At 35.2% G+C, this 72,089-nt stretch overlaps 5 protein-coding genes and 1 non-coding gene across 7 annotated transcripts; 1 reads left to right on the top strand and 5 right to left on the bottom strand.

Moving 5' to 3' along the window:
- Positions 1–41,780: 41,780 nt before the first annotated feature.
- Positions 41,781–43,110, bottom strand: LOC116143032 (putative defensin-like protein 184). Its single transcript, XM_031428446.1, has 2 exons — positions 43,038–43,110; positions 41,781–42,043 (listed from the first exon to the last, which is right to left on the bottom strand). Exons 1-2 carry the CDS (start codon positions 43,090–43,092, stop codon positions 41,871–41,873), a joined length of 228 nt encoding a protein of 75 aa, XP_031284306.1. The 5' UTR covers positions 43,093–43,110; the 3' UTR covers positions 41,781–41,870.
- A 2,571-nt stretch (positions 43,111–45,681) lies between these two features.
- LOC116143031 (putative defensin-like protein 184) lies at positions 45,682–46,177 on the bottom strand. 2 transcript variants are annotated; one of them, XM_031428445.1, is made up of 2 exons: positions 46,097–46,177; positions 45,682–45,942 (listed from the first exon to the last, which is right to left on the bottom strand). In XM_031428445.1, exons 1-2 carry the CDS (start codon positions 46,152–46,154, stop codon positions 45,770–45,772), a joined length of 231 nt encoding a protein of 76 aa, XP_031284305.1. In that variant the 5' UTR covers positions 46,155–46,177; the 3' UTR covers positions 45,682–45,769. The 2 variants fall into 2 exon arrangements, with proteins under 2 accessions (XP_031284305.1, XP_031284304.1); XM_031428444.1 differs by having other exon boundaries at positions 46,080–46,154.
- Positions 46,178–47,434: 1,257 nt separating this feature from the next.
- On the bottom strand, positions 47,435–50,111 carry LOC116143056 (protein translocase subunit SecA). The gene is made up of 5 exons (XM_031428476.1): positions 49,868–50,111; positions 49,586–49,734; positions 48,837–48,998; positions 48,217–48,332; positions 47,435–47,754 (listed from the first exon to the last, which is right to left on the bottom strand). Exons 1-5 carry the CDS (start codon positions 50,052–50,054, stop codon positions 47,736–47,738), a joined length of 633 nt encoding a protein of 210 aa, XP_031284336.1. The 5' UTR covers positions 50,055–50,111; the 3' UTR covers positions 47,435–47,735.
- A 106-nt stretch (positions 50,112–50,217) lies between these two features.
- TRNAL-CAA lies at positions 50,218–50,301 on the top strand. Its single transcript has one exon. It is a non-coding gene; the product is annotated as a tRNA-Leu (tRNA).
- Positions 50,302–61,726: 11,425 nt separating this feature from the next.
- Positions 61,727–63,738, bottom strand: LOC116143046. The gene is made up of 2 exons (XM_031428469.1): positions 63,216–63,738; positions 61,727–62,929 (listed from the first exon to the last, which is right to left on the bottom strand). Exons 1-2 carry the CDS (start codon positions 63,539–63,541, stop codon positions 62,275–62,277), a joined length of 981 nt encoding a protein of 326 aa, XP_031284329.1. The 5' UTR covers positions 63,542–63,738; the 3' UTR covers positions 61,727–62,274.
- Positions 63,739–65,473: 1,735 nt separating this feature from the next.
- LOC116143054 (kinesin-like protein KIN-14U) lies at positions 65,474–69,413 on the bottom strand. The gene is made up of 10 exons (XM_031428474.1): positions 68,772–69,413; positions 68,506–68,589; positions 68,262–68,420; positions 68,056–68,162; positions 67,781–67,965; positions 67,510–67,674; positions 67,203–67,421; positions 67,012–67,049; positions 66,560–66,687; positions 65,474–66,469 (listed from the first exon to the last, which is right to left on the bottom strand). The coding sequence occupies exons 1-10, from the start codon at positions 69,001–69,003 to the stop codon at positions 65,858–65,860; spliced, it is 1,929 nt and encodes a 642-aa protein (XP_031284334.1). The 5' UTR covers positions 69,004–69,413; the 3' UTR covers positions 65,474–65,857.
- Positions 69,414–72,089: the final 2,676 nt, after the last annotated feature.

The following is a 72,089-nucleotide window of genomic DNA, read 5'->3' as shown; positions in this document are numbered from 1 at the left end:
ACACAAAATTCCAACTGGTTGATCCTTTTACAAAAGCACTTGACTATGACAATTTTGTTTTCTTGAGGAAGTCCATTGGACTACGTTAACTTGAATAGTTTTTCATTTCTATTCATGAATAAAGCATGAACATGCTACTTTTATTTTTGCTTGTCAAGTCCTTTGATCTGTGCTAGCACTCTAATTGCAATTTTTCTCTTGTCTGTGTGCTAACTCTGGTGTGTTGTGTCCACTGAGACTCTCTCTATAGCATGACCTTACCTCATCATTAGTTGTTTGTCCATTCTTGTCACCATTTTGAAAGAGCTACCTTACCTAAAGTGTGACAGTCATTTTTGAGTAATTTTCTTATTTGTAGAGATCCCTATATTTTGGAAAATCTACCATTAAGAAGACTACCTTCTTGCAAGTGTGAAAGCTACATTTTGGTTATGTTTTGAAAGAAAATCATCAAATCTTTATCTTATATGCTGAAAAAGAAAAATGCAAATTTTTGTAGAGCATGAGGGAATGGGGAGTTTCTCTTACAAAATATTAATTGACCAATGTGTCATTTAATCCCTTTTGAGGACACTATCATACACTTAGACAAGCCTTTGTGACTTTATCTCTCTTGTGTGTGGTTAAGGAAATGTTGTTTTGATTGCATTATGTTGACAACTTCCTTATGAGTTTTTGTGCCTTTCAAGATTGAAAATTTTATCTATTAAGATGTCTTGCACAAATTGATTGTCTTGACCTTCAAAAATTCATGTCTTGCACAAATTGACTATCAGGACTTTTGAAAAAAATTTAATGTCTTTGGGATGTTGTGTGCTCACACGATTGCATTGTGCTCACTTACTTAGAATAGAGTTCTATTTTTGGTAAAACTCTCTTTAGGGCATATATATGACCGTCTGCTATATTTGTTTGCCCTAAATCACTTTTGCGTCAGCTTTTCCAAAACCATATAGCGCCACCTTCTATTTTTCATCTCTCATGATTTTTCTCCCTAACCTTCTCTGAGTTTTTTTAGTTTTTTGGCTTATCTCATGGATTCAAGGAAGAAAGCCATGGAAGACCCGAAAAGAAAGGCAATGGAAGAGTCTCTCAAAAAGGGGTTCCTAACATTGAAGAAGGCCAAACTGCGCAGTCAAACTCCGACAAAAGAACCCTCTCTATCGAAGTCAGAATCTGATTCAGAATAGGAATATCAAGAAGAAGAGTCCAGCCATTCTACCATTCCTGATCCATCCCCTGTTTCCAGTGACCACCAAACCTTTGTGCGCACACCAATTGAATTACACCCTGCTTCACCTGAAAAATCCTCATCGTCCGATAGCACCTCAGACAACACTCTTATTGCTTCCCTCAAATCCTGCAAGGCTACCCTTGTGAAGGCTGGTCCATTAAAGCCTTTGACACTGGTAGAGATGGCAAAAAAGAAAGGGAAGGCAATCATGGAAGAAGCTCCAACTAGTAAAATCTCACCTTTTGTGTTACCTGTGGCCCAAAATAGGTTTAGAAACCACATTGTCAAGAAGACAATTGTGAGCGAGGCCAATGTTAGGTTAGAGGAGTTTAAAGAATTTCATGTTATGATGAAGAAGCATAGATGGGTTAATACGGTCTCGGGGTTTGACTGCACCTATTCAAACTCTTGTGTAAGAGTTTTATGCCAATTTTGGCTTTGATATTGCTGACCCCAACTCTAATGAACATAATGACAGAGTGTATGTCAGGAGTCATTTGGGTTATCTTTAATGAACAGGTTGTTAGGGATGCCTTACGATTGAAAAAAGTTAAGAAACCCTTTAAATTATCTAGTTTGGAGTTAGACAATATTGTTAAGGTTGTGACTGGGGGCTCAATTAAAATATGGTCAAGAAGTGGTTCTCTCCAACCTAGTGCTCTCACACCCTTTTATCGCTTATTGTTCAAAATTTCCCTAACCAATTGGTCTCCCTCAATGCACAATTCCATGGTTAGGCATAAAAGAACTCAACTTCTCTATGGGATAAGGCTAGGAAAGAAAATCAATTTGGCCTCTCTCATTTTCACTAGTATTAGGTTGGCTGCTCAATCCACACATGCTCTTCAGATTTTGCCTTTCCCATCCCTTATCCATAGGATCATTACCACTTACAAACCAAGTTTCTATGAAGTGGAGCTTGTACTAAAACTGAAGATTGTCACCAAGAAGTCTTTTAGGCCGCCATCAAGGAACATTCCATCCTCCTCCTTTACTGAACATGTATGCACTAACACTTGGCAGTCCAAGTTATTTGTTGCAATGCAGGACCTGGAGATGTCTATAGAGAATGTTCTCCAATATGTGAAGGAATTGCACTTCTCCTTCATTGATAGGTTGGACAAACTAGAGAATGCAATGAAGAAAGTGCAAAAAAATTTTGCCTCCTTTGTTCGGACTGATTCTGCTGCAATTCCTAAAGTTCCTCCTATTGTACCGACTGATGTCCCTGTTGTATCTATTGTTGTTCCTACTATTATCATTCAAGAAGAAGAAGATGCTCATGACGGCAATGATCAACCCAAAGATGCAATTTCACATGAAACTGAACAACACTCCGAAGAAAAAGATGCCTCTCTTATGCATACCGAAGAAGTTGCTCCTCCTCCTATCAGAGAAGATACCCCTCATGTCCATGAAGAATCCTCTTATGATGCTGCTGAGACCACATCTGCTACTGCCATTGATGTACAAATGAAGGACACTCATGTCACCATCACTACTCCTCCCAAGAAAAGAATCAAGAGGAAAGGTCATCGCTCATCTGTTCCCTCTCGAAAATCATCAAGACTTATGAACAAAGAGGGGGAGTAAGTATGGAGTTTGGGAAAGTGAGTGATTTTAAGACTTTAGACTTTTTAGTTATTTCTTTGATAAACTTTTAATTGTTCTTCTTTATTGTTGAACTGATCTACTGTTATCTCTCCATAAGGGCGTTATTTTGCTCTTGTTTTTTAATTGAGTTCAGATTTTTTATTTTTTATTTTGCCTTGTTGGTTTATTGGCTAACATTGTGTTTGTGTTTGTGTTGCTTTTGGTTGGATTTTTTTTGTATGTTTGTTACTTGAAAATTTGCAAGTTTAATTGTTGATTGAGACAAGTTTGCTCTTGGTCTCTTTAGTTTATGTTCTTTATTCATAAGTTTGACAAAGAGGGAGAATGTAGAATATTCATGTTTGTCAAACTTATAACTTGTGTATGCACAATAGTTTTGTGTGCACACTGGTTGTCAATCTTATGATTTGGCTTGTTTCTTTTGTCTTGTGCGTGCACAATAGCTCTGTGTGCACACTGGCTGCCAGACTTGTCTTGGCTCGTTTCACATTGAGTGTGTGTACACAACAGTTTGTGCTTACACTCACTTCAGATATTTGCAACCCAGCACGAGTTACATGTCTGATAAAGTAGTAAAGGTATTTTTTTTTTTTTTTTATCTTTGTTGCTACTTTTTAGGACCTTTTACATGTGTCATACTATCCTTAAGTGGTCCTAGGGAATAAAGATACTTTTCCTTTGTTTTGTAGTCTAAACCAAAAGAATAAATATTTTTACTTATTTGGACAAACATATGTCAGCACCTTGTTGGCTAACGTGGCACAAATGTGTTAAGCAAAAAACCCTATATTATATAATATCTCTTCTTGCATGTTTGAATCCAACATTTGGATCTTTTATTCTTCTTTGTACTCTAAAATTTCTTAAAGTATATTTCTCTTCAAAGGTTCATTGGTTCATTTCATTTTTGTGCCAAAACCTCAACATATCATTCATTGTCTTGATGGCTATTGGAACATAGTTCCTTTGCTGATGCTGGTGCATGGCGTCAATACTTGAAGCTTGGTGGTTCACAAGCTGTTTTCAGGTGTGTTTCCAGTGTGAAGAAGGTCCAAGGAGTTTCAGCATGTTGAGGGAGTGTAGTGCTAAGTGTAAAGTTAAACAGGGAGTTCTTTTTACTGTATTTTAGATCAACTTTGAACATTACCTTGTAAGTGTTTTTAACTTAGTGGATTGCTTCGATCTGGACAAGGTCACATGGATGCAGGCTAAAAGTGGATTTTAGTTGAACCATATATATGGTTGTGTTTTTTATTTTATGCACTTGTGGATGAAATATTCAAATCTGAAATCTCCTAATCTACTTGGTAAAAATATTCCGCTACACTTAAAATGGGTAATCTAACACCCAACTCTAACAATTTTTATTTAGGGAGTTTTCCACATAACAACTATGTCTCTTTATATGTATATTTATCCAATATGATTATAACGATATAGGAAAGAATAAAGAGTAAAGAGTAATGTTAAACATTCAAAGATATTTTAAAATTATTAACCCAAGTGATTTTTCTTTTTTTTAGTATTTCATGAAAAACCTCCACAGTCCACATGACAAAAGTTAGAAGCTGCTCCTCATATTTCCAGACAATAGTTACAACCAGACTTTTCTCCATTGGGTTGTTACTTGTTTTGGCTTCATAACAAGACTTTCTCCATTGAGTTGTTTTGGCTTCATAACAAGACTTTCTCCATTGGGTTGTTTTGGCTTCATTACAGCACATTCTTCAATACATCAAAATATAAGGCTCCGTTTAGCTTATTATTTCTATCTATATTCTCAATCCTATTCCCAAAATACTTGTTTGTTTTGTTATTTGAGAAATATTAGTATATTTTTTAATTACTTTTAGACCCCTTAAGTTTATTAATTTCATTAAATACCCCCAGAAAAAAGTTTAAAAATTAACTAAAACACCCCCACCCACCCATACTTGCCAGATTCTGACAACCACCATCAGTGGTAGCCGAAATCTATCACAACGACTTACAAATGACTGGAACTGGCCGGTAATTTACCGATCTGGCCTTTTCCGGCCAGATCCATAGTGGATCTGACCGGCCAAATAAATGGCCATCGTTGACCGACAACAACGATCATATCTTTGGCCGTCTTTGACGGTCAGATCTGGACTTTTGCAGTCATCGACGGCCAAATCTAACCGTAGATCTGGCATTTTCCAGCCAAATCTGTGGTGAATTTGGCTGAAAAATGCCATATCGACGCCTTACCTGCCAGATCCGATCGGTTTGCATCATAATACCATTTTCCAACCCGATTTCAATGGTGGTGGCCAGAATTTGGCACTGTGGGTGGGTGGGGGTGTTTTTGTCATTTTACAAAATTTTTATATATCAGGGTGTTTAGTTAAATTAGCAAACCTATGGGGTTTTTTTTGTTAATTTTTAAATTTTACCTCGTAATACTCCCCTATTCAACTACCCAATATTATACCTAAAATCCTATCCAAAATAACAAAACAAACGAACCCTAAAATATTTTGTTTTCTGACATGCGTCTTTCTTATTTTAATTATTTGACTGTGGTATAATATTTGCCCTGATTTATATAACTAAAATGGAAACCAGATTGGTTTTGTTCATTATAGCACATGCTGTGAAATGGACAACAGCACAGAGAATGAAGCAAACAAAAGAGATCATCCCCAATGGTTAATATATTAACTGATATGTCTTTCCTTAAGAAAGAGTTAAATACATACTTAGAAAAACAACTGTTTTCAGTTTATCTAATTTAGCACCAATTATGAGTAGATGGTTGACAGAAATTCAAATGAAATTTTCAACTAGGGTACATACAAACACACATCTATTTCCCTTGTACATTATGTTTGCAATCCTCTTCACAATTGGTTTCGCTCTATGTACGTCCAAAGTTTCCGGCATCTTTTGCTTCCGCCATGGCCACCGTCGTCTCTATCTGAATAATTAGAAAACCAATGCATACACAAATATTAGCTGGAAATTAAACACTTCTTACTTCTTCATCTTTTTCAGATTAATCATTATTATAGAAGAATATTGCTTAAGACATTTTTTAATCTATATTAGCTTCTTCGACCAAGGCTCATCAATTGTACCACCTATAGGCTCCAATGCAAACTTTTTACAAAGGAAGTTATATTGAATTTATTTATTTATAATTTATGTACGGTACATGAGATCTGTATTTTAAAAAAATGGAAAGGTTATCAAAGAGATGCTTAATGACAAAGTGTATACTTCAATTTGACTTACTGTTGTTGTGGGGATTTAGTCGGATGCTAGCAAATCTTAAATCCCTATGAAAGCGAAATAATGCAAGGACAAATAAATAATCTCACACACAAACAATGATTAGGAACCCACCCCAACTCGATTGATTGAACCGGTTCAACTATGACACGCTGCCTTTACTAAGTCGGGTTACAAAATTTTCAATTCATTTAAAACCCTAGACATTAGGACATCAATCCGTAAACAATTAAAGGCTGGAATGTTAAGGCTTTTGAAGAGAAATGGTTGGTGAGTGGAATGGTGGCAACGGCATCGATTTTTGGTGAGTGAATCGAACGAAAATCGTAAAACAATGACACTAGAAATCGTAAAACAAAGCTCGATGTCGCCAACGATTGAAGAGGCGAACGAGGGATGGGTGAGATAGGTTTTGGTCAGGAGGCTGAGGGAAGTGTTTTCATGGTGATGGGGAGTATTGTCGTCGTCGGAAACATGCCCTATTTGTCGATGCCAATGATGGTGTTTGGGGTGTTATTGCAAGATTTCAAACCTATAGGGACTTATAGTAATTTTTATGGGTGGTTTTGTTAGATTTCAAACCTTTAGACACCAGTTTGACCGCCAGCCAAACTGGTTCAACCGCTCGATCTATGGCCAGGTCACTGCATGGGTCAAGTTTTTAATCATTGTACACAAATACAAGATTTATAGTGGTTCACTCTCTATATGAGATTTACATTAACTCTCTATTTGTGGTTTTACCTTCTATTCTTTTTGTCATCGCTAACTCTAGGACTTAACCCCTTCTTATAAGTAATATATGAGATACCATTCCTAATAAAACTCAAATCTCATATCCTAATAGGAATTTTTTTTTAATTTCTAATATAATTATATTCATATTCCTAATTGTATTCCTAAAGTAAAAACAATTCTACATAGAAACGTATTAGAAAAACTCATGTCCTACTATGACACTAATTTAGATTGAATTTGGCTCCACAATCTCAACAATTGTATCGAGATAAAATTACCTTCTATAAAGACTCTCATATCATTGTTTTAAAAGAGTTAAAAAATGATATAGTGATCAAGATAGGGATATTGTTATCTATGGTACCATATACAACATTTTAATAATATTCCAACTACGTACTTATTCCAATATATTATACTGTATATGCAGACTAATTTGTTTATTTTGAAAGAAACTATATATGAAAAAAAAATCAGATGTATTGAATATACAGACTAGGAGGAAAAGCAATACATTATTTCTTTTCTTTTCACATTTAGTACATTATTTTATTTCCTTTCACATTTATTATTACAATAACATTTACCATTCATTTTCAGTACAAAAGACATCCTTCAATTTTTAAAGATCTTGTTTTATAGGGTATTAGAGTCAAGTGTCATTAGAAGTGAGGAATTATGATTCAAAAACCTCAAAAATAAACTGCCATCACCGTAGCACTGTAGCAACACCGTTTCACCATCACTGTTTGCACTGTTGCCATCACCGTAGACTGTAGCAACACTGTTTCACCATCACTGTTCACACTGTTACTGTTCACATACTGTAGCAGTTTAGTATTTATTACTGTTTATCCACAGCACTGTTCATTTCTTAGTTAAATTAAGGATTAGATAAATCTAAAAGATTTTAATCTAGAAGAACACTATAATTGATTCTAGGTTGCGCTTGGTCAGCCTGTAACTATTGGTCAGTCGTGTTAGGTACTCTCGGAAGTGGTCCCGTACCTTGGTGGTCTTGCAATTTAGGAGTAAAACTAGAACTTTTAGGTTAGAATTATTTTAGAAATATTTAATTTCTTAAGGAGATTAAGAAATAGTAGTAAACAAGATGATAGTAGTAGCAATAACGCTATTAGAAGTAATAATCAACAACAAAACACAAACAATAATCAAGAATTAATTAAATCAATTAACACACAAGAAATCAATATGGCAAAAATTGATTAACACTTACATAACTGGAACATACCATCAGTTAGAAAAGACACAATATATCAAATAGGTAGTTTTGAATTTATGTTAGATTATTTTATTAAAACAATAGAAGACACAATAATGATAACTGAAGAAAATGTTGAAGAAATTCAACTTTATTCTGAAGAAGCAATACATAAACACAGACAAAACAATTATAAATTTTTACACATAGGATTATTTAGATTAGTACGAATAGCAGTAAAACAATTATTTAGATTAGGACAAAACATTCCAATATTAGTACTGTTAAGAGATGCAAGAAATTTAAATTTCAACAACTCATTATAGGAGTATTAACTTCTAATTTAGAAAGTAGTCCAATATATTTTGATTGTTATCAAAACTTCACAGTAGGTTTATATGATCCAACAATAATGTATGCATTAACTATTAACTAAAATGCTTCTAATCTCACTTATCAAGATAAAGCCCAACTAGTAGCATTAATATATAGGATTTATTACAAAGTTATGAATACCACAATAAGTTCAAGAGCCATTAGGATGCCCCCACCAGGACACACAGTTATTATATAAGCTAATAGAACAAAATATAAAACTTTTACTCCATAAAGATTAGCCTGGGATGAAATTATTATACAAACAGATTGGAAATTAGAAAAATTATGCCCTCCAAAACCTCTGCATGATCAAAATGAATCTAAAATACAATAAATAATACAAGAACCAGATGATACAATAAGATTAAAATTTAGAAAAACTCCCTTAAAACAAAATCAACCCATAATTACTAATAAAAATCATCACAACCATAGGATTGAAGAAATCACTACACCTAGGCCCTCATCAGCCAGTTGAACAAGTAAACTAGTAAGAGTAAATTACTCCCCACCTATACCAAAACCTGATATGAAAACACATCAACTCCACATAGTTCACCAACACAATTAGAAGTGTTAGGAAATTATAGTCAAATTAACACAATAACTAAACCCTTTTAAATTAACAAAGAATTATTAAAACAAGAATTCCTACAAAACTATAATAAAAAAAAAAACTAATTTTTTTTTTAAATTATTTAAACCAAAGGAACAAAATACTTTTAGATCTGAATGGTATAATACACAATAAAAATTAAAACAAAATATTTATTTCTTTAATTAGTTAGAAAATAGAAAATATTATCAAAATTTAAGTTAAAAGAAAACTATTTTTGTAACAACTAATACAACAAAAAATTGGCAAACATCAACAAATAAAATTATTACATCTGTACATCCACCTCTAGAAGAAATAAAAATAGAACATCAACAAGCAGAAATAATAGCATCACCTTTTAAAAGAATTAATAAAATAGATGATGATAAAAAATAACCAACTTTAAGAGATATTGAAAATATTCAACATCGAAACAATTACTCTAATCAAATTCTCCACACTATTTGTCAACAAATGAATAAGAAAGAAGATAATACGACAAACATAATAACAAAATTTTCAAAAACCCCTGGGAAGGAGATAGTAGAAATAGAAAATTCATCTCCTAATTCAACACCTCTTTATTCACAAAAATATGTTCAACCATTTTTCGAACCCTTTGATACACCAAAAGAAGAAATTGTTAAATTTAATAATCATAACACTATTTTAGAAACTATTAGTAAAAAACTTAATGAATTATCACCCTCTAAATCAAATATTAATGTTCTCACAAAATCCGACCCTATAGAAGAATTAAATCAAAAATTTAAAACGTATCTATTCATAAAATGAAAAATAATATGAAATATCCTAAAACTCAAAATTATTACCCAAGACCTTCCTTACCCGGTATACAATTCGATGATTTAACACAATATCAAGATCTAACTATAATGGAACAAGGATAGATGAATGGAATATAGATGGATTAGCTGAACATCAAATATTAAATGTTTTACAACAAATGACTATGTCAGCATTAGCTTATAAATCTCATGACAACACTGATCATTAAATAGCTAAAATATTAGTCTCAGGATTTACTAGAATGCTTAAGACTTGGGATAATGATTTACCAGAAACACATAAATATCACATATTACATCCAACAAAAAAGATTAGAAAAGTTAAAACAGAAGGTTAGAGTCAAATGGAGTATGAACAAGAAGAAGGAGACGTTGTAGCTACATTAATTTATGCAACAACTAAAAACTTTGTAGGAGACCCAACAAGCTTTCAGAAAAAATCACAAGAAATATTATCAAACTTAAGATATCCAACCATGGAAAATTTTAGATGTTATAAGGATATACTTTTACAAAAAGTATTCACAAGAACAAACTGTAGGAAAGCCTATTGGAAAGAAAGGTTCCTAGATGGTCTACCTAGAGTATTCAGTCAAACTGTTAAAAATGCATTATACAGAAAATATGATGGAAATATACCTTATGAAGATTTAACTTATGGAGATTTAATTAGTTTTATTAACGATGAAGCTTTAATAATTTGTACTGATTTAAAATTAAAAGCTAAATTAAAAAATGAATTAAAACAAAAGAAAATAGAATTAAGTGGATTTTGTAGTCAATATGGTTATGAAAAAATATTACCTCCGTCTATTCAATATAAAGAGATAAAAAAACATAAACAATATAGAAAACCTTGTTATAAAAGAGATTATAAATATGAACAAAAATCTTATAATAAGCCTGATTATAAAAATAAAAAATCTTCCAATAAGAAAATATCCAAAAAACCTATCACATGTTGGAAATGTAAACAACAAGTCATTATGCAACTAAGTGTCCTATGAAAAATCAAATTAAAAAGTTAGAAATAGATTCAGAATTAAAACAACAATTATTAAATATTATTCAAACAAACTCTAAAGAAGAATCTAGTTATGATACAGATAACGTAGCTATGATTTATCAAATTCAAGAGAATTCTTCTTAAACAGTGAGTTAGTCCTCACAAGATTTTGATAATTGTGATTGCATGGGGCCTTGCTACTGTGCAATGAAATCAATAAATATGATATCAACATCTAGACCTAAGACAATAAATGTTATCACTAAATCAAAAGAATTTCTACTAGACATTGTTGATAAAATTCAGGATGAACATATTATGAGAGAATATTTATTAAAACTTAAAGAATTAATTTTATCTGAAGAAAAACAAAAAGATGTAGATCCTTATAATTTAAAAGATATATTAAAAAGATTTGAAAAACCCACACAAGTTACTTTTAGTGACTTGCAAGAAGAAATTACTATTCTAAAAAATCAAGTCAAAGAATTATAAAAAGATAATTTTGAAATTAAGATAGATTTATTATGCTTAAAAGCCTCTAAAGAAACTATAGGACAACCATTAACCTCAAAATCAAAATGAAAAATTATTGAAGAAACTAAATGTTGTGATTTGATCCAATTAACTACCAAGAGCAGTTCTTGCAAACAAATCAAAGCAAACACACACAAGAATTACCGTGGTTCACCTATTCAAGAGTGAATAGGCTACGTCCACATTGAGCTCCACACCTGATGGGGCTCTCTGCACTAATCGATTCAAATATCCATATTACAACTCAATCAAGACTCAATCTCTTTACACAAGCTCAAATCTCTGTTCTCAAGACAAAGCAGACCCGTAATCAAACCTAGGAGAGACTTTAACCTGGAGAACCCTAACCCGAGAGTAATCTACCCTCTAAGAGTGAATTTCAACCACACTCAATTGATTACAGCAGATCTTTAAGAAGAGTAGAAAAATACAGAGCAAGAATCACTTAAAACACACAGCAAAAACGTGAGCAAAAGTGAGAGAATATCTGATATTTTGTTACCTTAAAATCTAGGAAAAGTAGGCTGCTTTTATATTGCTGTAGATGTGACTAAATTGGAGACGTGAGATCTTATTGGGAATCAATGGTTGGATGTGTGTTTTAACTTTAGGTAGATACGGCAGCGTATCCTGACTTCACTTACAACACTGAAGAATCGTTTATTAATGAAATCTCTAGAATTCAATTTCAAAAATGGCATGTTTATATTAGGATTAATATTAATCATGAATTAGATATTATTACACAAGCCTTAGTAGACACAGGAGCAAATCAAAATTGTATGAGAGAATGATTAATTCCGACAAAATATTATGAAAAAAGAAAAGAAATATTACATGCAGCTAATGGTCAACAATTAAACATTAATTATAAATTATCTAATGCTCATGTATGTATACAAAACTTTTGTATTAAAAATACTTTTATTCTAGCAAAAGATTTAGATCAAGATGTTATATTAGGCACCCCTTTTATTAATCAAATTTACCCTTTCACAATAAATAATAAAGGAATTACAACAAATATTTTAAGACAAAATGTAATATTTGAATTTGTTAATCCTCCATTAGTAAAAGACATTAGTAATTTAAAAAATATATCAATATCTAGGATAAATATCTAAGACAAATTTTCTTTAAATTATTCAAACCAAAGGAACAAAATACTCTTAGATCTTAATGTTACAATACACAAGAAAAATTAAAACAAAATATTTATTTTTTTAATTGGTTAGAAAATAGAAAATATTATCAAAATCTAAGTGAAAATAAAACTATTTTTGTAACAACTAATACAACAAAAAGTTGGCAAACATCAACAAATGAAACTATTACATCTGTACATCCACCTCTAGAAGAAATAAAAATAGAACATCAACAAGCAGAGATAATAGCATCACCCTTTAAAAAATTAATAAAATAGATGATGATAAAAAACAACCAACTTTAAGAGATATTAAAAATATTCAATATCAAAACAATTACTCTATTCAAATTCTTCACACTATTAGTCAACAAATGAATAGGATAGAATATAATACTACACACATAATCACAAAATTTGATGAGGAAGATCCAATAGCCATAATAATTTTGTCCATATCTTGAGTAGTTTGGCATTGAGCCAACTTAGCCAGAAGTTTTGATTTTTACGTCAGAAATATTGATTGTTGTTGAGGTTGACATAAATGAAGGTGTTGAGAAATCCATACTTGCATGGCTGGTGGGCTAATATTTTGGATGGAAAAGCGAGGCCACCATTTAATAAAGAATTTTCTTCATAATTCTCTGAATTTTGGAGGAGGTGCAGTGATATAAAATTGTCAACTCATTATCCAAGCAATTAAGAAATTGCTGGAAAATGCTAGTAAAGGTTCTTTATTGTTATTAAAAATTTTGGCGAATAATTGATATCCTTCCCAAACCGAAGGTGGGAGAATTTTTTTCATTTAAACCAAAAAAATGAAACCATTGTTGAAACCATTTTGGATAAGTTTTTGGACAAGTTTTATCAATAAATTAACAAGGATAACTCCAAAAGAAGGATTTGCAAATAATATCGACTTTTGACTGTAGCTATTTTTCCCTATTTATAAAAATGTAAATAATTTAAAGTAATTATTAATTAAAAAAATAGGATGTTGGGGTACTAAAATGTTCAAAAAAGGCTGACAGAGCTTCGTGGATTCTATCACGCATCATTTTATATTGATTATAAAAGTTCCATAATTAGTAATTAGCATAATAACCTTCAATTAAAAAAATGGACAAAGAGAAATCGGCTTTCTATCATAATGTTTTCATGGATGTTAAATGTGAAGCCTTATGCGACACCGTTTTAACTTAAGCCGAGAAAGCCCAATACGACACCGTTGTGACTTAAACCGACACTTCATCCTGATCGTTGGTTTTGAGAACAGATCTGACGGCTGAAGACTTAAGTTGAGTCAAACCTATAAAAACAGATGACCCTTCAGTTTCAAAGCAACACGTTTTTCCTCTCTGTTTGATATCTCTCTGAGTTAAAAGATTAGGTTCAAGAATTAGGGTTTGCCGTGTGATTGTAAATCTGCGGGAAATCTGTCCATTAAGTTGTGTTACTTAGTGGGGTGGGAACCTGGTGTAGAGTTCTTATTTCAGATTGTAGGTTTACTGTTGTTATTCTAAATCCTGTTTGATCTTGGTTGAAATCTTGTAAAGGGAAGAGAGTTTGAGGGTTGTAACTATTCTTGATCGTAATAGTAAGTGCAGGGAGCATCCATATTCTGGAGATCAACGTGGATGTAGCTTGTTCAATATTGAACAAGTGAACCACGGTAAATACTGTGTGTTGAATCTGTTTTGTTTGTGTTGATTGTGTGTTTGTTGGTTGATGTTTGCTTGATTTGTGTAGAGTGGATTTACAACAGTGGTATCAAAGCCTTTTTTAGGTCTAAGATGTATCTAGGTTTTGGAATCGTTTAACTCTTGACGAATTTGAAAATTAGGGTTTGTCAGATTTTGGGGGTTTTTCGATTTAAAGGTTCCTAGATCATTAGGACTTCAAATCTTGTTGAATCTTGGGATTAATTTGTGAGATTAGGTCAAAAACACAAGGGATTGACGAATTTTGGGCAAAATCAAAATTAGGGTTTTGTTAGAATTTGGGGGTTTTCTTTCGAATTAGGGTTTCGAATCTTACTGAATCTGTTTAAGAGTATTTCAACTGGAACACCAGTGACTGCCTCAAAAACTGCCTGGCAATACTTGGCAACCTCTGGTATAACAACGCCACGTATTTCTTAGACTGTTTTTTTCTTTTGCCTTGTCATTATAGCATAATGAGCACTACGCGTATGGAGATCTCCCAATACGATAGGAAGATCGATTTTAATACATGGAAAAAGAAAATGAAGGCCTTGTTATCTCACAACAAGGTCGGGATCGCACTTGAAAAGGATGAGTCCAAATGGCCAGAAGAAAAGAAAAAGAAAAAGGCAGAAGTGGACGAAGAAGCATACAATTTGATCATAATGAACCTGTCAGACACCGTGCTGTGAAAGGTGGATGGTGTGGAATCTCCAATTCCACTCTGGGGTAAACTCGGGTCTTTATATGCTCTTAAATCTGCCCCTAATTTAGCTTTCTTGAAAGGTGCTTTATTTTCTTATAAAATGGACATAGCTAAATCCCTAGATGACAATCTTGATGAATTCTTAAAAATGACCCTAACCCTAAAAGGAACTGACCAAGAACTTGGAGATTCAAGTCTTGCTATGATTCTGTTAAATTCCCTACTTAAAGAATACTTAGTGGTTAAGAATGCACTCCAGTATAGTGGGACAATACCTAGTGTGGACCTGATTGTTTCTGGACTAAAATCTAGGGAATTAGAATTAAAGATCCAGAAGCGTAATGGTAGCAATTTGTTTGTGAAAGGGAAAGTTGAGGTTGGGTAATCTAGTAAAGATAATGGAAAAACCCATCAGAGAAATGTAGGCTTTAAAAACAAGAAGAACAGTAAAGAAATGGTAGAACTAAGGGGGAATCTAGGAAATGTTTCTTCTGTAACAAGGTAGGACACCTAAAGAAAAATTGCTATGATTCGATTAAAAAGAACAAACAGAATAGTACAGAGACAAACCTAGCCAGCTCTAGTAGTAACCTAGAAATATTAGAAGCCCTTACCATTTCTAATACATCTAGAGGCAGTGAATGGGTACTAGACTCAGGTTGTAGCTTCCATATGAGCCCTAACAAAGACTAGTTTCAAAGACTTAAAACTGGGGAGCAGGAAACTGTCTTTATGGGGAATAACCACTCCTGTGAGGTTCAAGGGATAGGGGATGTAACCATGAAGCTGAATAATGGTAAGTTAGTATTACTAACTAGGGTCAGGTTTATACTGAACTAAAACGTAACCTAATTTCCTTGGGAACCTTGGATGAATCAGACTGTTCTTATAAGACTCAAAATGGGTGTATGGAAGTCTACAAAAATGGAAATGTGTTAATGAAGGGGGTTAAGAAAAATGGGCTTTATATATTGTGTGGACAGTTCTATCATGATGTTTCTGATTTTGTTTTATTGTCTACTAACATATCTGCTGTGGCAAAATGGCACTTGAGATTAGGCCATATAGGCCAGAATGGTATGAATGCATTGAAACAGCAAGGTTATTTTGGTATTAATGTTGTAACTACTCTAGATTTTTGTGAAACCTACATCCTTGGAAAACAGCACAGGATAAGTTTTCAAAAAGGAACTCATCTTGCTGCAAACTGTCTAGACTATGTCCATGCTGACCTTTGGGGTCTAGAAAAGGTGAAGTCACATGGAGGGAACATATACTTCCTCTCTATAGTGGATGATTATAGTAGAAAGGTATGGGTATACCTCCTTAGGACTAAGGACGAAGCCCTAACCAAGTTCAAAGGTTGGAAAACCCCTGTAGAAACACAGTTGGATAGAAAGGTCAAAACCCTTAGAACTAATAATGGTCTGGAGTTCTGTAACTTAGAGTTTGACACCTACTGCCAAAATCAGGGGTTACAAAGGCATAGAATTGTCAGGGTAGCCCCACAACAGAATAGGGTTGCAGAAAGAATGAATAAGACTCTCTAGAAAGGGTCAGGTGTCTTCTGTTCACTGCTGGGCTACCCAAGACCTTTTGGGGAGAAGCCCTAATCACAACTGCTTATTTGATCAATAGAAGTCCATCCAGCTCAATAGGTTTTAAATGCCCTGAAGAGAGATGGTCTGGAAGGAAACCTAACCTAAACCACCTAAGGGTTTTTGGGTGTGCAGCATATGCACATACCAAAGAGGGTAAGCTTGAACCTAGGTCTCTAAAATGTGTCTACAAAAGGTTATAGGTTGTGGGAGAGAAATGCACCAGGAGTTAGGATCATAATAAGCCGAGATGTAGTCTTTAATGAGCTAACCTTCCCTAGCAAAGTGTCTACTGACAATGCAGGTAACTCAAGAATAGATCCTGAACTGCTTGATCAAACAGAGAGATCACAGTTTGAGGTGAAGCCATAAAACCTGCTAGAGCACTTAGAACAATATGAACAAACAGAACCAGAAAGTACCACACTGCAGAACATTGGGGACCAATATGAAGAAACTATGCAGCCTGAGAACAATGAAGAAGAACAGGATGAGAACCTAGTAGACTACCAACTAGCCAGAGACAGAGTCAGAAGGGAAATAAGGCCCCCAAACAGATACAATTATGCAGATTTGATCTACACAGCTCTTGTGGCTGGGGTAGAAACACTGAGATCTAAACCAGAGACATATCAGGAAGCTGTGAGTTCAAAAGACAGTAGAAAGTGGCTGGAAGCAATGAAGGAGGAGATGAAATCCTTAAGATAGAACAGTACTTGGACTCTGGTCCCAAAACCTATTGACTAGAAGCTAATTGACTGCAAGTGGCTTTATAAACTGAAGGAAGGCCTAACAAGCTCAGACCCTCCAAGATACAAAGCAAGACTAGTGGCAAAGGGCTACACATAAAGGGCAGGTATAGACTTTACAAAATTTTTCTCTCCTGTGGTTAAGTTTAAAACAATTAGACTTATGCTAGCTGTGTTGGAGTAGGTGCCCTAGAGCCAATCAATTATTGTAGAATTGACTCTTTGTAATAATGTTCATTAATCAATAAAAGGCATTTTATTCTATATCGTATAAATTATTATTATTGCAATATGTATTGATATATGTCCTTAGAATGGTAGAACCGTGACGAGAGTATCAAGTGTTTCAAATCTTGATAGTGAGAACCCTATGAGCACATATGATGGTCATTCTAGAAACGTTCGTGGCCCCAATATTATTCTGAAGTAAGGGCACAGATAATATGATAAGGCTATCATAGTGTTGAACGACCCTGTCGAAAGGCAGTGACTGATCTCACTTGTCAAGGTTGTTTGGTGACAACCTGGTGCAACACATGGGTGCTTGTTGTAGGCGGATATACCGCAGCAAGTTCACTGGACTGACCCACCAGAGGATTCCATATGGATGGTAACCCCAGTGTCTATGGAACAAATCCTCTAACGAATGGTGGTGCATGTGATCCTTAGACTTGAGATCACCGGAGCGCCTTGTGCACCGATTGGTACAGTTTGACACTAGCCTAACGCAGTTCTATTCAGAGCTGTCAGTACGGTGGTGATTGGCTATATCAAGGAGTGTATCAAGACTATGGTGGATTGACAGAGGATTCATCACTCCCGGGTACGGGAGAAGTTATCTCACGGCGCAATTCAGTATATGGCAATGACACTAAAACTGTGGCCACAGTGGGATTGAGTTGTTGCTCTATCCAGATTATAATACGGGTCATTGGTCCAGAAACTGAATATATAATATCGAGAGTAACCGAAGGTTGACACTATTTCTATGCCTTCGTCTCGTCGAGATAACGTATGATGAAAGGATCGTATTGTACGGTAACCATATCGTTGAAAGGTAGCTACTTTGCTGAATCCGAATCTATCGGGTGGCCATGATGCCTTGCTAGGGGCCAATCTTGGTCTGTGTATTAGTGAGACGATTAATTGGTGTTAATCGCGATACTATACACTACCGGTATGATGAGGAGCCTATGGGTCACACACATAGAAGATAATTTAAGAGCCAAGAAGAAAGAAGGGCGTTTTCGTCTTTTTAGGCGAAAGGGTATTTTGGTAATTTCACAGATCAATTAAATTTGCTGAGGTCGTAGCCTTTATTTAATTTGTTAGAAAAATTAAATAAGTGAAATTACGTTTAAATGTGTGTTCGCACATATTTAAATGTATTATCATTATTGTTAAATGTTAATATATATTTAAATATATATTAATTGATTTTTATTGAGATAATGATGGAAAAATAAAATAAAAATATCAAATTGGGAGTGTTTGGCAACAAGGGGTGTTTGGGTTGGAGCCCAAGCCTATTCCGTATGGGATTAGGGCAAATTGATGTACTATAAAAAGGAAAAAAAATGTGTTAATTATGTGTGACAGAATTTTTCTTTGAAAATTAAAACACAGCAGCCCCTTTGAAAACACTCCCACGGCAGAAACACTTTTGCTTGAAAATCAATTCAATTGATTTGCTTTCTTCTTAATCTTGAAGCCAAAGAGGATCTAGCAAATCCCTCTTTGGTTCTTTTAAGATTGTCTTCGTGTGGACTATGTGGGTTCGATTCTACACTTGGATTGGTAGCAAAACATTCGTTGACAAATTTGGAGGAGCCTCCAACATGCGTTTGTTTTCTTTAAACTCATATTTATTTTTCTGTAGATTTTATTTTAATATGAATTGTAAAATTATACCCTTGATCTTGGCTCATGTAAACGATCTCTATATTATATTTGTTTTGTTTCCGCTGCGTATATGGGATCATTTACTAACAAGCTGTAGTAACTCAATATGATCTAGAACTGGAACAGTTAGATGTTAAAACAGCTTTTTTACATGGTGAATTGGAAGAGAAAATTTATATGAGTCAGCCTTTGGGGTTTAGAGATAGAAACCTATCTGAGCATGCCTGCCTGTTGCACAAGTCCTTGTATGGACTCAAACAATCCCCTAGGCAATGGTACAAAAGATTTGACTCCTTTATAGTGGGAATTGGGTTCATTAGGAGTGCTTATGATAACTGTTTGTATTATGCTTGCTTTAATAACATACCCATGTACTTACTGCTATACGTAGATGACATGTTGATAATCAGTAAGTCCAAACCTCAAATAGATGAATTAAAAGCAAAATTAAATGCTGAATTTGAGATGACAGACTTAGGATCTGCAAAAAGGATATTAGGGATGATGATTGATAGGAATAGAAAAGAAAATAGATTGAAACTCCATCAATTCCCATATCTGTAGAAACTGATATCTAGGTTTGGTTTGACTGATGCTAAAACTGTAAATGTGCCCTTAGTAGGTCATTTCACCTTAAGAAAAATTCAATCCCCCAAAACTGATGTAGATAGGATTAAAATGGAAAACATGCCCTACTCTAGTGCCATAGGATCAGTGATGTATTCAATGATTAGCACTAGACCTGATCTTTCATTTGCAATATCTCTATTAAGTAGGTTTATGTTAAATCCAAGAATAGAGCATTGGATTGCCTTAAAATGGACACTTAGATACATTAACACTACAATGCATGTTGGATTAGAATATTACAAAAGAACTCCTGCACTTGATCTTGTTGGGTATGTATACTTTGACTTTGCAGGAGATCGTGATTCAAGGAAGTCCACCATAGCTTATTTTTTCACTTTAGGTGGAAACTGCATTAGCTGGAAATCCCAGCTTCAACCATTAGTGGCACTGTCCACAACAGAAGTTGAGTATGTGGCAGTAACTGATGCTTTCAAAGAGGCAATCTAGCTACAAGGGATTTTGAAAGAGATAAACTTGATGAATGGCCCTGTGACTGTATATTCTGACAGTCAAAGAGCCATTCATCTAAGTAAAAACCCAGTATACCATGAGAGGACGAAGCATGCGGATGTAAAGTATCATTTTGTCCGAGATCGGATTTCAAAGGGAACTGTCAGGCTGCTGAAAATTCCAACCGAAGAAAACCCATCTGATATGGGAACCAAAGTTGTAACTGCTGTAAAGTTCAAGCACTGCTTGAACATTCTTCACATCAACTGAATTCAACATAGCAAAGAAGGAGTATGAAAACTGCTTGCTGCACCTGCTGGTTACTGACAAAGGAAAGAATAAGGCTTCAAGGTGGAGATTGTTAAATGTGAAGCCTTAGGCGACACCGTTTTAACTTAAGCTGAGAAAGCCCAATACGACACCGTTGTGACTTAAACCGACACTTTATCCTGACCGTTGGTTTGAGAACAGATCTGACAGCTGAAGACTTAAGTTGAGTCAAACCTAAAGGTGGAACAAATGGGCCAGGTTAGGCGGGTCAACCCTAACCCAACCCGCATTAGAGAGGGTTCAACCCGCATGCAACCTCTGAGCGGGCCGGGTTGCTATATGGAAACCCGCCAACCGGGCGGGTTGCTATACAATAACCAACCCGGCAAGTTGGCCCAAAAAAAAATTAAAAAAATAAATTATTTTTTCAAGTTTCCCCCATTTTTTTTAATTCTTTTAATTAAATTATTATGATTGAACTCTTACAAATAATTTTACACAATAATATTAAACTATACTTCTAAATCATAAATATTAAAATGTATAAAACTTTGTAATATTTGACACATTGTTATTATTATTTTTTATGGTATGTAAAATATATAAAAATTAAATACTGAAGTCTTATTCTTAAATTTCCATGTCTTGTACAAAATATAATTCATTCTTATGCTAAAGTTTCATCAATTGAATGAATAAATCTAATTTTTCTTATATTACAATTTTACTGTATTAAAATTGAATTAATATTTGAAATGTTAATAAAAAAAAAAAATTTATTTGATTGAATTGAATTATTGATATTTGAAAAGTTAACTAAAAACAATTACATTTATTCATTTATAAATCGTTAATTATTTATTTGAAAAGTTAACTAAATAAAACAAAATCAAAAATCAAAGTCAAAAAAGGGGGTTAACCCGGCCCGACCTGCAACCTAACCCAGTAGGTTAGGGTTGGCGGGCTGGGTTGGGCCAGCCATTCCCCCAAACATGGCGGGCCTAACCCGACCTGCCTTTGTTGGCGGGCAAGTTAGGACCAACCCGCCAAAAGTAGTAACCCGCCGCGGGCCGGGCGGGTTACTTTTCCAACTCTTGTCAAACCTATCAAAGCAAATGACCCTTCAGTTTCAAAGCAACGTGTTTTTCCTCTCTGTTTGATATCTCTCTAAGTTAGAAGATTAGGTTCAAGAATTAGGGTTTGCTGTGTGAGTGTAAATCTGCGAGAAATCTGTCCATTAAGTTGTGTTTCTTAGTGGGGTGGGAACCTGGTGTAGAGTTCTTATTTCAAATTGTAGGTTTACTGTTGTTATTCTAAATCCTGTTTGATCTTGGTTGAAATCTTGTAAAGGGAAGAGAGTTAGAGGGTTGTAACCGTTCTTGATCGTAATAGTAAGTGCAGCAAGCATCCATATTCTGGAGCTCAACGTGGACGTAGCTTGTTCAATATTGAACAAGTGAACCACGGTAAATACTATGTGTTGAATATGTTTGGTTTGCGTTGATTGTGTGTTTGTTGGTTGATGTTTGCTTGATTTGTGTAGAGTGGATTTACAACAATGGATATATGCATATTAATTTATAAACAACTATATAAATGCTAACAAGAGGAGTTAACTATTCTTCCATCTTTATACTCTCTCCATGTAATTGCTAAATCTTCCAAATTTTCATAAAATTCAAGTTGATTAACCAATCAATATTCATGTTATTGAACCCCAAAGAGTTGATTTGGCAGTCAAAGAGGTTTACACCCTTCCTTGAGTTTTTAGGTTCAATCATTTGGCCACTTACCACAATAATACTATGACTTACGTGGCTTTTTGGGCTTATAAGGTATTCAATAGATCTTGGGGATTAGTTGAGGTATGCACAAGTTGACCCGGACAATCCAGCTACCAAAATATATATATATTCAAGTTATTGTGACAAGAAAGACAAAATGATACAATTTTTTTTGGGTAAGAATAAATTTTTTTTTTTTTTTTTTTTGTGGGTAAGGTGATACAACTTTTTCCTTAATAATTGAAGTCATTGGAGTAAATAATTATAAATATCTGGATATTTTGTAGTAAGAATTAATTAAAAAATAGGAGGTTTCTGAACAGACTGCCAAGTGTTGAGTATGAAAAAAGATAAAGCCTCCTAAGTCATTAGCAATCTAATGATTAATTATTATAATTAAAGGAGCACTTTCATGCTTTGCGTCAATTCAAAGAATCAAACATTTCATGCTTTATACAAGTCACAAGTAATGTCACCTTATCCGAGATATTGATAGAAAGACTTTTGCCCAAGTCTTTGGATGCTGAAGCAATAAAGAGATGATTGAAACCAAAGATAACAAGTGATACAAAAAATTATCATCGAATTGTATCAAGATTCAGATACTGAATTATTTGAAAACCCTCCAGTTTCTTAATAATTTATTAACATATAATAATAAAAAAACTACTGTTCTTAGGACTAAAGCGGCCTTTAAATAGTTCTACCCTAAAATCTTAATTCGAAAAAACAAAGGAAATTTCTTTCCTTTCTTTTGTTGAGCCAGCGTGCTCCTTTAGGAATATATGCCTTTTCTGGGCCTTGGGTTTGAGCCTTTGTGCTCTTTTTTGGGCATTTGTGCCTAGTTGCTTTTGTTTTCGAGTCTTTGAGCTCCTTCGGGCGGATGTGCCTTGTTTGAGCCTATATGCTCTTGTGTTTGGGCCTTTGTGCCTATGTTATCTTTTTTGTGTCTTCTAGCCTTTAGGCCAATTGTGTTACTCAGTAACCTTTTTTCTTTTTGGATTAATATACTTAATTACCCCAAAAAAAAAAGAAAAGAAAAAAGAAAATTATTACAAAACAATACCAAAGCATCCATAAACCCACCAAAACAACCCTAAAATTTATAAAAACGTCCAAACACCCCTCAAAACAACTTCAAAAGGCTAAAAATGATGACACTATTCTAACACCGTGAGGCCTTGCATCATAGCATTCTAACACCGTCGACACTATTCAACCTGTGAGCCCTTGCATCATCCTCCCCCACTAGAAAAGTATTCAACCTCGAATCGACAACCACATACTCCTCTAGTTCACTTTCCACTAGCTCTTCCGAGTAGTACGATGATGAGTCTGCAACATTGATGGTGCCATAAACGTTATATTCACCCAGTAATTCAATCTTGTGAGCATTGTCATTCAAACCTTAGGGCCACCTACCATAATAACATTGTAACTTATCTGATCCTTTAGGCTTGTAGGGTGTTCAATGGACCCTGAGGATTAGCTTAGCTGCCCGCAAGTTGGCTTGGACACCCAGGTTACCAAAATATATATATACACATACAAAATTCCAACTGATGAACAAATTTGCACTAAGTACCCATTTTATTACTAATTTGTTAAGCAAAATAGCTGGACACCCTCATTTTATACACTGGATATATTTTATAAAGGAAAATTAGAATAATTCCAAAAGAATGATTAAAATAGAAAGACAAAATGATACTACTTTTCCTTAAATAATTATAAATATATGGATATTAAGTAGTAAGTATTAATTAAAAAATAGGAGGCTTCTGAACAGAGTGTCAAGTGTTGATTCAAGCCTCAAAGTCATTAGCAATCTAATCATTTTTTTTAAACCCAACCCGAACAAAGACTCAATCAGGTTACCGAGTTGATTGGTCGAATCGGTCTAATCGATGGGTCAAATCAGTGACGTCATTATGCTAACGTTAGCATGTTGACGTCATCATGACATTAGCAACTCTAATTTTAATAAACTTCCAAATATTACGTTTATGTGATTCAAGCTATTGGAAAATAAGAAACTGATCAAACGGCCCAACTTAACTCTAATTGTGTTTGTTTGCTTTTGATTGAGTAGCTGAGTTTAGCAAAGCTTCAATAACAAGGATTGCCAACTTGGATTGATGATTTCGTTTATGGTGTCCAATTGTTTTAATCTACTATTTTCAATTTTGAATATTGACTAAACACTTTCTTGACTTTCCTTCTCTTCTCCTCTGTCAACTAAATATTTTTCCAGATCTAATTTTTGTAATAATCTACTCAATATTTTCATAGTACTCAGCAACTAAAGTTTCCATCTACGAAAATTTCTTTTTACATCATACATGAAAATTCATTTGTCTTCACCAATTTAGCAGATGAGAAACAAAGATAAATTGTTTTAAGCGTTTCACAGTGAAACTTTCAAGTGATATGAACTGATGAAGTGAAGACAAAATGAAAAGATGAACTTCGACGATGGACAAAGACTGTAGAGTTGTTGGCGGCGAATGAATTCGGCACACACGTCACTGATCGAAGAAACCAATGAAGATTTAAGAATAGAAGATGCGTTCGAGGTATAGAAGAAGTCGTTGAATTGACAGAATGAGAATTTAAAATGGATTGGGGATTGGGGATTGGGGATTTTTTCATACAATGAACTGGTTTTGCACCAAAACCTGTTGGACCGGCGGTTAGCTATAGTACCCCGGTCCAATCGCGAGTCATACCAAGTGAACTGTCAATAACAATTTTTAATCCTTTAAAACCTGGCCTAGGCACCGATTCTTGGTTAAACTGGTCCACCCAAGCCGGGTTTTAAAACACTGAATCCAATAATTAATTAATATAATTAAAGGAGTAGCTTTGCATCAATTCAAAGAATCAAACATTTCATGATTTATACAAGTCACAAGTGATGTCACCTTATCCAAGGTATTGGCAGAAAGAATTTGCCCGAGTCTTTTGATGCTGAAACGATAAAGAGATGACTAAAACCAAACTCCTAAAACAACTTTGAAAGGCTAAAAAATGATGACCCTCATTTTATGAGTTTTGTTTCTTTGGCCTTTCGTCGTATTCTAATATCGTTGACACTATTCAACTTATGCAGCCCTGCATCATCCTCCCCCACTAGAAAAGATTTGACCTCAAATCGATAACTGCATTCTCCTCTGGTTCACTTTCCACTAGCTCTTCCGAATGGTATGATGACAAGTCTGCAACGTTGAAGATGCCATAAACATTATATTCACCTGGTAGTTCAATCTTGTAAGCATTATCATTGATACGCTCTAGCACTTTAAATGGACCGTCAGCTCTTTATTGTAACTTCCCAAATCTACCTACTGGAAAACACTCCTTCCGAAGGTGAATCCATACTGAGTCCTTTGGCTTTGAAATGACTTGTTTACGATGTTTGTCAACTCGCTGTTTGTGGAATCTTTATTCTGATGTGTTATCAATAGTCCCAAGACAAAATCAAAACTCACATTCTCAAACGATGCTACTAGAACAGGTAAGGGTGTATATAACAATCCATGGGTCCTATGTAAATTGCCTAAGGATCGAAAGGCAATTAGATGCAAATGGGTGTTCAAAAGAAAGTTGCAAGCAGATGGAATAGTTGCAAAATATAAGGTGAAGCTCTTTGCAAAGGGATACTCGCAAATTGAAGGTGTTGATTATGATGAGAATTTTTTCACTTATGGTCAAATTAACATCAATTAGGTATGTTTTCTCTATAACTGCTACTTATCTTGAAATTAAGCAATTGGATGTAAAGACTGTCTTCTTACATGAAGATTCGGAGGAGCAGATTTACATGAGACAACCTGAGGGGTTTGTCTACCAAAGGAAGGAGTACTTGGTGTGTAGGTTGAAAAAGTCTCTGAATGGGCTTCAACAATCACTAAAGATGTGGTATTAAAAATTTGATTCCCATAATCTTCAGCATGACTTCAGTCGCAATAACGTGGATCATTGTGTATATGTGAAAAGGTTAAAAAATAATGTTGTTATTTTAATTCTATATGTGGATGACATGTTACTGATAAGGAAGAGCAAGGAGTTAATCAAATCTGCCAAAGGTTTGTTGGCTGCACAATTTGATATGAAGGATCTTGAAGCAGCAAATTTTATTTTACGTATGCAAATTACAAGAGATCATTAGAGTTGCAAATTGTGGTTAGGGCAAAAAAAGCATATTGAAAAGGTGTTGAAAAAATTCAACATGACAGACTATAAACCTATGAAGACTTTTGTGATTTTGGGAGAGAAATTGTTTGCTGATCAATGTCCAAAATCTGAGGAAGATGTTGAAGAAATGGTGCATGTGCCATATGCTAGTGTTGTAGGAAGCTTAATGTATGTCATAGTGTGCACGCAACCTAATATTGCACAAATAGTGGGAGTATTAAGTCATTTCATGTCCAATCTTGGCAAGGAGCATTGGAGTGGAGCAAAGAGAGTTCTTAGATATCTTCGTGGGACCTCGGATTTTGCACTATGTTATGGAGACATGGTGATTAAGGATGAGCTAGATGTGATAGGATTTGTGGATGCTGATTGGGGAGGTGATCTCGATAGTAGGCGATCTACAAGTGGTATTTATTCAACTTGTTTAGCGTAGCAATTTGTTGGATGAGTAAGAGACAAAGTTTTATAACTCTGTCACAAAATTATGTAGCTCTATCATCCACTAAGGCAGAACACATGGCGTTAACACATGCAAGCAAGGAGGCTATGTGGCTTCGAAGGTTGAGCATAGAGCTTGGGTTTAAGCTCAATGGAGTGAAGATAGGGTGTGACAATCAAAGTGCTTTTTAGTTAGGTAAAAACCCAGCCCTTCATTCGTGGTCTAACCACATCGATATTCGATACCATTTCATTAGACAAAAGGTGGAGCAAAAATTGGTGTTGCTTGAGAAGGTTGATACGTTAGTTAATGTCACAGACTTTTGATGAGTGGTGAAATGATATATATATTCCGTGATTTTATGGGTAGATCGTAGGGAATTCGTGACTTTTATGGATTATTTTTATTCAAGTTCTTTGCATATTTTTATTTGCAAGAATCACGAGTATGTGTATGAGTTTCAGGTTTTCAGGTAGAAAAATTGAGGAATTTATGCTAACACAGTGGTTGGAGGCTTTGTACGTGCTAAAGAAAAAAGAACGGATCATCAAACAGAAGAAAGGAATTGAATTTGTTGGATGGCGCTGCGACATGGACTTTTCACGGCACGGCGCAAGAAACTAAAGTTGGGCAAAAAGTTCATACCTTGGCATGAAGAAAGTGGTGTCGCGGTGTGACAAGGCCGCAACACCAGAAATTCACGCCATGACGTGGATCGCAAAAAAAAAAAAAAAAAAATCCTTGTTTTTTTTAACTCTAACTTGAACTTGGACTCTTCCAAAAACATCCCTAGCAAAGGAAAAGTATAACTAGGACTTTGTAATTTAGTTTAGGGCTAGCTAGAGATTGAAAGGAGAGTTATTTTCTTAGTAAAAAGAAGGGAGATTTTTCATAGGGTTTTGAAGATCATTCATGCTTTGGGGAATTTCAGGTTTGCTCTTTTCAATGTCAATGTGTAACTAAACTCTTCTCTAGAGATCCAATGTAGCCTAATTTGATGGCTCTATGTGTAATCATATATGTAGTGTTGTTAATTCAATGAAACTCTAGATTCATTCATGTATTTATTACTCCTTTACTTTCCATTATTGTGTGACGACACTTAGTGCAAATTATTAGGTTGTATGTGTGAAGATTATTGAATGAAAGATTAATATTCTATGCATACGCCCTGATAGAGTATTAGTAGGTTCATGATTTCTTGGGTAATTAGTGTTTGTGCACACGCCATGACAAATACACCTTTGTTCAGCATTTCGAGTACTCATATGTTTAATGGGTATTTAATTCATAGGCTAGACTATACGCCCTAGCTAGTCTTGTGTTAAAAATACTAGGTTAATCCTGAAAGCCGTATGGTAATACCTTGATTTGGTGAGTGCGAACCCTAGAAAATGAATTGATAAATAATAGATATTTGGTTGACATTGAGTTAGATAATGATGGTGAAATTGGAACCCTAGGTTTTGGTCGATTGGATTTAAGATAACTTTATTGTCGTTTAACTTTAGTTTAATTAGTTGTTGCCTTTGAAATGATTTCCCCTGAATTGCGATTATCAATTCTAGTTATTAGTTTAAATTGAAGCTTCGTTATTAGGATTAGTAAATTGCTTACAAATCTCTGTGGGATCGACCCTTGCTTTTGCACACTATACTGTGATAGCGATTTGTGCACTTGCGAGGAATTAGAATTTGTTCATCAACTTTCTGACCAAAGCGGTAAGCTTGGTAAAGTTTACGTGCTGTGTTGCTGAGGTTGGTCTTCATTGTGTGAAGTACTCGCCAAGTGGGAGATTGTTAGGGTTGGACCATTTCAACAATTAAGGTTGCAACTCAAGGTCATAGCTCATCAACGCGAGCTAGTCTACTTGAGATCGTAATGCCCAACGCACATGAGGGTCCCTCTTCTAATATTAAATTTTCTCATTAAACTTAGTATATAAACACATAATTCTCTTGTATGAGTGATATAGAAAATCATAGTCGACCACATTCATTGTAACAAGAGAGGTTAGGAAATATTTCAATAATATTGACTATGTTGGACGTAGCTTGGATTTTGGGTGAACCACGCTAAATCGAGCGTGTGCTTTCTCTTTACTGTTTACATTATTTGTGTGTGATTGTTTACTAGTTTGGTTTCGATTACTCTCTAAACTGTTTTGTTGTGATGGATTAAGAAACTTAGTATCATCTGCAATGGCCAAAAGTTTGAATAGAGTTGAAAGAATGATGACAAAATAGTGTAAAATGATGATAGAAATAGTAGCAAATAAGGGAGAGATAGAGAAAGATGAAACTATTTTAAGTACATTGAAGTCATTATTACTTAAAATTCCCATCTTGGGAAGAAATAGATATAAAAAAAAAAAATGCCCCAAGATGAAGACTTTCACAGGAGGAGTCCTGAGCACACCAAGTGTACAATGGTTACAGTACGACCAGTGGATGCAAAGTTGGTTTGATGATAGTAAGCTTAATAGCCATACAACAATTACACAAGACTAGTGGTACATATTAATTTACTTACAAGTTTAGTATCCTCTAGGCTACGTTTTGTTCTGACAATGTTTTATTACTGAAAATATAGTATTACTAGCGAGATAGATTACCTTGAAGATTAATAGGGCATGTTATATTAATATGTTTGGTTAGATTGGTGTGTATATATAATTAATATGTTTGGATGGTAGGAATAAAAGAATTTTGGAGAAGCATTTTACTGAATTGCCCTTTCTTTTTAATATTATTATTATTTAGAGTATTACTTTTAACCTCTAACATTTGATAATTTAGCTAAAACTAGAGCTGGTCAAGGACCAGTCCTAAGCAGGTCCAGGCCTGGGCACCTTTGGGACTGGTCCCAAATGGGACCAATCGATCATGGGTCCCAGGCCCATGAGCAATATTAGGACCGGTCCCTAGGACTAGTCCTATGGGCCTAGGACCGATCCCTATGGAGCTGGATAATTTCTTTTCCCCCCGGTCTTTTTTTATATTTTAGAGGCGAAATGAAATTTTATAGGGGGTTTTTAGTATTTTTTAGGGGTAGATTAATAAGTTTCTAAAAATTTAATTAATTTAAAAAAATAATTAATTAATTAATTAATAGTTAATTTTAATTTTTAACATAAATTCACATTTCACACATTCACGCTTTGCAAATAAACAATTAAATAATTTTTTTATTAAATTATTCATTTTCATCGTCAACAATATTTACATCATTCAAATCTGTATTCCTAAAGAGTTCGAGTAGTTCGAGATCTTCAGGGTGTTGTTGTAGTCTTCTTTTTGCATTAGTCCAATCCCGTAAACACATTATCACTTCAATCATCTCATCGGTTAAAGAACATCTTCTATCTTCAACAATCCAATCACTCGTTGAAAATGTTGACTCGGATGCAATTGTAGAAACCGGCACAGATAAAATGTAATACCTAAGATGTCAAAGGTATGTTCCTAACTCAAAATAGTCCTTTAGATGTTAATTTTATGTTAAAAAGCATAAAATCTAACTAAGGGCAAAATAGTCAATTCATTTGGAACTGTATGAATCAATTATCCATAGAAAGGCATTAAGGGTGAAGTGGTGATTTTGCCTATGGATAAGCATTGAAAAAGTCAAGGATGAGTAGGCTTCATTGCATTTAATGGCATTAATTAAGTAATAATTATGTCTAGTGTGAAATGACCAAAATGCCCTTATATGAAGAATTAAGGACTTATGAGTTATACAATTAAAATAATTGGGCCAATTGCATAATTTTGGAAAATAAATGAAATATTTTCCTATAAATGAGATGAAATTCGTTCAAGCCAAAGGAGAGAGCCTTTCTTCAACATTTCTTCCATTTTCTCTCAAATCTTCCATGAAACAAGCTTTCTTTCTCTAGGTTTTCAAGGAGTTTTGCATAATTTTTCAAGGAGAACAAGATAGGAGCCTTGGATCTTCAATTTGAAGGGTTTAAGGTAAGGATTAAAAACTTTAGTTTTGATGTGATTTGAAGATTTGAAGTAGATGTTGAGGTATAATGTTATATATGTAGGATTAAGGTGTAAAAGAAGTCAAAGGCAAAGGATTTGTTGGAGGAAGTCTTTAAAAAGGTAAGGAAGAACCTCCCATGACTTTAGGGTTTATGCTAGGGTTTGTAGATTTTTATGAAACCTTAAATTAAAGCTTTAAGGCATAGAATTAGTTGATGGCAAGTGTAGTTGAACTCATTTATTCTACTTATTGCCTTGAATTCATTATACATGAAGTTATTGCTATTTATGTTTTATGAGTTGTTATGTTTGATTGAAGAAAATGAAGTGTGGATACTGATTGTGGCAAAAATTGTAGTATTGGAGGCCACATGGTGTTGAATGGTTGCTATTAGAAGTGTTGATGTGTTGTTTGCATTAGCTTACAATGTTATAGCAATAATGGATGATATGGGAATGAGATTTTACACTTCCTTTAAGATGTTAAAGACTATTAAGGGGAGGTTTATTTGATCCATAAGTTAAACCTAGGTTAATGTCAATAGGAATTGATGTGGCATAGTAATATGAAAATTCGGATGTAGTGAGTTAGGGGTTTTGTTAACCCGCTTCAGTATTTCGACCATAACTTGAGTATAAAACTTGAAAGAGATGATTCTGAGAATGGAAAGCTAAGACATAGACCTATAACTTTCATGTTTATGCCAAGAGCCAATTCGTTTGAGAAAAGGATGAAAATGGTTCGAAGTGTAAACTGGTTATTAAAGTTTAAGATCTAACATGATCAATTCTTATGATTATGAATTGATTATTAAGTATATTGTAGTATGCCAGTACTAATGTTTACCCATTAGTTAGATGATCTTTGAAAGATATACATGGTCATGATGTCAATGCAGATTAATGTTATGAAATGGCATGAAGTTGCAAGTAATACATGTTTTAAGATGATGTAGGTGAGCAAGAGGTAATGTAAATGGATTGATAATCCATAGATGAATAAAAGTATAAGCTTACCAAATATGTATTTACATGCCATCAGATGTTAGAGATGCATATAGACATGTGGAAAACGCGTAAGCATATCCTGTATACCGGTTGAGGAAAGATGAATATATGCTTTAGATGCTAAATAAAGCGTAAGCACGCCTCCCGATGATAGGAGCTCTAGATGAATTTGAGGTAGATGATATGAAGTGCTTAAGATGCTAAGAAAAGTCCGATCGGCTAGACGTTAAATGGTTCATATGCATTTAGTTGCATACATGAGTTATGATGTTATTTACATCATGAGATGATTATACTATGTTAGATAATTTATACTCGTGTTAGATGATTTAGATGTTATGTCATGAATGTGATGTGTGTACTATGTTTACATACTTATTTGTATGTGTACACATTGATGTTATATAGCCATGGGATGAAATGATGAAAAGCATATGAATTAGTAGGAAAAGGGAAGCACACCTAGATGTAAAAGATAAGTGGTGTATCAACAAATATGTTTAAATGAGGGTCAAATAGCACATTTAGAATGAAATGGATATTCCTTACTGAGCGATTAGCGCTCACCTTTCATTGTTGATTGCTTACAAGGTAGACCAGAAGCGAAGGATGCTAGAGACCGGGGGGCTACACGTGAGGGGAGATGATTTATTGTCATCTTGATGTTTTTATCTTGATAAGTAATGTAAAGATAAATGTTTGTGAAACACCTTTGGAAGTTTCCACCTATAAATATATTCTGATGTGTAATTTCCGAATAAATTCTTAAAGTTATGAATTATAAGTGGATCCTGCGTGACATTTTATATACATGTTTTGGATATAATTAATTATCCTTACACAGATTTTTTCTAACTACAGTTAACTACGTGTAATTTAAACCTAGGATCTAGAACAAGGCCTAATCCATATAAGAATGGAATATCTAACCAATATTTCTCATATTTTTCTTCCATCTTTAAAACAATTTCCCTTAAAATGTTATTATATCTATATGTAGCAAAAGTTTTAGCAATTTGAAGTAAAATATCTAACACTAAATTAGTAGTCGGATAATAAATACCACTTAATGTATTAGTAGCATCATAAAAAATTTAAAGAAATGAATAAAAAAGTTCACAAACCGCCCAATCATCATAGCTAACAACTTCCTCTAGATAGTGCTTCCAGTTGACGAAATCTGTAATTTGTTTCGCGGTTGGCAAAGCTTTTTCCAACATCAAGTAGGTGGAGTTCCATTGTATAGGCATGTCTGTACATAACTTCAAAGGTCAAACCGATGGGTCCTCTTGCTTACAATATTTGACGTACTCCTGCCATCTTTTATTGCTACCGCCGACAATAAATCCGATAGCCGCACGCACCCTCTCCATCTTTGAATGTATAGCATCTAACCTGCTTTAACTATCAAATTGATGATGTGGCAAGCACATCTCTGGTGAAAAAATTTGCCTTCACCACGTGGATCTAGTCTATTTTCAAACAAAGAGATTGTCGCGGTGTTAGCAGCTGCATTATCAAGCATTAGTGCTACAACTCTATCAGTTAATAAATATTCTTGCAAAACTTCAAGAATTTTAAAATAAATTGTTTTAGCACTATGTTTTTCATATAATGGTTTAAAACCCATCAATTTTTGTTGTAAACCCCAATTATGATCTAAGAAATGTACTATGACAGTTAAAAAATCGGTTTTTGATCTACAAGCCCATATGTCTGATGTAAATGCAATAGATATATTCCTAAAATTTTGAAATTCGTTTTTAAGTTTATTTATTATTTTGTTATAAAGTTTTAGTATATCTCTTCTACTTGTACTTCTACTAACAGGGGTATATGCTGGACAAAATGCAGTTTTAATCATGTGAATAAAATAAGGATTTTCAGATAAACAAATGGGAGAGTCCGTAGCAACTATGAATCTTGCTATTTCCTCTCGTGTAACATGTGCATTTTATTGTCATGTTGTGAGAGTTGAGGATTATGGATTAAAATTAAGTTGAGTTTGAATCTGTCTACCTGATCTGCTTGAAGATGTATCCGACAACTGCATTATTTGGGGGTACTTCTTCTCCACGTGTCATCGCATCGTCGAAGTCCCCTTCTCAGCACCAATAATGGTTCCACATAAATTACATATCCCACACAATTCTTCCCCCTCCCCATTTTTCTTTGGCCGTTTTAATTTGGTGAAGTGTCGTCATACATCGGACACAACCCTCTTTGACGGTTGGGGGGGTTAGGCTATGCCCATGCCTGTTGACTCGTAGCTCGCATATGTTTGGCTACACCTCGTCCCGACCAAATGTGGTTGTGGAATTGCAGCTGCTGCCTCTAGAGGAAATGGTGAAAATGGATTGAACCCTTCCATTTCTTCGGTGGATGGAATGTAAAACTCATTTGGGGAATCCATTATAAATTTATGATACAATAATAAATAATTAAAATAAAAAGAAATTAAATAATACTATGAATAAGAGATGATACTGAAAAATAGAAAAAAATTGAATAATATAAATAAATAATATGAATAAATTATAAATATAAATTGAATGAGAATTTGATTGGAGATTTGGAATAGAGAGATTGACAAAATGAGAGATTGGTTGATGTGGAAAAAATGAAAGATTTTAGGGTTATTTATAATATAGTTGTTCTGGGGGGAGGTTATAAAAAAATTATAACCGTTGGCTGGCATGTGACGGTTATAATAAAAATTGTTGCCAACGGTTAGTAGAAAAAGTTAAAAAAAAAAAATATTTTCTTTTTTATATAAATTTTATAAAATTTCATTTTAACCCTTGTAATTTATGTTTATTTCAAAATTTATAGGGGGTTTATGTAATTATATAGGGGACTAAACTTAAAAAATGCAAAAAAATTTGGGCCCAGGCCCTCCTCCTTAAGTATGGTCCCGTTTTGAGACCAAGCCTCCTAGGACCAATCCTAGGACCGGGTTTTTGGGTTGAGTTTTTGGACCCAGTCCCAAATGCCCACCTCTAGCTAAAACACGGTAGCTAAAAGTTTAAAATTTAACAAAATACCCCCAGCCACTGTGGGCGGTTGCCAGAATAATGCACGACCGGTAGGTTCTAGTCAGTGCATCAATCTGGCCGTTGGAGGCTAGAAACGGCTAGCAGGTTGTGGATCTGGCCATTTTTGCTAGATCCGTAGCTATTAACGGCCAGATTTGTGGCCGTTAACAATTGTGCATCTAGCCATTTTTGGCCAAATCCACAACCATTAATCTAGCCAAAAACGGCTAGATCTGGCCAATTGTGTGACGTTCCGGTAGTGGTGGCCAGTAGCCACCGCCAAAATCTATGGTGGTTAGGGTGTTATGTGAATAGTTTTCAGATCAATGGCATTATAGTCCAAAAATTTTATTACATAAGGGTAAATTGTATAAAAATTAAGATTAATTTTATGTAAAATGAGGGGCATTTCTACCAAAAAATAATTTATGAGGTTATAGAAGTCCTTTCACGCAATTCGGCTAATTGTTACTTGGTAAATATTTGAAAGCAATTGTGTCCAAAATGGTATTTAATTAAAGGCAAAAAAGGTATAAAATTCATATTACCCCGATAATCTTTTAATACCACCCCCTGAGGTGGTAATCTGATTACCCTCTATTTTACCAACAATAAACACTATTCATATTGAAAGATTACACAATATTTTATTACTTAGACAACCAAACAAAGGAATCTTGAAAATTAAAGAAAGATTACCGAAGTATTCTTATTAGACCCCGAACCAAATGCCACCCTAGAGTTTTATTTCATTGCCCTTCAAGTCCTAGTTAATATAATTTAACAATACTAACTTCAAAATGGTTGTGAATCCTCATTTTCTCATCTTTAATTTTGTTTTTAGCAAATAATTGGTCATCTGATTCATCTTTGAGGGAGTCAAAAAACTCTCAACTATTGAGTCTTTATATTGTGTTCCTCACACACACACCCCATAGTGGAACGTGAAGTTCAATATATAGACTACTAATAGATCAGTGGAGAACTTGATTCTGGAACATCCATAACTCTCCCACTTGCACTGAAGATTTTTCTTTTATTTCATAGAATTTCTCCCGGCGCAATGGCAGATGAAGAATTTGGTTAGCAAGGAAGAAATTTCTGGACTTAGCCTACTGCCATATGAGCCCAGAAATTTATATTTATTAAAACTTCGACACAACCTCCGGAGTGAGGCCTCTATGTACGTAGTTTGTGGGCGCATTGGAGCTCATATTTGTCGTGTTCAATTCAGAGGATCAGAGGGCCTTCTGTTTTCATCTTCATTGTTGGTCTGGTTTTATATATCTTTCCTTCAATTTGAGATTGCTGTTTTGAAATTACTACGACACTTATGTTTGTTTCATTTGATCATCTGAGGTTGACTGGTGGATGGTTGTTTTCCATTTTCTAGTTATTACAGTACACTTGACTTATTATCCATGGAGAAAGCATAGCTGGCTATGAAATGGACAATAGCACATAGAATGAAGCAAACAAAAGAGATCAACTGACAGAGATTTCCTTGACAATGAGTTAAAACACATACTTGAAGAACTATTGTTTCCAGACTGACTTTAATTATAGCACCAATTTATTAGTACATGGTTGAGAGAAGTGGAAGTGAAATTTTTGTTGGTTCTATTGGAAAGTGATGAAGAGGAGATATTAAGCAAAGGAGAAAGAAACGGCAGGCATGAAATATGTGCTCTTTTTTTAATTCATAAAACAGGGATAATATATACAAAACAGTCTACTGTTACACCTAATTCAGTGGATATTTTTACAAATTTGAATTTGAAATAAAACTTACAACTAAAGCATGTCTTAATCACAGCTGAACCCAGCCAAACATGTCACAAAAACACAATAATCCATCAAAAACAATAACTTCAACCACTACACCTGTAACAACAACTGGAACACTTGGCGCCAAAAAAAACAGTTTGAAACTTTAGCTGAATTTTTCTGCATTTCCAACAAATTATCACCATCTTCAACACTCCTGTTTGATAATCTTGCTGGAAGCACCAAGTTTGAGTCTTAAATTCTCAAACTTGGCATTGGATAAAGCCTTGGTCATGATGTCTGCCACTTAGTCTTCATCAATTTGTTTTCCTCCCAATTCCATACACTATTTTCATCTACTTTCACATCTCTAGTGATGTGAATTTTCTTAGTTTCTAGAACATAAACTCTGTAAGCCTTGGATTGAGCACTACAGCCAATGAAAATTCCTATCATGTCTTTGTCATCAAACATACTTCTCTTAACTACTGGGATAAGAGCATTGCATATACTCCTAAAAATTCTCAGATTCTCCACTACAAGCTTCACCCCATACCAAGCCTCATATGGAGTTTGATTAACCAAGGCCTTAGTAGGAAGTCTATTGAGTAAATAGACCCCGATGTTCACTGCCTCTGCCCAAAAAGACTTGGGCAATTTCTTCTCAACAACCATGCACCTAGTCATCTTCATAACAGTCATATTTTTTCCTCTCACTGACTCCATTTTGTTGTGGAGTATAGGCACTACTAAATTGGTGTCTAATTCCAGCCTGCTTGCAAATTGATTCAAGCTCATTTGAACTGTACTCACTCCCATTATCACTTCTCACTATTTTGATACTAAGGCCAATTTGGTTTTCAACTTGCAGTTTAAATCTTCCAAACACAGCTGCAACTTCACTCTCTTGTTTCAGAAAATAGACCCAGCACAGCCTGGACCAATCATCAATGAATAAGAAAAAGTACTTGCTCCCATTTAATGAAGGTGTATGCATAGGTCCACACACATTTGTGTGGATGAGTTGGAGTTTCTCAACAGCTCTCCAAGCTTGGTTTACAGGAAAAGGTTGCCTACTCAACTTGCCAAGTTGATAAGTTGCACACATAACCTTAGTTTCTTCAATCTCGAGCAGATTCTGGACAAGATTTTTTGTCTGAATTTCTCTAAGACCATGGTAGTGGAAATGGTCAAATCTCATGTGCCATAACTCAGACTCATTTACTTTAGCAGATAGGCTTTAGGTTATGGTTTTTTCATCCTAATAGGGAAGCTTTTTCCCATCATTCTAACCTTCACTAGTTCACTACCTTCACTGTCCAAAATTGTGCAGGACTGGTCTTGGAAATGCAAGACATAATTCTTTTATAGCATTTGTCCTACATTAAGCAAATTGTGACTTATTTCTGGCACATAAAAGACATTTGCATTCAGTTTAATACTTGACCTTGTTTGCACAGCAACATCTCCTTTCCCTTTGACATCCACAAACTCTCAATTCCCAACTCTAACTCTAGAGTGATATGCCCTGTCCAAGTTCAAAATCTTGCAAGTTTGCTGTCATGTGGTTGGTGCAGCCACTGTCTATCAACCAAGCATCATTACAAACTTGAGCTGCACAGCAAGATGCCACAAATAGTTGCTCAAATTCTGAATTTGGCTACTAATCTTCAATAATCTAGGCTTGCTGTGGTGGTTGGTTTGGCTTGTTTTTGCAAACTTTTTCAATCCAAATTGCTTATATGCTCTACATTGAAGGTTTGGTCTGAACCAGCACCTATTCTCAGAGTGACCCTTCTTCTTGCAGTGAGAACATAGTGGATACTCCTTCATTCCACCTAATTTGTTCCAATAATTACTGGTTTTCTCCTTCCCTTTCTTATCTTCAGCAAAGCTCTTGTTTCCTCCCTGAATAGCTTTGCCTTTAAAGCCTGCCACCATCACACCCTCACTTGAATCCTCTTGTCTCTACTACCTCCTTTGCTCTTTAGCTTGTAGAGCACTCACCAATTCTGTGAGTGTGATCTATGACAGATCTTTAGAGTCCTCAAGTGATGAAATCTTGGACTCAAAGCTCTCGAGTAGGCTCACCAATACTTTCTCCACAATTCTTTTGTCTGTCATTTCCTCACCCAACAATCTAATTTTATTCACCACATTCATCAACCTATCCACATACTCCTTTAATGATTAATGATTCTTGCATCTTCAGCATCTCAAACTCCCTCCTTAAATTCAATACATGCATATTCCTAGTCGTATCAATACCACCAGACTCCTCCTTGAGCTTGTCCCATGCTTCCTTGGCTATTTCATCCGCCATGATTCTTGTGAAACCAAGTTCAGTTACAACTGCATGAATGTGAGACAAAGTTCTAGGAGCTTTAGTAGCTTACTCCTCATGAAGCTTGATTTGGTTCAATGTGGGGTTTAGCCCCAATGTAGGTGGTTGCTTGTTCTCTTCAACATACTGCCACAAACCTTGTCCCCTTAGGAAAATCTTCATTTTGATAGCCCACATGTGATATTGTTCACCATTGAAGGCTGGAGGAGTAAAGGAAGCTGCGTGTTGTGCCATTGAATCATGTTATTTGGAGTTTGATAGGAAATTTTACCGTAACAAAGGTTGAGAAGTTGGATAGGAGAAGATGAGTGTATCAGGCCCTTTAAGATCAATAAGTGCTCTGATACCAATTGTTGGTTCTATTAGAGAGTGATGAAGAGGAGATATTAAGCAAAAGAGAAAGAGACTACAGGCATGAAATATGTGCTCTGGTTTTCATTAATAAAACAGGGATAATATATACAAAACAGTCCACTGTTACAGCTAATTCAGTAGATCTTTTTACAAATTTGATTTTGAAATAAAACTTAAAACTAAACCATGTCTTAACCCAACTAAACATGTCACAAAAACATCACAATAATCCATCAAAAACAGTAGCTTCAACCACTGCACCCATAACAGCAACTTGAACACTTGGCGCTAAAAAACAGTTTGAAACTTTAGCTGAATTTTTCTGCATTTCCAGCAAATTATCACCATCTTCAGCAATTTTCAATAGGTGTAAGCACAACCGCACTGCTTTGGCATCGATGGTGTAATATCCAAACAGGCTCCCACTCCGTTGTACAAAGTTTTGCAATCCAACTTGCAATTGTCTTCGCCTGAGCACATCCAAAGTTGGCGGCACTCTTTTGCTTCCGCCATGGCCACCGTCTCCTCACCTGCATAAAAATACCAATACATACCCAGCTATTAGCTACTGCAAATTGCAAAACAATACTTTTCAGATTAATGTAATATGCTTCTTAATTATTTTATGAGAAGAGTGCTTAAGACATTGATGGGTGTTAACCAACTGTAATAAACGAGATCCAACATGAGTGTATATCTGTTGGATTCACTTACAGGGATAACGATAATGGTAACGTTACCTTCAGTAACATAATTCTGATAATAGAGTAACTTGTTTTTTTTTTGAAAAGAAAATGAAGGAGGAGGCGCAAAAAACACACAGAACTGAGCTTTGCCATCTTTAGAATATGGGTGGTGTTCTAAACTATAGCTATTTGATTATATTTGCTAAAGGCCTTGGTATATATGTGTGTATATATATATATATATGTGTGTGTGTGTGTGTGTGTGTGTGTGTGTGTGTGTGTGTGTGTGTGTAATTTTAATAAATATATTCATATAGTTGGATCGAGATTTCATTAATCTTCAATTAATGAAATCTTTATATCATATAACTTTAGTTTCATATTAGGGAGAACGACATATTCTCACCCAAGGTTTGGCGATACGAGACTTTTCCATCCGATAAGTTTCAAAATGACACTTTCCCACCCTTTGTCAGGTTTTGTTAGTATTTTCTGTTAATATTTGACTAAAAAGACGAAAATACCCTTAAATGGTTTATTTTTTAATTAGTTTATTATAAATTGAAATTTAGTTAAGTCAAAGTCTTTACTCAATTATTTATTAGTTCAAATGTAAAGAAATATTTTTGTTTTTCCTTTGTTTATTTAATTAATTAGGAATATTGATTTTCTAGATTAATTAGTAAAAATGATAAGCATTATAAATTTAGTAGATTATTGAATAATAATGATGGGATATTGATGACATTATAGATAAATAAATAAATATTGAGGTCATTTAACTTTAACAATTGCATAGCATTACTCTAACTTTTTAGGTGGGGATTAACTATTTTTTCTTTTTTGACTTTTTAATATTCAACTTTTTGGCTAAATAAAAAATTTATAAAGTCAAATATTTAAGGGTATTTTCGTCTTTTTAATAAAATATTAACGGAAAACATAACAGGACCTAATGAAATGTGGGAAAGTGTCATTTTGAAACTTGAAGGGTGGAAAAGTGTCATTTCGCCAAACCTTGGGTGGGAAAATGTCGTTCTCCCTTCATATTATTAGTACGTAAATCAGAAAGTTTAGGCATAAACAGAAAGCAGATTTGTGTCATTAATGGGCAGTAGATTTCTTTAGATATAGCACATTAAATCATAACTGCTCCCTAAGCAAGTTTTTTTTTTTTTTTTTTTCCTTTGTATCCGAAGGTGTCCAGGCCAGCTTGCCCATACCTCAACTAACCCCACTAGGGTCCTAAAGTTAACGTCAATTAAGCTTCCAGTGGCTACCCTTATTAGTTGTTATGGGGATTCAAATTCAAGACCTCTTGAGTAATATACCCAATACCTCTTGAGTAATACACCCAAGAGTCTCAAGCAAACTGCCAAACTAACTAGAGGTAGTTTCCCTAACTAAGTTAATGTCAATAAAATCTTCATCAAATCCTTCCCAATAAATCTGGTTCAAATTTAGGCTTTTCTCTTAAAAAAAAAAATATATATATATATATATAAATTCTTTCTTAATTTGGTGAGGTATCAGTTATATAATTTGAAATATATAACTCAAGTTTAAATATTATACAGAACAACTTGAGATTACACTAGTACAACATTCATTACTTAATACAAATTATGGGCCACATAAGTCTGGTTTTGTAGGAATCATTCACTGGGAAGATTCATTTATTTAGATTACTGAGTGGATATTACGTTGATGATGATCATCAACAATCAACACTTGTAGGCACAAAAGCATTGCTTAGGGACGCCGGGCGCGGTATATAAATCACAAAGCCCCTTGCCATTGTAACTATTTTTACAGTCATCCCAGCAACGTTTGTCACCTTTGCAGTTCCAGACCTTGTTGCAGTCTTTTGCTTCTGCCATGGGAACCAATACTTCATCTGCAAAGTCATAATAAGTCATGATTAACGCACTATACTCTTTTGTTCTCTTCTTCATTAATTCTGGTTATGTTTTAATTCATATATATATATATATATTTGCTTCGTTTTAAAACCCACCCTGGCCCAGCCAGTTTAATCGGTCTATCCGAGATTCAAGGCCTTTCGCCGGGTTGGGTCACCCATTTCCACTGTTTCTTGCCTGAATAAGCAAACCTTAGAGAGGAAGGTGGCGATCGGCGAGCAGATGGCGGCGGGGCTATTGGGGGGTTTTGGAGAGGAAGAGTCGATGAGTTGAAACGTGGCGACGAAAGTGATTCTGGTGAGTGAAACAATCGGAAAAGGCAAAAGTCGCACGACCACAACAGCGAGTTGTTGCCGACAATTGGCAGGGCTAACAAGGGGGTGAGATAGGTTTTGGTCAGGAGGGTGAGAAGAGTGTTTTTGTGGTGATGGGGAGTGTTGCCGACGCTGGAAACAAGCCTATTTGGCCTAGGTTGTCGACGTCGGCAATGGGGTTTTTTGCCACAAAATAGTTCATTTTCAGCCATATCTTGAGTAGATTTGCTAGGCAATGGCTCAAAGGATGAGTAGGATTTGCATTTTGTGTGTCGCCATCACCAACCAGTCAACCGCCAATTTGCATTTGGGGTGCGTTTGATGGATTTCAAACCTGTAGGGACTGATGATAATTTTTTAGGGGCATGTTTGCTAGATTTCAAACCTGTAAGGACATATTAAATTTTTCAAGGGTGTGTTTGCTAGATTTCAAACCTCTAAACATGCTAACATCACTTTGCCAGGTTTCAGCCTTGGTCGGTTATTAGAACACTGGGTTTTAGTAATAGAAATATGATGCCTGAAAATTAGTTAGCCACCAATATGTTCTGACACCTTAATATGAATAAAACTTAAAGTTGAAAAACAGAAGAGATTGATCATGCAGTCATAAATTAAGTGTGTATATATATAGGAGAAATGAATAGAGATTTACCACAATTGAAGCTAATGAGGACAAGCAAGAAGATGATGGCAGAAAGTTTAGCCATATTTAGGATTAGTACTAATTGTGCTAATTGATTTGTATATGCTGGTTTATTGAGTGCCTTAATTTATAGGAGTAGAATAATATTCTTTTCTTTTTTTCTGGGCTGGAAATTGTAAGTCAATTCAAGTAAATGGTTTTTTATTTAGGAGTTATCTATCTGCTAACTGCTAAAGTGTTCTAGGTTGGAAATGTTGGATATCTTTAATCTTTAGCAACAGAAATTGAGAACACGCTATCCAATGGTTAGAAGATTATTATATTTTAATCAACATGAACTTGCACTTAAATTTCTTGCTTACTTGACTAGCTAGGTTATGGCAACTTTCCAGGTCCATAGCTTAAAACTTACGTTAAGGAAATGCATTAAAAATAACCACCATTGGGTGGCAATGGTGGTTGAGTGATCAATTAAGACTCTTGGGTGTATTATTTAAGTAATCTTGAGTTCAATTCACCTTAACTGCTAATAGGGTAGCCACTGGAGGTTTATCTAGTTGCTAACTTCAAGGTCTCGAAGGATTAATCGAGATACGCATAAGCTGACTTGGACACCTCCAGACAAAAAAAAAAAAAAAGATTCATCTGGTCGTTAACTTCAAGGCCCCAGATGCATGCAAGCTGGATGAACACTCCCAATCAACAAAAAAAAAAAAAATGCATTAGAAATAACCATAAGTGAAAAAGGAAATGGATTTAACTGTTAAATCCAGGGTTTTATGAGAATAGGGGTCTGTTTGGGGCGAGAATATGTTTAGAAATTGTCAAATCTAGAGATTGATAACAATTAAACCAAAAGGAATCAATATAAAGTAAAAGACCAAAGAATTGCAATATTGAATGATGGAAATGATTTTATATATTGATAAGTTTTTCTTATGAAGCAGTTGCAATAAATTGATGGAATATTTTTCCATTTCTTTTATGAATTCTCTCCTTGATTGTTTTATTCGATATTTTGAGCTTAAGGTTTGTTTTTGGTCTTCACGTTATGTGTCATTAGTTGACAACAATTTGCTTCTGTGGAAATTCATCAAAGATTATACTGAGAAAAAGAATTCAGGTTTCAATAAACCAAAGTTTGACATCGGTTCCTAATGAATTAGAGAATTAATTTCAGAATCATAAAGCTGTTCTTCTCTCACCAAAATCAAAGATTATATGACTTTTGGTGAAGTTATTAGCATCAGATTGAGTCAATCCATCAGAGCGTACTTTTCTTGTAATAGAGATATGTATGCATGGGATACTGTTCTTAACAACCGGTGCAAGTATCTCCTAATCCCATTTTAAAGAACATTTCGGTTTATAAAAGGTTGAGTACTTGTCCCTTAATTTGCTTGTTTTATACATTTTCAAAAGCTATTTTTTGGTTCCTGTTTGTCAAGAAAACCATCGCTATCTTTGCTTCGGCATCCTGATTATTGCATCTCAGCTGGTTATTTACAATAAGTTTACTGCTGCTGTGACTGGATTAAAGCTAACATGAAGTCTGGTGTTTTGGTATAGATTGCAAGTGTAGAGGTTCATGTTTATTCACATAATGGGTTGCGTGATGTATTCTAAGCCCTATATGTTCCTTGACCACACAGGCATGGATAATTAACTTTTAACCATAAGGTAATTAACATTCCAATCTAAGAAAAACATACTGTCAGCAGAGTTAACAATCATACTGCTTGAATCCAATCACAAAAGTTTAACATTATGAAAAGAGAAGAAATTATCACTGCTTGAACCATTCACAAAACAAACACAGAACGAAAAAAGCAATGTCAACAGAATTACTCATCATTTCCAGCTTTCTTGAAGAACCCGTCCCCGGTGCAACTTCCCTTGATTAAAAAAAAAAAAAAAAAAAAAAAAAAAAAAGTTACATATCAGGTAGCATTTCTTGATTTTGTTAGCTTGAGAATGCCAAAAATAAACAAATACACACCCTTTATCATTTCCTCTTTGGCTATTGTCTCAATTTGCTTATCAACAATCTGTTTATTATAAATTTGTAGAATCATTTTATCAATTATACTAAGATTAATAGAAGCGTTAAATTATGTCATGTATATTTTGTGCTAATGTTGTATTGTTGTAAAAAAACTATATTATTTAATATGTCTATTCAACTATATTATTTTCTATCATGTTAATAGATCCGATCTATTTGACATCTCTATTTATTGAAATCCAGTGATTCCTTGATTTGTCTTAAAAGGATTATATCTTCGATCAGTTTATCATATTTAAGTTTCAAAGATTATATTGTAGCGATCAAGTCGAGTTCGATTTATCAGATACTCGACTCGATTTCACCCCTAGTCCTTGCTTCCCTCTCTCATGAAAATTAAAATGATCTTTATGCTTTCTATAGTCTACCAAGTTTAACCTTTAGTTTTTTCTCAAAGAGTGCAGGGTTTAATGAAGTTAAAAATCTTTTTTGAGGGTGGTGAATCTTGTGAGGAGATAGGCTAACAGTCAACTCTCTGATTGTAATTTGTTGGATTTGTGAAGATCATATATACTTAGCTGCATATTACAAATTTTACAAAATGACTGAATTTAATGTTACAACACATCATATCATTAAGTTCCTTTTCAAAATTGAAGTAGGACGAAAGTTGTTTATTTAGCTAGATTAATATATATATAATTAAGTTGATGTTGATGAAGATTTGAGATGATTATCAACACTTGTAGGCACAAAAGCATTGTTTAGGAACGCCAGGTGCAGTATATAAATCACAGAGCCCCTTGCCATTGTAACGATTTTTACAATCGTCCCAGCAACGTTTATCGCCTTTACAGTTCCACACCTTGTTGCAGTCTTTTGCTTCTGCCACTGGCACCAATAGCTCATCTGCAAATTTAAAATCACCATTAAAGACTTGCTCAATGAATTGAAAAGGTCGATATGCTAAACACCTTATCATTAACAAAACATATTAGAAACAGAAGAAATCATTTTAAGTAGTGGAACTGAAAAGAGATAGTGACCAGAGTTATATATGTACCACCAGTGAAGACAATGAGAACAAGCAATAAGAAGCAAATAGCAGAAAGCTTAGCCATCTTTTGATAATACTGCTACAAATTTTATATGTTATGATCTCTTCTGTTATGTGGCTTTATATAGCAGTGGAAGAACCTTCCCATGATAAATCATGTTTTCTTCTGTTCTTAATTATGCAAAAGAAGAGAATGTATATGTCATGCTCTATGACGCAGAATTTTAGGCAGTCTTTCATAATGGCCATATTTAACTAATGACATTAATCAATTTTATATTTGGTTGGATACTTTGGAGTCAGTTTAGAAAATAAATTACTTCTCTATAGAAGAGTTGAGATTTGGAGATCTTTAATCTTTTAGAAAAGAGAACTTGTAGAATCCTATCCAATTGAGATAAGTTTACAATAGTTTATTAGACCTGCAAAGAGAAAACACAAACAATTTCTCAAGTTTGCCACTTTCTAATTTACCTGACTTCGGGTGACTTGGGTTATCTTTTTTCCAGGTAGCTTAAACCTTAAGGTACATAACAGAAACCAATTGAAAATAACCTATATAAAAAGATGGGTAATACTACGCTAATAAACCTTTCTCATTAACTTTTTCTCACAAACGCGACGTGTCAACTCACAATTGGTCAACTCACAATAAGTCATGCCTATCTAACAATGAATCATGCCTAACCAAATGTGAGTTGACACGTCGCATCTATGAGAAAAAGTTAGTGAGAAAGGTTTATCAACATGTCTTTATTATAAAAAGATTCTATCACCATGAGTATAGGATGTTAAATTACTCTATGAAAGCCAAGTCACAAAAGTGGCATAACCACTACAACTAAACATATTTTATTATGCCAAAAATGCATGGCAAGATTCAGACAGAGTGCCAGAGATTCATGTTTATCTCAATTGTCAGGGTACATCTGTAATATGGGAATGAAAGAACAAATCTTCTTTGTGAAAGTCTAATTTATTGGTGTCAAAAGAATACACGACTAACAACAATATAAAGCACTCACACAAGTGGGTTATCTTGGTGACAGGACTGCTCAGCAAGATCAAGTTCTTCTGCTTAGCACTCTCACTAAGTTGACGTTATCTTTGAGAATTAAACATCCCTTTTGGTTGAAAACATCAGAAAAGCTTTTTTCTTCTCCGCTTCTGAAAGCTTAGCGAGGAAACAAGATTTTCAGCTTAATGGATTGAAGACTCTTTGATCCCCTTATTTTGGTTATTTCAGTACCTAATATGTAATAGGCCCAGATGTATAGATTTGCATCACCTTAGTACACATTATATAATTTAGCAGATTGACATAAAAAATAGGAGACATCAAAATGGTAATTCCATATTGGCTTTATGCATTGTAAAATAGCATTATTCCATCTGAATCCCCCATCATAAAAAAAAAAAATGTATAAATACAAGCCGCTTTTGGGTTAAACAATCAATAAGTAGCAGGCGTCTCTGTTCCCCATATTGAAAATTAAGATTCCCTTGGCATACAAACTCATCCAAGAGTATAACTAACAAAAAGACTTAGAGAGACGTCTATGGAAGTGCACGGATTTTACCATCTCAAAGGATCTCTCTCACATCCAAGTTGCAGAAACCCTCTTCCATTTAGTCTTCTTAGATCTTAATCTTTTCCACAGCACCTTCATAAGAAAGCATAGATAAACGAGTGAGCTAATGGAAGAACAGAAAATAAGTATAAAAAACGAGTAAGCTTAGATTGTCTAAACAACTTTATCTCCCTGGAAGAAAGATCACCAAGTTGTAATATATTTGAACCTAAATTGATAGGAAAAAGACATCTACAAAGAAAATTATGTCTTCAGTGCTACATTGATTGACCAACAGACAAATTGTTATCTAAGATTATGACCATACAGTTAAATATTTGTTCACTATTTGTTTCAATACCTAAACTAATGGGAATCTACATCACTGATATCTTGACAATCTCCAATCAGAAAGCAGTATACAGATGTCTGTATTAATATCAGCAAAAATTTAAGCAAATGAAATATCTGTATCCTAAGTGGTTTAGAAGCAGTTTATTGTGTGGTAGAGAAGATACAGTTGAGTTGATTAAAAAATCAAAGCAGCAAAATTACCGTTTATATCTCTTCTTGGAACCACAAGGACAGAGGGCGTTTCTACTGATCTGCCCACTCTTAGCCAAATTGGACCTGGCAACATCTAGTGGTGTTGACCCCATCATCTTTTGAATCTACAAGAACACAATTTACAGTAAATAATATTTCCAATCTTCTGCTTTCAAAATATTCATAAAAATGAATCAAGAACCATTATTTTCATTTAAGCACAGATTATAGAAATTAGAAATCAAGTCAGACCAGAAAATGCCATCATACAAACCATGAACCACTTCATACCCACAAAAAAGGTAAAAGTAGTTGTATGACCATTGAACTAGGCAAAGTAAAAAAACCAACAATTGCACACAGCCAATTTTTGAACAGGTTCAGCTTCACCCAAGGATCATTACAACAAATCCAGGATTTGCTCCAGGTGTAAACATAAGGCATAGATAAGGATACAAAAAAAAATGGTCAAACAAAACATAATTTTAACAGAGACTCCTAATAATTAACAGAGTAAAGCATCTTTGGAATCATTTGAATCATCCATATCAGAAAATATTTCTCAAAAATATTATCAAAAAGCCAGTTTTACAAATATAAGAACCAAACTGAATTTCAAGCTATGATACCTCTGTCATGCTCTTGGGCATTGGCTTCCCTTCCTCCTTTAACTTCTCTATCTTCTTTTGTGCTTCTTTAGCCCAAGTGAAATTAGCAAGAGCATTCTCAACATCAGCTATTGTGCAATTACACTGCTTTGCAGCTTCTTGTTTTTGACTGCTTTGAATATTCTACAAACCAAGAAACCTAAACCCATAATCAGAACACTCAACCATATGCAAAAGTATATATGTACATGTCGCATTGTAAAAATACCAGAAAACTTAAAAACCAGGATTCGAATTCATTACTGATACCACAATGTGAAGTTTATAACATGGATACCCATAGCTCATGATATGCAATGCCAAACTTGGGAACACTGATTGTGAAAATTATAAAAAAAGAGAAGTCTAACATTCTGTAACACAAAATGTGGGCCTGGTATTTTGATGCAGTATGCCAACGGGTATACTATGAGGGAATGTGTTCGGATTTGGGCGCACAATATATTGCTAAATTAATTTCGATGAGCCAAATTAGTAAAAACTTGGGTTGTTATTCATTTGATACCTATTCAATAAAACTACTCAGTTCAATATCAAAGAAAGCTTGGTGTCTGTTAGCACTTCTTAACACAATTTGCATTTCTTCTTCATCATATTTGTAATAAATTCCATTTTAGTATTGACTCCCTAACTCCAAAATACACATTGACCGAGTATAATATGTATTTTAAGGTGAAATAAAAAAATATAAATAAAAAAAATTAACCAACCTCTCCTTTGGGATCAAAACCACCAAGATAACGAAGAATGGCTTCCTGTTTCTCAAAAGCATCAGCAAACGTGGCTTCACTGCTTCTACCCACTATGTAATTCTTAAAAGTACCCAACCTTCTTGCATTCTTTAAACCATCAACAAACTCTACAAATAAAATCAATAAACTTTCACTACAAAAGTTTCAAAAGATTCCTTTTTTGTTTTTTGTTTTTTTTTTTTTTTTTTTTTTTTTTTTTTTTTTTTTTTACGAGGAAGCCAGAGAGTGATGGGGACTTACGAAGGAGAGTGAAAGACTCAGAGGTGACATTGGGGTCTTCTGAGGATGATTTTTTCCCGGTGAAGACTCCTTTGATGGAGTCCATCCATGAGCTTTGAAGTGGCGCCGTGGTGAAGATTGAACGCTGCTGGAATAGAATTAGGTGACGGTTGAGATAAATGTTTCTCAGGATTCGTGAAGACTGCATTGTGAAGTTTTGGGTTTGGAGATGAAGAAGGTGGTGGGGTTCACTTTCTGTAGGGTTTTTTTGGGGGTTTCAGGTCAGAGTCTTCTTCAGTTAAGAAGAGATGGCTTGAAACGCAGCATTTTAAATTATTATTATAAATAAATTTGAAAAATATTGTCACACCGTCAGGATGGCCGAGTGGTCTAAGGCGCCAGACTCAAGTTCTGGTCTTCGAAAGAGGGCGTGGGTTCAAATCCCACTTCTGACAATCTTTCACCAACAAATAGTTGAAAATTGTTTTACTTTTACATAATGTGTTTTTGGGTTTTTTTTTTTTTTTCAATATTTGAAAATGGTTTTACCAAATTGTTAAATCCACAACCCAATCTCACAACCCCCAACGTGGCAACTTGTAGGGTATTTTTATTTTTCAGTAATGCTAAGTTCACAACCTAATCTCATAACATTCTCTCACAACCCCTGACGTGACAATTCGAAAATAGTTTTACGAATGTGTTTTTAGGTATTTTGATTTTTTAGTAATGCTAGATCTATAAATCAATCTCACAACCCCCGATGTGGTAACTTACAAGATATTTTTATTTTTTCAGTAATGTTAAGTTCACAACTCAATCTCACAACCCCAATGCAACAAGTCACAATTGGATCCAGCCTGTTTGCTATGAGTCTCACCTATCCTATAAGATGATCAATTACAAGTTGTCAGAGGGTTGTAAAATTGGGTTGTAGACCTAGCATTACTCTTTATTTTTTTAACTATCAAATGTGTGAAAAAGGTTTTACAATAAGTGTTTTAGGGTATTTAGCCTCAATTACTTACAAATGTTTGGAAATGGGTTTTGGGTAACTAGCCTCAATTACTTGCACAAATATTTGAAAATGGCTTTAAAGAGTGTTTTTGGGTATTCAGGCTTAACTAGTTACAATTTTTTGAACTAGTCAAATACTTTGGCTTCGTTTGGTTCACAATTGGGTGTTTTTGGGAAAAGTTTTCTGAAAAAAGTTGAATTGGGCGGGTATTACGATGTAGGATTTATAAATTAATAAAATACCCCCTATATTTGTTTATTTACAAAACACCCCCTATAATAAAATCTTAAAAGTTAACAAAAACACCCCCAACCCAATGTCAAATACGGACAGCCGGCCACCACCGCCGGAGGGTGGCCGGGTTCACCGTATTGGCGCATGACCGACTGGATCTTGCCGGTCGTGCACCGATATGGCCTTTGCCGGCCAGATCCACCGTGGATCTGGCCGACAAAGGCCAGATCTGGCCGTCAACGACGACCAACAAACGGTCGTTGTTGATGGTCAACGACAACCGTTTGTTGGTCGTCGTTATAAACCGTTATGGCCAAAGATCTGGCTGTCAACGGCCAGATCTTTGGCCTTAGATCTGGCCTTTTCCGGCCAGATCCACCGTGGATCTGACCGGAAAAGGCTAGATCGGCGTACTACCGGCCAGATTCAGCCGGTAGTGCGCCATCCTAACAGATTCCGGCCATTTTCCGGCAGTGGTGGCCGGAATCTGGTAAATATGAATTACTGGGGTGTTTTTGTAATTTTTAAAAAAATATTTAGGGGTATTTAATTAAATTATCAAATTTAAGGGGTTTAAAAAAAGTTGAATAATATTGGGAGTAGTATTCCCAAAAATCAAAGTTTTTGGGTATTTTACTGTTTAACTTTTTTGGGAATACTAAAAGTAGTATTCCCAATTGGCAACCAAACGGAGCCTTTCATTCTTAAAAGTTGTTTCTCTACTTGGAAATAGACACAAAAATATCTTCAGCTAATTCTTTTACAGTGCTTTAAATGAAGGCTAAAGAGCCAGGATTTAAGCACAAGGACTTGAGCAGGATATCGGCCGACCCAATTTCAACCAAGGTTTTAAAACCTGACCCGTGGGGTGACCTGGTCGGAGGGCGAGGTCCCGAGTTGGCCGGTTTAACCACCGAGTCTAACCATGACATCAGCATGTCAACATCAGCAGAAGAATTAAAATTCCAGATTAGAAAATACTGATACTCAATAAATTTTTGTAACTAGTTTATCCAAATCTGAAATAAACAACTAAATAAGCTATAAAATATAAAGCAAGCAACACATTCATTCCAAAATCCTATTACATTTCCATGTCAAGTCAAGGTTGAATTTGGACATTAGATGCAGTCATACAAAGGCAAAATTACTTGTATCATCAATGTCATTGTCGTCGTCATCCGCATCAGCATCTACAAGAAATTTCAAGCAAAAATAACATTATAAGTAAAAATTTGTTATTGTAAACTAAATTGACTAACTAAATTTAAAATTTGTTAGAAGTGTGCAAGCTGCAGTGTGCAAAATTGCAGTGCACAGCTTGCATTCTTCAAATTCAAATCAAACGTATCAAAACATTAACCCACTACAGTGCAATAAAAACAATGAAATCCAAATCAAACACAACACACAAAAATGCATTAACCAACTTCTTTACTATGAAGCCCATTCTCGCAGCAAACAGTCTCAAACCCTAAACACACTTCTTCAATATCAAGCCTCCATCTCTATCTACTCCAGTCCCTCCCTGCAAACCAAATTCATTGAAGCCCCTTTCTCATAGCAAACAATTTCAAACCCAAAAGGACCAAAACCCACTTCTTCAAAATCAACAGTTCAACCCTCCATCTCTATCTACTCCCATGCAACAAGCCAACAATCCAACAAGAACAATGATAATAATGTCAGTAAAAAGTAAAAAGAAAACTAAGCAAAAGAAACACAAACCTTGCCAGAGCTGTCGAAAATTGCAGATTGAAGAAGAAAAAGCTGCCACCGAAGCCTAAGATTGAAGATCAAAAGATGTCGAAGGCCCGAAGATTCGATATTGAAGAAGAAGCAGCCGAAGATTGAAGAAGCCGAAGCCACAATGATATGTTGATTTGTCGAATGAAATTGAAATGCGAATAGGGTTTAAATTTTTTTTTTTTTTTTTTTTTTGGGGTTTTAATTTTTAGGAATGAAGTTAACCCGGTTTTGTGCCAAAACTGGTTCGACCAGCGTTTCATCACAGAAAATCTGGTCCAACCGTGGTTCAAACTGGGTTAACTTCAATTAGCAGTTTTTTAATTGAATCAACCCGGCTTGGCCATCGGTTCCCGGTTCAATTGATTGAACCGATCGGACCAGCCCAGGTCGGGTTTTAGAACCTTGGGTTCAGCTATTGAAGTTTAAGGTTCTAGGCATTTAAGTTATCACTGAGGGTGCGTTTGGTTTGGGGTAAAATAGGATAAATCCTGTAATCTTTGTTTAATTTTCAAGATTCCGTCGTTTGGTTATCAAGTAATATAATATTACAGTAATATTTTATTGCAAATAGTAGTTACTATTGGTAATATTAGGAGTAATCAGATTACCTTCCCAGGGGGTGTTAATGTTAGATTACCAGGGTAATCAGAATTTTTACCCTACTTTGCTCTTAATATTTTATCATTCCGAACACATTTGCCCTTATATATCCTTTAAATTACAAGTATCCCACATTGAGTTAGGCTGACTTTTCTGCCCCCCAAATTCAATTTATTGAGACAAAAAAGCCCTTGATATTTGAAAAAACTACAATATACATATTAAAAGTTGGATTAAACACTAATCCACCATTGTTTTTCTTTTCCTCCACAACGAAAAGCAGCGGTGCTATTAGGGCTCTGTTTCTTTTCCAATCGACGTGAAGCACACCAGGTTGGTTCCTTTCACCGAACATTTGTGTTGCTGTTTATTAAATATATGCTGATGCATTGATTTTTGTTCGTCGTCAAGCAGTTCCAGTCCTGAAGTGCAGCAATTTTTTTGTCAATCTCCGTCACTTTAATCGAGTTAGGTGAGTTGTGTAATACTGTATTTTCTGTCATTCAATTCGCCATTTGCAGTAATCAAACAACTTCGACGAAAATGGTCCATTTTTTTTGTCCATTCATACACGGAACTGCTCCTAAATATATTGATCTTGTGTTTGAATGAAAAGGGGAATGTTGTTGGCATGATAATGTTGGTTTGGAGTGTCAGTGTTTGGGCATGGTTTGATGGTCTGTAGTTTTTAATATGATATGGTCGCTGTAGAGAATGGAGTATGCTGGTTTAAATTCTGGGTTATGATTCCCTGTTTTCTTTCAAATTGTGTTGTTTGAATTTGGGTTTTTTAAATTCTGGGTTATGCTTCCCTGTTTCGTTTCAAATTATGTTGTTTGAATTTGGGTTTGTTACGGCGATATGCATGTGTGATGCAGTGATTGTGTGGATGTTGTTTTTTTGTGATGTGCTATTTGAAATGGTTGGTTGTATCTTCCTAAACTGTGTGGGTTTTACGTTTTCTTGTTTGGGTTTAGCTGGTTGCCATTCCACAGTTTGTCTTGACTATCTAGTGTAGGGGTTGGTGCTAATGTACTTTGAATTGTGAAGTGAAATGGTATAGGTGTTTGTGAGTAATATTATGCTTGTTCGTACATGGAGTAGGTGAAACAATCATGGCTCGTTTACCCCTAAGGTAGAAGATGCGTTTGGTCACAATCTTACTTTTGCAACTGCACATGATGGAAAGCATGTTCGCCATGCTTCTAATTGTTGGGCTTGATATGCTGCATAGGAACAGGAATAATAGGGGTTTTATAACTTACACAGGTATATGCGGCCGAGCGAATTGGTAGGCACAATGCTAGGTCACTCAATTTATAGAACATGGTTTTCACTAGTGATACACAGTGTCTTGAGAACTGTAGAATGGATGTGAAATTGTTTGACAAGTTATGTCATTTACTAAAAAGTATTGGCGGGTTAGCATCAACTAGAAATACAACTGTATAAGAGATGGTGGCTAGTTTTCTTCACATAATTGCGCACCATGTAAAGAATAGAGTTCTTAAAAGACAAACAAAAAGATCTAGTGAGACAGTTTCACGAAATTTCCATAGAGTGCTGCAAGCTGTGTTGAGACTGCATAGACTTCTGCTGAAAAAACCAGATCCTATCTTGGAGAATTCAAATGATGACAGATGGAAATGGTTCAAGGTACACATTGTACCTATTCGGTTTTTGTTGTTCATATTTGTTTGCTTATGACATTATGCTGAAATTAATGTTTCCCTGTTTTTGCTATCCTGTTAGAATTGTTTGGGTGCTCTAGATGAAACATATATACGGGTTCATGTGGACTTAGTTGACAAACCCAGGTATCGCACCTGAAAGAATGAAATTGCAACGAATGTGCTTGGTGTTTGCACACCAGACATGCAATTTATTTATGTCCTTCCGGGGTGGAAAGGTTCAACTGTAGATGATAGGGTGCTCAGGGATGCCATCAATAGGAGACATGGGTTAAAGTTCCCCCAAGTAAATCCTTGATCAAATTATGTTTTCTACAACTATATACAATAATATAGTCAATGGTTTTTTTTATTCTAACATGTTTAATTTCATGATAGGGTTTTATTATTTATGTGATGCGGGATACACTAATAGGGAAGGGTTTCTGGCACCATATAGAGGGCAATGATATCATTTGAATGAGTGGAGGCAAGGTCGTCAACCAGTGACACCGCAAGAATATTTCAACATGAAATACTCTCAAGCAAGAAATTGTATTGAGAGGTGTCTTGGTATACTCAAGAAAAGATAGGGTATTTTGCGAGAAACATCCTTTTACCTGGTGAGAACCCAATGTCGCATTATTTCAGCATGCTGCCTATTACATAACTTCATTAGAAATGAACTGCCAACGGACCCAATCGAGAGTGAGGTCGGTGAAGTGTGCAATGTCGAGGACGAGGAGGAGGACAGTGGTAAAGTTATAAGGCATGTGGAGACAAGTGTCGCGTGGACTGCGTGGAGAGACAATTTAGCTCAAAAAAGGTTCAACAGTTGGATGTCTTCACGAAATTCGTAGTGTCATGTTATTAGGGTTTGTCTGTTGAATGTGTATGTCTGTGTTTATGTCTTCTATTGCAAACAATTTGATCGGTTTACTTTGTTTTTGTTGTGACTGTACTGTAAACACTTGTAGCACCTGGTTTTTCTCTTCTATTATGTTTTAGCTGTTGATGCTTTGTTGTATGTTAAATTGGAGTTGTTTAGTTATTATCTTTCATTTTGTGGCGTGCATATATTTTGTCAATGCAACAGCTTTTACAATTTCTCTATTATTTTGTTCCGTTTCTTATAGTATAAATCATTTACAATTTAGGGCTGCTTTGCTGTGTTTTTGTCTAATGTGCTGCTGAAGTTTCTTTACAGAATAGACAACTCAGATCCGAAAAACAAAAGTGGCGAAAAGAGTTTGAGTTTGGACGTACCAAACACCAACAGAAAAGGAAAAGGTCAAGCCAACAGTACCATGACCAAAAGACAGTGGACGAAGGATGAAGATGCTCAGCTAGTTGATTGTCTTGTAGTACTGAAGCAAAGCAATTAGTGGGGTGCAGATAATGGGACATTTAAAGTTGGGTTTCTGTCCTAACTGGAAAAAATGCTACAAGAGAGGCTTCTTGGACATGGCCTTAAGGCAATCCTCAGATTGATTCAAGGTATAAGTTACTGAAGCGCCAGTACCATGTGATCAATGAGATGATAGAAATGGCAGTGGATTCAATGTAATAGCCACTACTACTCAAAAGATTATAATGAAATACATATAAAATAACATAAAGAAATTGGGCCCAAAATTTTCTTTTATTAAACATATATACATATTCTTTACAAACATATACATTTTTACACAAAATGTATGACATATACAAAAGTCATCAAAAACAGAAGGGACAGTGTAACCACTTCTTCTCGAACGCCGACGTCCATCCGACAGTGTCCTCACCTAGGTCCTGCAAAACATAGGAAAACAACGGGGTGAGCACTAAAACAATGCTCAGTAAGTAAATCCTCTACTCATGCTAGCCCCGTAACTCTCTTTCTCTAATTCTTTCCTTACAACTCCTCGTTTAATTTCTCTTTGGGTGCGTCTTTCTTTTTCTCTTAGAACTCTTTTCTCATAACTCTTTCATAAATCACGACCCCATCTTACCGGGGGCACGGCCGGGACTCACTCCCACTCTACGTGACTTCTACTTATTCTAGCCGATCGAACTTGGTTATGCATGGATTCGGAACCCTTGGCCACGTGAGTGTATAATCTCTCTCTCGGGTACTCGGGTACTCGGGTATAGCCCTCATCCTCATGCACTCTCACGGGCTACACCACTTCTCTATCTTATACTCATGCCGCTCTCTCAATGCGGCGTACATGCAGGCATACTCTACCCATTACTCACGGGTTCCCCATCGCATAACCTACTCTATGCTCTTATCTCTCTCTTATTCTTCTTATGTTTGCTCATCTCTTTTTCAAGCTAGTACTCATACTCAAGCTACTACTCATACTCAAGCTACTACTCATAATATAGCTTAACTCTTAGCTTTTTCTCATCTCTGTTCTATCTATTTCTTTTCCTTCTCATTCTTACTCATTGGAATGTCACGACCTCATCTGACCGGAGGCACGGCTGGGCGCTACCACTCTACGTGACTTCTGCTCAATTCGCTACCGATCGGATTTAGTTATGCATGGATTCGGAACCTTTGGCCATATGAGTGTACAATCTCTCTCTCTCTGAATGTCACGGCCCCATCTAACCGGAGGCACGGCTGGAACCTCGTGTTCCACTCTGCGTGACGGTCACGGCCTCATCTAACCGGAGGCACGGCTGGAACCTCGTGTTCCACTCTGCGTGACTCTACTCGTCACTCACAGGTTCCCCATCGCACAACTTACTCTATTCTCCTCTTCAACTCTTGTGCACAAGATCTCTACCCTTTCTCTAGCTACTCATCACTAGCTACTCATCATAATGTAGCTTAACTCTTAGAGTAATTCTCTACTCTTTCTCAACTTTTCTCTTTGCTATCAGAGTATTCTCATTCTCTTTACTCTTAAGAGTTGCTATTCTCAACATTCTCTACTCTTTCTTACTCAAGCTATTGCTTATAATATAGCTTATACTCAAAATTTTCTACTCTTAAGCTAGTACTCATAAGGTAGCTCATACTCAACATTCTATATTCTCTCTCAAGCTACTTCTTAATGCACAACTAATGCATATGGATGGTTCATACTCATTAATGCACTTTTGAAATGCCAAATGCAAGATTTCCTCAAAACTGTCATTCTGCACAGGTCACACTAAAAAGACCATAACTTTCATTATACACCTCTGATTACTACGGTTCTGGTCTCGTTTCAAAGCTTAGAAACAGGGCTATAACTTCTATGTTTTGGTCTCAGCCCAGTTCAATCCGTAACATGCCCAAAAATCACTTAGAAAGTTACGGCAGTGACAGGGCAGATTTCACTTAGGCATTTCATCAAACAACTTATGTGCATATAAAAACTCTTCTCTAACTACAACTCTCCTTCTCTTTTTAACCATCCAGAATTGGAAGTAAATTCCCTTCTATGGGCATAAACCCTATCATAGAAAAACACTCCCAAAATACATACTCAATCTCCTCCAACTTCATCTCAAACTATTACTCATAAACACTTTCCATAAAGGAAATATCCAACAAACATAATATAAATACTCTTCTCAACTCAATTTCTCAACAAATAGACATACATCTCTACTCAATTTCTCAATAAGCATCATATATACATGCATAAATAACTCTCTACCTAAGAATTTCTTAAACTTTAGCTTTAGTTGGATTTACTTATCTCATACTTGAGTAGTCTCCACTAAAGCTCTCTACTCTTGTTGGATCATAACTTTCCCTTATTTCCTAAGCATAAACTTAGTAAGAACTTAACCCTTACTACATTGTGTACTTTTTTATTATGTGTGTTAGTACATTGTGTTAGCACTTAACCATATCCCACCGTGGATATCTTTTGCTATGTAATACCCTGCTTTTCGTTAAGGATTGTAAATGTTGTTAATTAAATGGTAATCACAATATAAAATAGTGTTGCGTATTGTCATATATGTTGTTGTTGTTATTATGATATCCAATTATCATGTGCTGCAATAGTTATCTTAAGTGCAAGGTATAACAGACTTACTGAATGTTTTGTACTTCCTGATTCTTTTTTACATGATTTTCAATTTGATTGTCATCTGTATTTTTTACACATGTTCAGGGGGAATGACATCTACACAAAGGTAGAGAGGGGAAAGTGTCGAGATTGGGTGCCATGGATAGTCACATGCCACGCGACCACTGTGCAGAGAGGACAAAGATGAAGGTTAGTAATTTGATTTCATAAATTCTTACATTGTTCGTGGAGGACTGATCAGTATTTGCTTAAGTCGGTTTGCACATATTATGCATTTTTAGGTGGAATGGAACCCGTACAGAGGGCCAAACCGACTAGTGCCGACCATGGCTGCCATGGTGATTCAGACGTTATAGGGACGGTCTGTAGGCAGAGCAAATTTGATGGTAAGGAATGTGGTTTCATATGTTTGTTCTTTAGGGAACATAACAACACTTCACAACATAATGAGGTCAATTTGCTATATAGGTGAGAAACCTCCACGACGGGCAAGCAACCGCATTGCCACCAATAGACAACATGGAATGTTGACCAACCAAATGTTTGACCGACACTTGGGGTATGCTTCTCACATGTGTCCATGTAATTTTTAAATCGAAAACTTTTTGGTAGTGTTGATAATTTAGGTTATGACAGGAAATTGTGGACAAGATCTACACATCTTGACATATCGGATTTCAAGTGTCTCGATTCCATGTGGTTTTTCTTGTATTCCGTATGAGCTAATAGGCAGAAGGTTCTGAAATGGATTAAAAAATAAGGACATATTCTCTACGAAATATGTGTTCATTCCCATTATATTATGGTTAGTTAATGTTTGCTGATTTTTATAAATGCAAGGTAATTTTCAATTCTATTGATGGAGATGCTATTATTGTATATTTCTGTATATGCAGGGGTCACTAGAGTTTGCTGATCTTATGCAACTTTGGGGAAGTAGCGCGATCAGAACCGAACATAAGCTGCATGTTATTGTTGGACTCACTTCGTTCGGCTAACCCAAGGAGGTTTCAGCCTCTGATAAGAAAGTAAGGTCTTCAAACAATTTTCAAGATCCTGCTCCACATTTTTCACTTGTGTTGGAGTATGTGGCCAATAATGCGGCTAATTTTATTTACACAACTTGTTCCAGGTTTGCCCTCGATATCACTGATGCTAAAACAACGACAGAAAAGACTAACCAAATGGTTGATATACCTCTCATGGTGCCTAATGTGTGTAGGGTTACACCCCACAGGGGTCACATTTTGGATTTTTGTTGTCATTTGTGTGTATGCTCACTGACTGACTAAATGTTATGTGTGTCCAGGTGCCCTAACAAAGGAACCAAACTGATTGCGGCTATTTTGTGCTTTATTATATATATAAGTTCCTCGAACATGCACCAGCGAAATTTTCCCTAATCGAAGGGTACCCGTACTTTGTAAGTGTTGCATTGTTCCATTGCCAGTCATAATTTTTTACATCATTTTCCATCAAGATACAACTGGTTATTTATTATGTCGTTGTGTAACTTGTGACTCCCCACAGATGAAAGAGGATTGGTTTAGGGAGGATGATGTCAAATCTTTTCGTGAGAAACTGTTGTTGGACGTCGCATAGAGTGAGGCAGTGGTAAACTTTTGCTGTCGTAATTGCCGATTGAATATAATATAGACTATGTCACCATTGATCATGACCTACCATATCATGGTCATGAATTGTATTTCCATCAGTAACAAGTATGATTTCTTGACTTGTATAGGGCTGTGAAAACAACACAAAAGGTTAAAGCTATGAGTAACGTGCATTTGGCTAAATTGTTTTATTGTAAATTATGTGTTTCCCTAACTGTTGTACAAAAAGCAGTTCATGTGTTACAAAATATAGTTTGAAAACAATTCAACATTGTGATCAAGGCACAATTGGAATATAAATGTTAGAAATTTTATATTAAAATATATATTACATAGAAATGTTTGTTTCAAACTGCTAAATTATAATAGTTTCATCAGATGTATGGATGGTAGGATGTGTTTCGGTATGGGCTGAAGGGGGTGTGGATTATGGATTGTGCTTCTGTGTTTGGAGAATTTTGGTAGGACTGAGTGCATTTCAATGTCTGGTATGTTGTTGTGAGAGGAATGGGTTTTCTGTTGTTTCTAGGTTGTTGTTTTGTGTTCTCTTTGGTTGTAGTTTTAAATTTTTTTGTGGCAAGAGTGTTTTAGCTAAATTCTCAAATATAAAGGGTCTGGGTAATTGTTATTTAGCAGACATATAAGGGCAAATGTGTCCGAAATGATAAAATATTAAGGGCAAAATAGGGTCAAAATTAAGATTACCTCAGTAATCTTATATTAACACCCCTTGGAAAGGTAATGTGATTACCCTCAATATTACCATTTACCAACAATAAACACTATTTGCAATAAAAGATTACGTAATATTTTATTACTTGACAACTAAACGAGGGAATCTTGAAAATTAAACTAAGATTACAGGATTAATCTTATATCACCCCGAACCAAACGCTACTGAAGGAAATATCAAGGCAACTGTCAACAGTAGCACATAACAAAATTTTGATTCTAGTAACCTCTCAGCATCACACTCATGTCATGCCAGAGCTCTTCAACTGGTTTCTGGACAAATAGGAATGCTCATGCACAAAAACCAAAATTATCATGACCATTCAAGAAAATATATTCAAGTTTTCTCCAAGTACAATGAAAAATACGTTCACATTACAGTTTCATATACTCATCAGTGTTTGCTCAAAAGAATTTCTGCTGTGCTATCAGCATTTTGAATACAAAACTACATAATTTGACAGTCACAAATAACATGAACCTCTCCCATCTTAGCAATTCAGTACTGAATCCCGAAAGTTCTGAGTCATGCATGATCCTTTTCGTTGAAGAGTACAAAGAATATCCCCGAGCTGAACACAAACTGATGATCCACTTTGATAAAATCTGCGAAATCATCAACTCTTCCACACCCCATCTATCAACAGCTAATAAGTTAACCTTCCAAAACACTGGGGGAGTTACCAGAGACAACACAACAATTGTAGAGAGGTCAATCATAAGCTATAACTTCACCTGTTAATTCAGTTTTACAAAGAATTAAACCCAAAAAGACAATGCTGAAGAAATCCTAAGCCTTGGACCGCCTAAACTCAAACCAGATCTCATAGTGATTAAAAAGCAAGCTATCATGTGTATGCTTCCCAATATATTCAAGTCCCAAGCTTGTGAGCCTCTTGGTACACTCCTCCCCTCCTAAACGTGAACAAAACTTTATATTATGTGACACAAAGATTCGCCCATCATAAGGTTTCAACTTATTAGCTAATCTCTCCAGTCCAACCCACACAAGTTTATCAGGCATATGAAGAAACACAGCACTGGCATATATCAAATCGTACACAACTCTGGAACCAAACTGCGTAAGATCCATATCCTCGCCTCGCACAATCAAAGGGCGCTTATTTAAAAGACCTTGAGCAGGAAGTTCATATCTGAATGCAGCCATTAATGAGAGCTCATCTCGCTCAAGGCAATGAAAGTGTTCAGGACTTAGATACCGAATAAAATGCAGGCCTACACGAAGCGTACCACACCCAATCTCAAGGACACGTGAATTGGGCGCCAAGTGACTAGCCTCAGCAAGGAACTCAAACACATCTCGACCACCTGCCCAGGGCTCCCCATAGTTGCTGTGATGCTCCTCCACAAGGAGCTCACCGGGGCATGGGAGGGCTGTGTGGTTGTTCGCTTCAGGCTCTTCATAATGTGATATGCCTTTGAATCTGAAACAAATCACACAAATCAGATCACAATCATAACAAAAGGACTACATTAATAATTGCTATGTTATCGGATCAAATCCCTAAATAGGCATACAGAAAACTTCTATTACACTAAACTGAAATATAAAGCGTTTAAATTAAGCATTTATTTACTTATTAAAAGAAAAAAAATATATACTGTTTTAATTTCTTGAAATCCAAGAAAACCGGAACTAATTAATTCATAATTAAATGACAAATTATTAAAAAAAAAAAAAAATCTACAATCCATAAAACTAAGACTCACTGGATGAGATCTTGAAGTTGCTGAGCTCTAGTGCGGGGATTAATCCCTTTTCTCAACACATTGTCTTGCATATGAAGTCCGTTTCGAGAGATCTGATCCTTCAGCCACTCAATGTCGGCTGCCGTCGGCGAAATCCGGTCTCCGGAGCGGTACTCTGTCGGCGGCACGTCAGCGGAAGAGGAAACGGCGGGGTTTGAGGCGGCGATAGGGCAGTTGCAGGTGGAGAGAGAGGAGAGGAGGAAGAACAAGAAGATGGCCGCGACGGAGAGCGTGAGAATGAGAACCGGTACGGTTATTACGATTCCCTTCTGTTGTGTTAACGCCATTTTTGTGATCCGTGGTTGAGTTTTGGTTGGGTTTGGTTTCGACTCCAGGCGAGGCTTGACTAGTTGATGAATGGATCAATGGACGATGATGATCTGTTTCGAGAGTGTGCTTGCTGGTGTCGTACGCCGTGCTTCGGGCTGGAACTGGATACCATAGAAGGGGATTTTGCCTTTTTTTTTTTTTCTCTTTTTTTTTTTTTTTTTCTTTTTTTAATTCTGTAAGATCGTTGAGGATAAAGGGTTGAACCGGTTGGTCCGTGACCCGATGGGTCAAAATTAATGTTGAAGCCCTACCCAAACATATTGCCTAATATTAAAATTTTAAAATTTATATATGTCACTTTTATTATATATATTTTAATTAAATTGTCTACTGATTATAAATGGAATTTGGATCAATTTGAACAAATTTGGGTAGAATCTTTATAAATCTATCCTTTTATCTACTATCTAGAGCTAATTATCAATTAAATAGTTTCTGAACAAGTATTCATAAAAAACCTCAAGTGATTGGTTTGATGGTTAAAAAGATTTATTTCCTTCATTGATATTTTAAGTTTGGACCTTAGGGTCACATATCACATTTATGGCTTATCTTAGAACATTAGACTTGTAAAGTATCAAATGAGTTCTGAGAACTAGTCAAAGTGCGCGCAAACTAGCTTAGATACTTCAATCACAAAAAAAAAAAAAAAAAAAAAAAAAAAAGAAGATGTTATTCATGAAAGGGTTTTACTTTATTTATCTCATGTTATTCATCGGCTTTATTTATTTTCATTCTTTTAGGTGTCTAAGGGTATGTTTGTTTTAGTATTTTGGATAGTATTTTTTATATTTTTAGAGTTTGGTGGGAATAACAAGGTAAAATTTAAAAACTAACAAAACACCCCTCTAGGTTTGCTAATTTACGAAATACCTTAATATATAAAATTTTTATAAAATGACAAAAACACCCTCACCTATAGTTGCTAGATTCCAACCACCATCGCCGGAATCTAGCGTTACGACGCATGACCGACCGAACTTGGCTGTTCGTGTGTCGATATGGCCTTTTTTGGCCAGATCCACCACGGATCTGGCTGAAAAAATGCTAGATCTACGGCCGTTTCTGGCCGTCGACGACCAGATCTGGCTGTCAGCGACGACCAAAGATATGGATGTCATTGACGACCAGTTACGGCCAGATCCACAGTGGATCTGACCGAAAAATAATAGATCGACACACTACTGGCCAAAGCCAGCAGATAGTATGCCATTATACCAGATTCCGACCACCTTCCGACAATGGTGGCCGAAAATATTGGTGGGTGGAGGTGTTTTTGTTAATTTTTAAACTTTTTTTCTGAGAGTGTTTAGTTAAATTAATAAACTTAAGGGATTTAAATACAGTTGAAGAAAATATAATAATATTTTAAAGATACTGAAACAAACAATTATTTTGAGGATAGGATTGGAAATAGGATCCCAAATAATGAAACAAACGAACCCTAAGGTATCCAAATCTATATTGGAGTCTGTCTAATTCTCAGGGTCACGGAACATCCTACAAACCCAATAGACTAAGATAATTGCACAAATGTGATAGATACCTTCTCTTGCGACTTGAATACAAGACCCCTTAGATATAACTAACGGATTGACCATCCGACCACAAGGGGAGAGGTTCGGCTTTATTGAAAAATATTAGTAATTATTAGGGTTTTTTTATTTCTTATTTTTTAGTTTTGAAATCATACAAAGAGATATATAATACTTTTCAATAATAACGAAAGCATTTCTTATAAAGCAATATCACAATGTTGTAAATTAAATAAACCCTTCATTGAATGTTGACTAACAAGTGATTAACATGAAAAAAGAAAGATCTAAGAGTTGGGAGAGCAAACTCTGCAGAAGAGATTTTAGTACATGTAATGAATCTCACCGAAAGACTGAAATCTTAAAAAGTGCTATTACTAATGATTCCAAGCATCATTTGGCAATTACAACTTACTGCAACATGTTAATGAAGAGTTAACAGTCACAATTTTTTACCTAAACAAACCTTCCTTCCTTCTTTTTTCTAATGGGATCATGTAAACGAACCAAAACCATAATTTACAGATCCCACCAAGCCTAAGAAAATCACCCTCTATCATATATCATCACACGCTTGTATATAAACTCCCTAAAACTCCACCATATCAAAACATGAACAATCAATCCCCCACCAAATGAAAACAAGAAAAGAAAATATAAAAGACAACGGAAACTAACACCACACATTTAGGAATATACCATATTTTATCAGTCTTGCCAAACAAAATCATTTTGCCATTAGATAAAATCAGACATCCTTCTTCGGTGGTAACTGAGTTTAACTCTTAAGTTTGGATCTGAAGAAGTGACCATCTTGCTTCGAGGCATGGAAGTTGTCTTTGAATCCAAGACTACACTTCTCGGACTCTCTGTGGTGTGACCATTTGCTTCTGAATATCTTGGTTTTTTGTTTGAACTTTGTAAGATTACTTTTAATCGAGAATCTATGAAGCTAAGGGATTGAGAACCTGAGAATAGTGCTGAACTTTTAGACCCAGTTCTCAAACTTTTTGACTTTGTACCAATGTCTCTTTCTGCAGCACTTTGCCTTTGACGACTTGCTACGGTGGAAATCATGAACCGAGGGAGAGAATTGCCTGTATTTCTTCTGATTATTTTATCGGATACTTTAGGGGTTGCAACTGCTTCTTTAAGATTTTCTTTAGGACTTGAAGGGATCATTTCTTCAGCTTTGATAGGCTGATAAGTGGTTGAGAGAAGCTTTTTCTTTTCACTTAATAGGAACTCAACCTCTTGCTTTTGATTCCTGACTTTCTGACACTCAACATCGGCTTCTCGCATCTCCTCCTCAAGCTGTGCCATTTTTTTCTCCCTCTGCTTTTTCAAGTCCTAGATGTAAACGATGATAAATATCAGAATTGGTTGCAAATTTTAAATGCATAGAATGCCGACTATTATGAAGGAACTCAAGATTCGTACCTCTGGTAGCTCTCTATTGGACTCTATCCCTCTTGCTCGCTTTGCAAAGTTCAAAGAGCAAATTGTCTCACCCACATCTTCTTCACAAGGGCTTACATGAACTACCATCAACACCTTTGAACCATCACCTACAGAAAATAGGATTGAGAAGCATAACTAAATTTCCAATATAATTATTGAAATAGTTCCACGGTATCATAAAGAGATCATTTTCATCATGTTTACTTTAGTATTGTAATGAGTTAAACAGCTCAAATCCACAGTGACAAAGAAGTCAACACAATAGCCGAAAAAAAGAAATGCTTCATGTAGATCCATGTAAACTCCGTTCAAACGCAATGTAGATCCAAGTTGATGGAATTTATCTTCTTTTGCAGTGTCAAAATGGAAATAATTCATGGTTATCACAAAAGTAGAGTTCACAGCCAAAAGGAAAAAGAATGAGCTGTTACCGAGAGAGTCTTTGAGGATCTGAGTTAACTTGCTATTTCTGCAACCAAAAAAATTAAAGTTAAGAGTTAGGAAACAAGCAACAATTAAACAGAGTTATCCTAAAAGCATAAAAAACTTGTAACCTCATCCCACTCCTAGCTTATAAAAAGAAGGGAAGGGATATGAAAGCTAAAACCAACTAAGAACCTACCGGAAAGGTACATGGCCTCTCTTCCTTCTTAAAGCTGCAATAACATCAGCCAGTGCAGAAAGAGAGAGATTTATGGCCCTTCCCTCATCAAGTGTTTGACCTGTGGCTCCTGTTTTCAGTACTCGCTCACTGCCTCCAAGATCAACCAACCAAATTTTGCTTACTTCTCGTTTAGCATTCAAAGTATCCCCATGGCGGAAAATGGTGATCCTTGTTAAGCTAGATATATGAACTAAACAGATAAAGTAATTATCAAAACAAATAATTCATCAACAAAATTCAAAACCAAACTCGACCTGAAACCCACCAGTGTGACCTGCTGGATGCCTCGTTAACATTAGTCCAAGAAGTTGATCTAACCCGCCTTCCCTTGTTGTACCAACATCGGGCCTTTTCAAAATCTGGGATTAGCACCTCTGTCAGGCCCTCAACTTCTACCATTCCCTTTGAATCTGTTTGAATGTTGAGATTGCTGCAGTAGAGTTTGCCGAATTACAATAAGCAAATTAAGTGAATGGCCTTCATTTTGATTTCAAAAACCTCTGATTGATTCTGGGCATTCAGGGAAATATAATTACCATTTTGTAACAGCTTCATATGCTTTACATACTGGTTTTGGAGCTAGTAGATCTCTCAGGTTACCCATGTAAACCTCCAACATGCTCATCGAAAAACTTACAGAAGTTGAATTATCCAAAGAGGCTTGACGAAAAAGCTCTTCCAGAGCTCGAGGAACAATTCCAGGCTGGTCACCTGTGCCATCCTGTAAAATCATCATGCCCCAACATATCAATGAAAAATTATCAAAGTTTCAACCATATGAATTCAAGAATAACATATTTTAAGCACTGACCATTGTAAATGTCTTGCCAGTACCAGTCTGGCCATAAGCCAAAACACACACATTGTGCCCATCAAGTGCAGATCTAAGAATGGGTTCAACCTCAACAAAAACATCCTCTACAGAGATTTTAAGCAGAATAAAGTCTCTTAGAGAGCTGGAAACAGAAAACATATACAATTAAACCAGGAAAAAAACACATGAAATCAGATGCTAACCTTGACTAGCTTCTTGATTAAACACCTTATCGAAGCCGAATTCTTTCTTGCTTCCAGCTGATCTAACAGCAATCTTCTCCAACCCAATCAATATAGGTTCACGGATTCTTCTGTCCATGAACCGGAATGATTTTACTCGACAAAATACTCTAATACTACCTGCAAATTAAAATCAACCTTTAAAACAAGGGCCAAGAAAAAGGTAAAGTTCCAAGCTCAATTAAACCAAAAACAATCTTAGTACCTTTAATATCTAAAATCTTGTTCAGTGCTTCTCTTCTCTTCTCATCCAAGGACCTCTTCTTCAACCTTAATTGCGCAAGTTCTCCTACACAATCAAATCAAACAGAAATTAAAATTCATATAATAATGACAACCATTGTTTACTATAATACAAAGTCTCCAAATTTGCAGCAACTTCATAATTGAACTGACATTCTGCCATTGCTTAGATAAAGACAAATGACCTATGGACCACATTTTGCTGCAACTGGTAGTTGAAAGATCTACCTTCAAGATTGGATATCGATTGTTCAAGCTCGGTCTTTTGATGTTCAGGAACAACATTGACATCAGTATAAATGGAAGGAAGCGGTGGTAAAGAATCAGACAAATCAGAAATAGGTGGCAACGCATCAAGGGAATCAGGGTTTGATCCCATTGGAGATGACTTCAAGTTCAATGACCCTTTTGCATCCTCTGAATGCAAAGAGATCTGCTCTTCCTCAGTTGAAATGAACATTCAGAAGCTAATAAAAGTAACTCCAACTCACCCAAATAAAAAAATGTTGACACAAAAACAAACAACAAACACTTTTCCAAAATTAGAATATGAAGCAACCTGCGGCTAGCTAACTCTTCTTCTGTTCAACAAAACCCCATAAATATACAACCTTAAAACAACAAAAATAGAGATGAAGTAACAATAAAGCTAAAAAGCAAAGATCATTGAACACAGTAACAAGAACATAAAACAAACAAAGGAAAAAACTAGAAAAACAAGCAGACTTTATGAGGATCAAGAAGTAAAAAAGGAGAGTAAAGATTATTCAAAAACCCTATAAAGATTTTAGAAACCCCGGAAGAGAGGAGAAGAGAAAACAATGTGTGTCGGAGTTAGTTTCAATGATTGAACACTCTTTGGACTCTGATTATTAGGAGGTGAAAGCGGATGTACAGAGTTTATTACTTTCATTTATTAATATTATATTTATTTCCCCTTTTGGGCCCTGTGGTTGGGCCCAAGTACAATAAGATCCAGAAAAATCTAAAAATAACACTTAAATCATCATCAGACATCAGTTAACAACTGTGCAAATATATATATATATATATATTTTTTTTTTAAGTTTGACCCCAAGGTGATTTGAGCCTAAAAAATCAATAAAAAGAACAAATCTTCTTGATCATCAAATCAATCCCTTGGATTTTAACATTAGACTTATGAGGTATTCAATGGACCCCAAGGATGAGTTGAGGTGTGCACAAACTAGTCCGAATATCTCGATCATCAAAAGAAAATAAATCCAATTCTGTTAATTTTATTTTCTTATAACTAATAGAAATACATAATCATTCTCAAATCTTTAGTAGAACTATTAGTTAACAGTCGTTTAATTTTTTTTATAATTATGTTAATATTTAATGTCATTTAAATAAGACAAGATTACAGATAATTTAGATTTTTACGGAAAAAAATTCGTAAAAATCTAAATTACCTCTAGTCTATTAATTTTCATATTCTTGTAATTAACATAATAATTATAAATTTTTAACATATATTGNCTTTAGTAGAACTATTAGTTAACAGTCGTTTAATTTTTTTTATAATTATGTTAATATTTAATGTCATTCAAATAAGACAAGATTAAGGATAATTTAGGGTGTGTTTGGTTTATTATTTTGAATAGGATTTTGGGAATAATATTGGATAGTTGAGTAAGGTTATGATTACAAGAATAGGATTTGAAAAATATGTGTTTGGTAGAGTATTTTGACCTTGATATTTGTGTTAAATATTTGATTGATATATTTTTTTATAAATGATTTATTAATCTAATATTTTGGTGCATTTTGTTAAAATAATGTATTATTATATATATAACTTATCAATTTACATTTTAATAATATTAAACATTTTATTGGTAATTTTGTCACTAGTAAATATTAAAAAACAAAAACTCATATTAATTTCAAGTACTAATTCAACTGTTTAAAAAAATCACATTAATACATATATGACAAAAGTAGTAATTACCTTACAATAATTCTTATACATATACTCCATTAACAACTACAACATGGTCCACTGTGCTACCCACAGTGCAATCGTTATGTTATCTCGTATAGTCGTCATGTTGTTTATAATACTTTGTTGCGGTTGACTCGATCCTTCTCCATTTCGGCCATTTTCTGCCCCGTTTTGACGATCACAATATACTTGCTCATTACCCATACTATTATTAGTCTGTTCGAAGATAGGGTCATCCATAGTGTACATTCTAATAAAATTATGAAGTACACAACATGCCATAACAATCTTCCCTTGTCTGTCCAACCGATTTTTGTTCATTCCATTCAGAATATGGAACCGTCTTTTCAAAACACCAAAGGTTCTCTCAACAACATTGTGTAGTGAAGCATGTCTGTAGTTAAACAACTCTTGTAGCCCCCTTCGGTTATGGCGGTGATCAGAAATATGGTAAGCCACTCGCCTATAAGGGGCGAGGAACCCATCTCTATTTGGATAACCCACATCAACCAAATAATATTTCCCTGTAATAATATGAGACATTTTATTTGAATTACAGGGCCTCAACAATGGAGCAAATACGCTATAAGATGTCAAGAAAATACTTATACCTGGTGGAGGATGTGGGAATCCAGAATTAGGATCATCAAGAATTGAATTTAAAACTCTTGAATCATGCGCAGATTCTTCCCATCCAGTAACGACATAAGTGAACATCATCCTAATCATCCTAAAGTCGCATACAACCATTACATTATGTGACAACATTCGTTTGCGATTCCGGTACCTATCGGCAAATTCATGTGGAACCGAAGCGTATACATGTGTGCCATCAATGGCTCCAATATAGTCCAATCATCAAAATTGAATTTTACTCATATTAACCGACTATCAAAATTAATAACACAATGAACTTAACTATCCACTAATAGAAAACATAATGAACCAGTACCTTAAAGAAAGGGTAATATTTTCGATTGGCTGATATTTCCCATGGAACATCATTGAAGTCAGATGGTCTAATAAACTCTGTCTTCAACTCACATATAGCCTCGCAAACTGCACCAACATGTCTAGAGATCGTCTCACTCGAATGTTGGAAATCCTTCATCATCATTTTGATTGTCTCGTTTTTTTCCAACGATTGTTAGAAATATCATAACTTGTTTTTCCAAACTCGTCTTCCTAGTTGGTTGCAATTTGCCTTGATCGGACAAAATTTCACATAAGTATGTAAAACAGTCTTTGTCCATGCGGCACTTGTCATAGATCCTGTCAGGATGACCATTGAGTACTTTCAACATGTACTCATGACCAATTAATACGGATGTATGTCGTAGTTGATGCCCAGTTGCTTCTAACGCGGCAACACCGCAGAGTGCAATGGTTATATCTATCAGTATTTCTTCTTCGTCATTTGTAGCACGTCGTCTTCTTCCTGTACGGCTAGATGACGCCATTTAGACCTGCACATTTGCAAAACATTGATCAACAATTAACAGTTGTTGTACTACTTAGCAAAATATAACAGTCAATATTTAATTCTAATGACAATCCAAAACGGGGTTGAAACATGT

The sequence above is a fragment of the Pistacia vera genome, unplaced genomic scaffold (assembly GCF_008641045.1).
Source record: "Pistacia vera cultivar Batoury unplaced genomic scaffold, PisVer_v2 Contig425, whole genome shotgun sequence".
Taxonomy (NCBI): Eukaryota; Viridiplantae; Streptophyta; class Magnoliopsida; order Sapindales; family Anacardiaceae; genus Pistacia; species Pistacia vera.
This window is presented reverse-complemented; position numbering and strand designations above follow the sequence as displayed.

Excerpts from the sequence above, each read along its gene's own strand:
- LOC116143032 (XM_031428446.1), bottom strand. The coding sequence starts at position 43,092 with ATGGCTAAACTTTCTGCCATCATCTTCTTGCTTGTCCTCATTAGCTTC. Across the intron at positions 42,044-43,037 it reads CCTCATTAGCTTCAATTGTG|ATGAAGTATTGGTTCCCATG; the intron begins GTAAATCTCTAT and ends ATGACTTTGCAG.
- LOC116143031 (XM_031428444.1), bottom strand. The coding sequence starts at position 46,154 with ATGGCTAAGCTTTCTGCTATTTGCTTCTTATTGCTTGTTCTCATTGTC. Across the intron at positions 45,943-46,079 it reads GTGGTACATATATAACTCTG|ATGAGCTATTGGTGCCAGTG; the intron begins GTCACTATCTCT and ends TTAAATTTGCAG.
- LOC116143056 (XM_031428476.1), bottom strand. The coding sequence starts at position 50,054 with ATGCAGTCTTCACGAATCCTGAGAAACATTTATCTCAACCGTCACCTA. Across the intron at positions 49,735-49,867 it reads TGAGTCTTTCACTCTCCTTC|AGTTTGTTGATGGTTTAAAG; the intron begins GTAAGTCCCCAT and ends TTTTATTTGTAG. Across the intron at positions 48,333-48,836 it reads TGCCCAAGAGCATGACAGAG|ATTCAAAAGATGATGGGGTC; the intron begins GTATCATAGCTT and ends GTGTTCTTGTAG.
- LOC116143046 (XM_031428469.1), bottom strand. The coding sequence starts at position 63,541 with ATGGCGTTAACACAACAGAAGGGAATCGTAATAACCGTACCGGTTCTC. Across the intron at positions 62,930-63,215 it reads CAACTTCAAGATCTCATCCA|ATTCAAAGGCATATCACATT; the intron begins GTGAGTCTTAGT and ends GATTTGTTTCAG.
- LOC116143054 (XM_031428474.1), bottom strand. The coding sequence starts at position 69,003 with ATGTTCATTTCAACTGAGGAAGAGCAGATCTCTTTGCATTCAGAGGAT. Across the intron at positions 68,421-68,505 it reads CAAGATTTTAGATATTAAAG|GTAGTATTAGAGTATTTTGT; the intron begins GTACTAAGATTG and ends TTTAATTTGCAG. Across the intron at positions 67,966-68,055 it reads CTGGCAAGACATTTACAATG|GATGGCACAGGTGACCAGCC; the intron begins GTCAGTGCTTAA and ends ATGATTTTACAG.